The sequence below is a fragment of the Phyllostomus hastatus genome, unplaced genomic scaffold (assembly GCF_019186645.2).
Source record: "Phyllostomus hastatus isolate PE091 unplaced genomic scaffold, TTU_PhHast_1.1 phas_scaffold_385, whole genome shotgun sequence".
Lineage (NCBI taxonomy): Eukaryota > Metazoa > Chordata > Mammalia > Chiroptera > Phyllostomidae > Phyllostomus > Phyllostomus hastatus.
Genome location: NW_025334026.1, coordinates 12660258 through 12729429, shown reverse-complemented (window position 1 = coordinate 12729429; position 69172 = coordinate 12660258). Strand labels below are relative to the sequence as shown.

The 69172-nt window shown below is 55.7% G+C and overlaps 1 protein-coding gene and 1 long non-coding RNA gene across 6 annotated transcripts; one reads left to right on the top strand and one right to left on the bottom strand.

Annotated features, from left to right (window-relative positions):
• Positions 1-23469: 23469 nt before the first annotated feature.
• Positions 23470-31557, bottom strand: LOC123806503. Its single transcript, XR_006783496.1, has 2 exons — positions 31409-31557; positions 23470-23722 (listed from the first exon to the last, which is right to left on the bottom strand). It is a non-coding gene; the product is annotated as an uncharacterized LOC123806503 (long non-coding RNA).
• Positions 31558-36112: 4555 nt separating this feature from the next.
• ELN (elastin) lies at positions 36113-67552 on the top strand. Of its 5 annotated transcripts, XM_045819590.1 has the most exons (34): positions 36114-36289; positions 42200-42379; positions 43889-43921; positions 47429-47464; positions 47963-48058; positions 48302-48364; positions 48447-48506; positions 49196-49243; positions 50200-50271; positions 50600-50629; positions 51112-51183; positions 51767-51808; positions 52223-52282; positions 52564-52614; positions 53935-54009; positions 54098-54145; positions 54643-54825; positions 55822-55875; positions 56491-56694; positions 56926-56958; positions 57380-57466; positions 58421-58477; positions 59534-59578; positions 59615-59629; positions 59714-59773; positions 60333-60485; positions 61178-61216; positions 62661-62768; positions 62854-62913; positions 63188-63295; positions 63973-64011; positions 64226-64279; positions 64620-64658; positions 66297-67552. In XM_045819590.1, exons 1-34 carry the CDS (start codon positions 36208-36210, stop codon positions 66338-66340), a joined length of 2430 nt encoding a protein of 809 aa, XP_045675546.1. In that variant the 5' UTR covers positions 36114-36207; the 3' UTR covers positions 66341-67552. The 5 variants fall into 5 exon arrangements, with proteins under 5 accessions (XP_045675548.1, XP_045675546.1, XP_045675545.1 ...); XM_045819592.1 differs by having other exon boundaries at positions 36113-36289; positions 54643-54690; positions 59534-59629; XM_045819589.1 differs by having other exon boundaries at positions 53938-54009; positions 59534-59629.
• Positions 67553-69172: the final 1620 nt, after the last annotated feature.

Here is a 69172-nt window from a genome sequence, read left to right as displayed (position 1 = left end):
CTTAAAATATAAATCAGATCCCACCCTTCTCCTGCTTAAACAGCCCCTTCCCCCACTGGTTTCCTATTGCATTTGGAGCAAAACTGGCACCCTCATTGGCGATGAGGTCCCTTGTGACCTGAGGCTACCTCACCTGCTTCTGCTCGCCCAGCACTATCTTCTCTTTGCATCATTACATTAGCACATGCTGTTCCCCTCTGCCTGGAAGCTCTTCCCCGCAGTTCTTTACCCAGCTGGTCCGTTCCTGTCCTTCAGGGCTTGGTCTCCTGTTTGTCTCCTTACAGGAATTTACCTTAATTTATAATTATGTGTTTCTCCTCATCTCTGCAACCAAAACTGTACCATCCACAAGGGCAGGGCTACGTCTACCTTGCTCACCACTGTGCTCCCGGTTGGCGCGCAGATCTCCGTTGCAGGAAACAACAGCAGCAGCTAGTATATATCGAGCATTTCCAACGCTCTTCTCTCATTTTGAATATAATCGTCTCAACTACCCAATGATGTAGGTAATATCAGTGTGTTCCATTTTTCAGACTTGGAACCCAAGGCTCAGAAGCTACAGTTAGTTACCTAGTATCGCACAGCCTGCCATACTGGGTAGCTAAGTGTTGCTCAGAACCCGGGTCAGTCCGATCCCAGGCCTGCCCTTACCGCCACTACGAGGTCTCAGGGGCACACTGAGTGCGATCAACGCCGTCACTGTATTCCACCAAGCCTTAGAGGCCAGAGAATGAAAAATGCACCGTTGTTCATGACATTTTAAGGACAGTCAAAAACCATGACAATTAAACTACGACATGTCATTCCAGTTTCAAAGATGTGAAAACAGTGCTTTGAGAGAATTAATAAAATATGGTATTTTTATTATGGTAATAAAATATGGAACAAAATCTACTCAATCCCTAAGACCCAAGGGCAAAGTAATAGATGGATTTCTCAGAAGTGTTGGGATTGTTCCATAGCCACCCATGGGCAACGAGAAGCCCTGCCCTTGGCCCTGGAGAGTTCAAGGCTGAGCAAGGTCAATCCAATGTAATACGTGTGCTGGATGCTGCAATGAGAGTACTCAGGACCTGCCAGGTATTCAAAAGAGACCCCAGACCTGCTGGGAAGGCGGTGAGGAGGAGGAGCACAGACTGGCTTCATGGAGGAGGGGGCATCCACAGCAGATTCCAGAGTGGGAGCAGAGGGGAAGCAGGCGGGTGGGGGTGGGAGTGTGCCAGGCAGGAGAAGAGCCCACACAAAGGCCTGGGCACATCTTCCCTGTGGGAAATGGCATGTCGCTAGCTCAGTGTGGCTGAAACAGAGAAAGGGAGAGCAGGCCAGAGGTGTCATGGGGTGGATGGTGATGATCTTTGCGGGGCTGATGAAGGAGTTGAGGCTTCATCTGGCAAGGGAGTGAACCCATGAAGCCATTAAGCAGTGGAGTGACAAGGCCACCTTTGTTAGGGTGGAGTGAGGGATGACAGGAAGCTTGCAGGCAGCGTGGAGGCCTGGGGACATTTGGGGAGATGTCGGGGATCCCCAGTCCCCCTGGGCTGGGCAGTACAGTGAGGGGCACCGGACAGAGGCTGGGCAGGGGGCATCCTCCCCCCAGGCCTGGGAATGTCCGGGTCGGCTGAGAGCCTGCTGGAGGCTGGTGAAAGGCCCACTTACCGTGACGGATGGGGGCCCCGTCAGGCTGCGCCAATTAGGCAAGATGGAGTGCCAGTGCAGTGCTATAAATATCTTGGCTGCTGACCGGCCCAGGAATGTAAATGGTGGTGTTGAACAAGCAGGAGAAAATGTTCAGTTCAGACAGGATGGTTTTTTTCGTGTTTTAAAAACATGTTCTTCCCGCCACAAAGACTTCAAATTGAGCAACAAGGGGACAAGGGGACTGACTACTTGTTCAGCCCAGGGTAAGAACAAAGGCTCATGAAATTGAAGTTTTAGGGCAAATCTCTGGAAAAGGGAGTGCATTGGATGCCCAGAAAAAGTCTGAACCTCACTTGTAACTTTGTCCCTGGTCAGAGGGGCACCTGGGTGAGGGTGTGCACTAACCATCCAGTTTGGGGACACACAGACTAGCCAGGCATCGGGTTTGCCACTGGCAAGTACAGGTGCCTTCCTGACACTGGGCTGCCTCCCAGAGCTCCCTGTCCTGTTGTGGGTGCAGTCCAGCAGGGTGTCACGTGCGGGGATGGAGGGCTCAGCTGCTCTCAAAGGCCAGAGTCAGGAAGGCCTGGCTTTTTGGGGGGTCATCAAATGGTAAAGCTGGAAGGCCCTCAGAAGTACATTTGGAGACGTGGGTCCTGTTTTCCTTAACATCCTTTGTAAATTTCTGAGCAACACTAACCCCACAAAATTAATCCTCCACGTCAGCACCACATTTATTTGGAACCTCTAGGTTGCAGGATGACAGGCAGAGAAGGTGAGCGGGTGGGGTGCCTTCGGCGTGCCCTGCAGTGTCAGTACACCTCTGCCTGCTCGGAGGGGCACCCGTGCAGGGCACTTGGGGCAGCCCAGCAGCCCTCAGTCAAGCTCTGAGAGGGAAATACACACACTCAGAGGGGACACAAGGATGCCTGACTCGGAAGGGACCAGGTGGGAAGTTCCAGGCCGGTGAATGAAATGAAGTGGCTACAACCCAGGATGAGCCAGGTCCGCAGAAAACCTCAAGACAACAGAAAAGGTGCCATCCAAGTGTCTTGTGGTGTTAGGACCCTGCTCGGTGTGTCCAGGAGGAGGCACTCCGAATTGGAAAGGACACACGCCCCCGGGGAAGGGAGAGGCACGTGGGGAGCACGAGCAACTGAGGGATGGGAGGCAGGATCAGAGTTGCATCAGGCAGGTTCTCATCTCCTGGCCTAAAGCAGCCCACTCCAGGAGCAAGGCAAAGGGGGTGAGTCCAGGAGCTTACTGCACTATTTGAGGAGACAGCAGAGGAAGTGACCCATTTGGCAAATATTGATTGCCAGCCTGCTCTGTTCCAGGGGCTATGCTCAGCTCTGGCTGAAATCCCTGGATGTGGAGAAGGGGGTCTGGCCTATAGATGGGGTGAGGGCTCAGTCAAGCTCCAGATGAAGCTTGGGACAGAACTCGAGTTTTAGGGGGAAGCTCTGAGTCTGGGAGTGGGGGATAAACTCAGGCAGATGCTGGGGGTGGTGGGGCTGGACCAAGTGCAAGGCGGTAAAGGGCACTGAGGGGCTTGGTGGGCAACAGCAGACCCAGGGAGCAGAGGTGGAGGTCAGCGCTGCTCCCTGGAGACTCCTGAGAAGGTGGCAGAGTCTCCTCCCAGCCTGCACTGGTGGGCTTGGGGAGCTCAGCTGAACACGCAGGTGAAGTGGTGACAAGCAAGACCTGTGTCCTTGCCTGGAACACATCTTTCGAGCCTCCAGACAGGGCTCAGAGCTGGTGCAGATGTGCAGTGTGACTTGGTCTGGAGAGGGGTCCCAGGTGGGGCTCTGGGTGGCAGCAGGAGCTAGAACAGATCAGCAGGTAAGCTGGGCCCTGGGCTCCTCCCGGGCCAGTCTGGGTCGGCCTCAGGACCCTCAGCTGCCACACTCTGGAGTGAGTTGGCCACCCAAAGAGGCCAGGCTGTATAGGCAGATGGTACCCTGGCCGGTGCCCAGCCAGTGGCTGCATCTTCCCAGCAAGTTGGCACGCCCACATATATGCAGACGTCTCAGCAACCCCCAAGGGAGCACTTTTTAGGGAGAACAATGGGGTGTGTAAAGCCAAGAGAAGATGTGCCTGAAAATGCAAGAGTGTGTGAGTGCAAACCAGGGATCTAGTGCACAATTAAGGATGTAAGCGTGCCTTGGGGGTGTGGCCTGTGTGAGCATCCAAGGACTGCCAGCGGATTCCAGGCACCAGCAACGTGGCAGCAGCGTGTTGCTGTCTGTTTCCCAGTCTTCAAAGATCACTTCCACAGCCGATCACTGCGGCTTCATCCCCACGGTCACTGCTGGGGTCCTGCCCCTTCCCCTACATTCCCACCTTAAAGCCGAGACCATTCATCTCTTCCATGTGATTTCTTCTATTATTTGGAAACTTATAAACCCCTCAGGAAGTTTAAGAAACGTTAAGGAAAACTTATAAATGCTTTTCCAGAGGGCAAAAAAGACTCACTATTTCCTACTGGCTACTGTAGAATTTTATTACTTATTTGTATAAGTTTTAACTCTTTTATCTGCCTGGAGATCATTTTAGTGTTAAATATAGCATTAGCTCATTTTCTCCCATTCTGAATCACTGACTTTTCAATTCATTTTATAAGACTTGTTGTACCATGCATTGCATTTTTATATATAATGGCTCCTTGTATCTATTCCAATGGTTTGTATTTCTGACCTTACTCTAGTACCACACTGTTAAATTATTGTTCTTTTAGAACATGTTTTATTGAAGGCTTTATAGTATAGTAGTTAATATTATGACCTTTGAGGTCAAGCTGAATGGGATTTATATGGGAACTTTGCCATTTAATAAATATAAGACCTTGGACAAATTACCTCACAGTTTCTCATCTGTAAAATAGAGTATTAGGGAGCCTATAAAACACATTTTCCTCACAATTTCAGAATAAACTGAGAGAGACTAGGAATCAGTGAGAGATAAATAGCCTTACTACAGTGCATTTCTGTCTACTGCCTCCACTAGTATTCAACATTGTACTGGAGGACCTAGCCATTGCACTAAGGCAAGAAAAAGAAATAAAAGGTATGATGATTGGCCCAGACAATCAAGAAACAAAGCCTCATTGGGCATCTGGCCCTTCATCCTTGACTTGGATACACTTGGACCCAGTCATAGGAAGTGCCAGACACCCCAGGTCTTCCTTCCACCCTTGCCAAGCAGAGCCTTCCCACAGAATTACTATAGACCGCAACATAAAATATAGGTGTCCTGGGGGTGGGGAGAAACAAGAGTGAAGAGGGGACAAGAATGTCCTCTCACTGAAGTCCCTTCACATAGAAATATGAGGTGGAGGTGGTGGTGGAGACTTCCCCAGAAGCAACCTCACACAGGGCCATAGGGAGCGTGCAGTGAGCTAGTGCCCGTGAGGCCCTCAGTGCAGGCCTGGGGCACAGTGGGTGCATAGTCAGTGCTGTTCCTATTCCCAATACGTGAAGGGTCTTGTTCGTTTCATTTCCCCTCTTGTCCTGAATTTCTAAACAATAAAAAAAAATCATCACATGTATTGGTCCAGAAGAAATATAGGATTATTTGGTGGTGTTCTAAGAAAGAAGTCCTAAAACTCCTACCCTCCCTGCTCACATTTCTTTTTTTTTAAGATTTTATTTATTTATTTTTTAGAGAGGGAAGGGAGGGATAAAGAGAAAGAAAGAGAAACATCAAAGTGCAGTTACTGGGGGTCATGGCCTGCAACCCAGGCATGTGCCCTGACTGGGAATTGAACCTGCGACACTTTGGTTCGCAGCCCACACTCAATCCACTGAGCTACACCAGCCAGGGCCCCTGCTCACATTTCAATAGGCGCTACCTCAGCTTATAAATGATGGGTGGGGGGGGTTGGTAGTTAATCCTGGTACAGGACATGGGTGATGGTAGGGACAGAAAGGAGGGCCCAAAAACCCAGAGACATGGAAGCAAATGCTACAGAGGGGTCAAGAGCAGGGTCTGGCTGGGGTGGGTGGAATGGTTATCAGGTTTAGGAGAGTGTGAGACCAAGGTAGAGCCAGCAATGAAGGGCCGAGGGGGTTGGGGAGATGGTGAGCAGGTTGTGGAGGAGAAAAGAGGTTCTAAGAGAGCCAGATGGGCTTCCAGAGGTGATGTTATGAGCACAGAGGATGAAGGCCAAAGCCAGGGAGGTGTGACCTTCTGGGGGCTGAGCCTATGACTACCAGTCAGGGCCCTCCCTTCCAGAGTTTTAGCTCTGCGACCTGCTGTTGTATGGCCCTGGCAAAGCTGCCAACCTTCTCTGGACTCAGGACCCCTTTGTCAAATGAGGGCCCTTTCCATGATGTGGTGCTGGGAGTCTCTTCCCCAACCAGAGTGTTCCCAGCCACCCCAGCCCACTCTACCTCTCCTCGGACAGCCCCAGGCCTGCTTCTGTTTCCCATTTCAACTGCTGGTCTCTGCAAAAGAGAAATACTCAGGTATCTGGACTCCCTCTCTTCCTGCCCACCACTCCCTGTCCACCAGACCCCTCTTCCGGGAGAGCCTCTCCTCCTCTTCTTTGGCCCCACTGCCACCTCTGCTGCTCTTTAGTACATTAGGTCAGCCTGCTCTCACATCCCCTGCTCTGTACCTGGTCCTCTCCTGGTCCCCAGGAACACAAAAAGAAATAAGCCAGGGACCCACCCACCTGGAGCTCACAATCTGGCAGGGACCTGTGCACAGTCTGCTGAGGGACCTGTGCACAGTCTGTCACTCTCTTTATGCTCATTCATTCTCAAAATGGTTTTAAGTGACTGCCATGTGCTTGGAACAGGAAAAACAGTGGTGGGCTCCCAGTCTCTGCTCTTGGGGCTTCCAACCTTGAGATCAGAGAGCCAAGAAATCATGACTCATGTGATTTGTGCTACCCTGGTCCCATGGCAGCCGGTAGGGAACCTCAGACCAGCCCTGGGAATGAGGGAAGGCTTCTCGGAGGAGGTGATGTCTGTGCTAAGTGGGTGGATGAACAGACCATATGGCTGGGAGGAGAGAGGTAGAGAGGGCCCTGGGAGAGGGTCATCTAATTGCTGCTGAGAGGGGAACACAGTACAGGCTGCCTGGGCAGAGTGGGAATGAGAGACCACCACACAATCAGTGCTGGGGGCTGGGAAACAGGGCTCGGTGGGCATGGAAAGGATTGCGTATGTTCTCCTACAGGTAGTGGGCAGTTATTGCAGGTTTTAGGCAAGTGGCATGATAAGATGGGCATTTTTTAAAGATCAAGCTGGAAGAAGGGGGTGCGCGGATGGTTGAGGGTAGATGAATTGGAAAGCTAGCCCAGGGAATCGGGTGAAAACCGATGGCAGCTTGGACTGCAGTGGGAGGCCTCGGGGAGTCGCAGGAAGGAGGGTGGCAGTGATGGGTGGGGTAGGTTATGGCCAGGGTGAGGGGGAGATGGTGGTTTGGGGAGCGATGAGACATGGTGAGGTGGCAAGGGGCTATAGATGAGGCTGGGTGGGGGTAACAAGACAGTGCTGGGTGGTGATGGGGTGGCAACGAGGTAGAATTAGAGAAGTGGGCAAAGATGAGAGATGCTCATCACCAGGTAAATTTCCAGGGCGTGGTGATGGGTGGGGCCTGGGGCGGGGAGGAAGAGGGAAGTGTGGAGAATGACCCGGCTTTGGTTTGAGCAGCAGGGACGGTGCGATCTGCTGGGCTGTGAGCACTGCAGGGCGAGCAGTTTGAGGGAGGAGGAGGAGCCTGGGTTTGAACTGCTGAGATGCAGGTGCCCGAGGGCCAGCCAGGCAGAGATGGCACTGCCAGTCTGGGCTGAGGAGGACAGAATGTGGTCCTAGGACCCAGGATAGAGCGGGTTTTGGGGAGTGGGGCATGCAGCGTTGAAGGCCGCTGAGATGGCAGTAAGTTAAAGATCGCAGCAGCGCCCCGTGGGCTGGGCGCCGTGGGGTCACCGCTGACCTCGGGGAGGGCCATCTGGGCAGCATGGGGGGGGGCGCTGACAGGACTGGGCAGCAGAGTGAGAAGGAGGTGGGGGGTGGAAACAGCTGTGCAGACAGCTTTTTGGACAGTTTGACTGTGACAGGGAGGTGAGAGCTAGGGGCCAGCCAGAGGTGGAAGCGAGTTTCAAGGAGGGTTCTCTTTTTCTTTTGTCAATGGAATGTTTAAATACCAATGAGAAGGAGCCAAAAAATTCGAAGTGCTGGAAATAAAGGTGGTGGATGGGCTGAGGGGTCAAGCAGGTGGAGGGGCGGGAGACCAGGTGCAGGTCAAAGCCGCCTCTCTTTCATCTGAACGGGGAGGAGGAGAGCAGGCGGACGGCCGCAGGCTCGCAACGTGAAGCGGAGGACACTCCCACAGAGCCAGCCTCAGGCTGGGGATGGAGGCTCAGAGCTTGGGGACAGTGAAGGAGGTACGAGGGATTTCTGCGCGAGAGCTCAGTGACGGAGAAAGCCCTGCCTGGGGCTGCGGTCAGAGGTCATTGCAGACCTCGGGTCAGGGCTGAGTCTGGAGTTCGGGTCCACATTGAATCTGGGGTCAGAGAGGGCTCTGTCCAGAGTGGGAAGCAGATGGTGAAAACAGGCCAGACACCCCCGGGGTCCACCCTGAGCTCAGGGTACAGTCCCTGTAGCCACTGAGGTCAAGGGTGAGCTCGGCAAGGCACTCCAGCTCCAGGTATTTGAACTGGCCCGGCTCCCATTCAAGAACCCTCCACCCTGAGGGGCAATGCGGGTCCAGACCCCACTCTGCCTTCAGGCCAGAAGGGCCCCAGCCCAGCCAACCCTCCCCATGGCTGGGCACGAGCCGGAGTCCTGCCCCGCCCAGTCCAGGGTGAGAATTCCGGCCACACGTCTCTGTGATGTGGTCACGTTGGAAAAATGTTAATCAAATATTCTCCTCCGTGTTTCCTTTCTTTCCCAGGCTGGATTCCTAGAAGACAGGAATTTATGGTGTGAGAGCTCCAGCCCCCGCAAACCCACAGCCAAGGTCAACAGCATAAGGCGGGCAGCGCTGCCAAGCCAGGAGGGGAGCGGTGACTTTGGGAGCTGATATCACAGAAAATCAAAGTACACGCATTAAAAAAATCCTTTCTCTCCCTCGCATTCCCCAACTGGGGGCTCAAACATGTCCCCCAGACTGACCCAGACGGGCCCCTTGTCTGGGAAGAATGCCCCACTCAGAGACAGGGTCTGTGAAGCTGCCAGGAGAGTCCCTGGGCCCTGTGGAAGGTCAGAAAGTGGCCCCATCACCGAGACTCAAGTGTAGCAGCCCCTATCTGGCCTCGGGGGCTGCAGGCAGGCTGCCCATGGTGCCCTCATGCTTTGGGCCAGCCAAGAGCAGCTGCGATGGCAGGAGGCACCCTGGGCCCCGTCACAAAGCCCCATGAGGTGGCAGCCTGATTTGCCCCAGTCTCCCCTCTGCCTTCTGGGGTCTGGGGTCTTGGCTGCCCACGCACAGTGAACATCCAGTGCCCAGGGCCAGGGCTCCCTGTCTCACGCCCAGGCCCCTGGGTCTCTGGCAACAGAGAATAGCTTATTCCAGCCTCCTGGCTTAGCTGAGGAGAGGTGAGGAGGGGCCTGGAGACCACCTCGATTCAAACCCCAATGGTTCGGTGCTGGGAAGACACCCCTGCCCTGACCTGAGGCCCCACAGGTGTGACCCAACACCCATGAGTCATCTGTGCGCCTGATATTTGCTGAGCCCCGTGGGGGACAGGCCACCTGGGAGGGAAGAATGACGCACAGTCGTGCCCTGGAGAAACCCCTCCAAGTCCAGTGGGGGGAAGACCGACGTGGAGAGTGATCTTCAAGTGAGGGGCTGCCCCTGGGTGGGGGCACAGGTATTGGTCAGGGAAAGCTTCCTGGAAGAGAGGCCTGGAAGAATGGCTGGAGGTCAGCAGGCGGACACGGAGCGGCGGGGGGGGGGGGCTGGAAGGGAACATTCCAGCTAAGCCTGCCGCATGTGCAAAGGCCCAGAATGTTTATACCTTGGTAAGACTTTTCATATAAATAAATGCTCAAATAAAAAAAAAAAAAGTCCTCTGGCAAACCCCATGTCTGGGTTTCTTGTTCAGAAAACGAGGCCCTGCCCTGCCCTGCCCAGGGGCCGGGGGCCAGCCAAGAGTGTGACCCGACACAGCCCCCAGGCTCCCGCTCTTCCCTCCAGCCCCTCAACAGTGGTGTCCCACTGCATGTCCCCCCAAGGGGCCCACCTCCGCTGTCGTCCAGGCCCTCAGCTCCCACCTCACAGTGCCGGCTTCCTGCCCACCAGGTTCCTCCCAGTTCCAGTTTCCACCTTCAGCTTGTGCTCCTTTCCAGTGCCAGGGCAGGAGGGGACGGCAGGAGGAAGACCCCCCCCCCCGCAGGTCTTTCTCTTCCAGGGTCTCTGCTCCCGGGGTGCCTGGAGTAGAGGGAATCCAAGCCTCCAGTTTATATTTCACTTGTGAACCCCTTTTTGTTTCTTACGTGGTCTGAGTTAGTCCCCATGCCTCCCCACCCCCCGCCCCCCGCACAACAGGCATGTTTCAGCGCGTGTCCTTTCCTGTGTGTGTGTTCCTGTACAGCATGGGTGATGGACGACCACTTAATGGGCCTGGGTGTCCTTTCGGAGGGAGACGAGGCTCGGAACTGGATGGAGGGAGGCTGCACCACAGGGTGAATGTGCTAAATGCGGCCGGGTTGTGCACTTTAAAATGGTTAATGGTTAATACCGTGTGAATGTTACCTCAAATTTTTAAAATGTGTATCGCTGTTTTGGGGGGATTTTAATTTTTTAAGGATTATTTATTTATTTATTTTTAGAGAGAGGGGAAGGGAGGGAGAAAGAGAGGGAGAGAAAAACATCAATGTATGGTTGCCTCTTGTGCCCCCCCTACTGGGGACCTAGCCCGAAACCCAGGCATGCGCCCTGACTGGGAATCGAACTGGCAAACTTTTGGTTCCCAGGCCGGTACTCAGTTCAGTGAGCCACACCAGCCAGGGCTGGGGGATTTTTATTCATACGAGTGGAAGTGCACCATGGTCCATATTTCTTTTTTATGTTTTCTGCTCAGTGCTCTGTTTTTAAGATCTATCCACACAGTCTCACCTCTACCAGACGTGTTGCTTTGACCTGCAGCATGGAGGTCCCCGCGTGGGCATGGCCACGTTCTGCACCCCACACCCCAGTGCTGGCCACGGAGGGGGAGCCTCTCCCTGCCACCACAAATGGTGCTGCCATGGAGGCCCCCGGGTGGGCCTAGGTGGGAGAACCTTGAGGAGAAAGCCAGGTAAGCGGGGTTTTAGGGTCACAAAGCACTTCGAGGTGGGACTCCGCGGGGCTGCTCCCGCCCACGTGCCGGCCAGCATTTGGCATTGCCCAGCTCTCTAATGCCCAGAAATCTGATGTGTGTTCGCCAATATCTCATTATGGTTTTAATTTGCACTCCTCCAATTATAAGTGAGTTTGGGTCTCTCTTTCTATGCTGTCTAATTGTTTAATTTTTTCCTCTGCAAACTGCCAATTCATACTCTTAGCCCATTTTTCTGCTGATTTTGCGGTCTTTTTCTCCTTGCTCTGCAGGCATTCCCAGGATACTCCAGATCTCAGTTCCTCATTGCTTTAAAATCACAAAATAGCATCATCCTCCCATCTGTGACTTTGTCCATGGCCCTTCGTTGAACCGAAATCCCTAATGTTAACCAGTTCCTTTGGAGGAACTTGATAAACTTCCTCTACAACATATAGAAGAACACACATTTGTGAATGTCTGGTGAATGTGAAAAAAGCATCAAGAGGGAGAGCTTTGCCGTGCCTGATGTTAGCACATGCCACAAGGCCTCTGGAAGGGAAAAATGTGGGCAAAAACAGACCAACGAGCAACGGGGCAGAGGACCAAGCACAAAGACAGAGCTTCACACACCGCGGGTCCGCTATTAGTAGAGTTGCGGAAGTGGGCTTACTTTGTGGAGAAAAACTGCAACTGGATCCTACCTAATATCTCTTAAAAAGGTGACTCAAATGGATTAAATTGAGACCCTAAACATGAAAAAAAAACTGAATTTGCTTGAATAAACTATTGGAGAATATCTTTGTAACATAGGATCAGGGAATGACTTCTTAAAACAAAACCCAAAATGCATAAACCATAATGCAAAAACTGTGGGCCTCTGGCCTTATCCACAGGAAGTGGCTTTTCCTCCCGGACACCAGCCTGGGCCCTGCCCACCTGGTGAGTCATGGGTGCTCTCTTGAGCCTGTCGGCCTGGCCCGCCCTTCCCGTCGGTACCCAAGAGGGAGCCGAGTGCAATGCCCGCCTTATCTCGCCCTCGCCCAGGCCCTGCAGACATGAGGTCAGGACTGGGGATGTGATGAGGGTGGGAGGTAGGAGGGAGACAGTGGAGGGGTCAGGGAGAGGTCAAGGGTCCCTGGCAAAGTTGCAGCTGCCCTTTCGAGGCAGGGGTGGAAGGCAAATCGGGCCGTTGAGGGACCCCAGCCAACCTCCAGGGCTGGGGGTGGTGAAAGGTTCATGTCATCAGGGGGTGTCTGGGGTCAGGGGAACAGGGACTTATGAGGCAGCCTAGTGGAGCGGAGGGCTCTAGATTAAGATCTCATGTCTGGGACTCTATCCACATACCCTACCCCTCCCAGAATCCTCTCTGGTTTCTCTAACAGCTCTTTGGAGCCAGCCCCTTCCAGCCAAGACACACCAGACTCAGACGCTGTTGAGAGAACAATCGAGGGTGTGTCTGCCTCTCCCAGCGTGTGTCTGCGCTCCACCTGGACGTCTTCCTAGAGAACTTCGGGCATCTGTGTCTCCTCCCTTGGGTCATCTGATGAAGGGTCACCCAGCCGCAGCACAGCCCTGCTCCCGAGGCTCTTTGAGTCCAGGGTGGAATGAGTCTCTCTCAACAGCAGGATAAGTGGTGTCTTTTTTCTGGGGTCCCGTGGCTTGGCCGTTCCTCTGGTTGCCTGACCCTCGGATCCAAGCCCGGTTCCAGAGGGTTCACATGTGTTTGTGACCATGTATGTGCAAATGTCCAACCGTCTGTCCCTCTTGCTTTGTCCCCGAATCAACACTGGCTATGCCAACTGCTCTTTTTCCAGAAGGTCCCCAGAGACGGTGTGTTCTCCAGCCTGTCCCTGGGCATGTCCCTGACCAATGGGGGACAATGGTCTGTGAGTTGTGTAGGCAGTCAGTCAACAAATAGTTCTTTAGGGGGATGTAGGTTGGCCCTGGGGACTTACAGGCTGGTCTGCCTCCGTGTGCCAGCTCATAGGGACTGAGAAGGGGATGTGGTTGTCCCCTCTGACAAGTGCTACTGTTCGTCTCTGCAGCTGGAGGGGCCCCAGAGCCCGTCCCCTTCCCCAGGGTGCCCGACGGTGGGTGGGAGACCTACTCCGTAGTCCATACCTCCCACTACCCTTCCCCCAGCAGAGAACCCGTATTTCAAGAAAAAGCATTAGCCGAGTTCTCCCAAATATACAGACATACAGAGATAAATGGTAAATAGATAAGTAGACAGACAGACAGACAGATGATAGATAGATAGAGACAGGCAGAGGTTTGTATACACACACATACATGTATTAAAATACTGCCCTAAATTTTGAACTTTTTAATTGTAATATTACATTATTTATATAAAGAAGTGCACAGATCATATGTAAACATTCATCAGACCAAATGTGAATTCTCACAAACCAAACATTTGTCCTGACAGCACCCAGACCAACATGTAGAACTCCACCAGGTCCCCGAAAGCCCCTTTGCACCCCCATCACTGCGTTCCACTCAGTAACCACCTTTCTGACTTCCTCACCAGGGACGGGCTTTGCCTGTTTCTGAGTTTGCTGTACGTGGAATCCCAGAGAATGCCTGTCCTTTCTGTCTGAGATTCTTCAAAGCTGCCGCCTGCCGCGGACAATGTGTGTGTGTGTGTGTGTGTGTGTGTGTGCGCGCGCGCGCATGCAGACGACACCCGCGCCTCCTCCATTCCTCCCCACCCTCACCGGAGTTCTCAGGAGCACACCTTGGGAAGATTCTAGAGGCAGCCTTTTTGAGAGAACAAACACCTTGGGCCCGCTGCCCTCCCAGAGAAGAGGGTCACCTCAGTGGCTTCTTTTTTTTTTATCCTCACCAAAGGATATTTTTTAGAGAGAGGAAGGGGAGGGGAGAAACATCAATGGGAAACAGAAGCATCGATCAGTTGACTCCCATATGTGCCCGGGACAGAGGTCGAACGTGCCCACACCCAGACCGGGGAGAGAACCCACAAACAAGGTATGTCCCCTGACCAGGAATTGGACCAGCTACCCTTCAACAACACACCAACCAGCTGAGCCGTGTTGGCCAGGGCCAACAGTGGCTTCTGTTGAGCTTCCAGACCGACGCCCCTGGCGCTGGGCAGCAGGGAACGAGAGACCAGAGGGTTGGCCCCCAGGCCTTCCCAGGGCCTTTCCAGAAACATGCAGAGGGAAAGCAAGCCTGGTGCAGGTGCTGGAGGCAAACAGCCACCTTCTGGGTGGGAGGGGGACCCTCCTCAGGTCGGGCCCTGTTGGGGGTGGCTCTGAGGCCTTGGGCAAGGGGAGCTGGGCAGGTGTGGATGGAGCACCTCCTAGGCACAGTGGGGGACTCAAACATTCCACTGCCTGTCTCCAAGAGAGAATGCCTTTGTGGCCACTCAACCAACACGGGCCCCTGCCCAAGCCCTGTGTCTGTGCCAGGGGCGGGGACAAATGGGGGCCAGACACCACTGTCTAGACATCCTCTCTCTCCTCTTTTGAGGCCCAGACTGAGCACTACCTCCTCTGTGAAGCTACCTTGACCCTCTGCCTGGATCTCTCCTGGATCCCACGGCCCCTTCCTCAATACCCCTAGGGTATGCTCTGCCCATAGGAGGCAATGCCTCAAGGGTCATTCTAGGATGCAAGCCTGGTCCTGTAGCCTCTGTGTTGAACCTCTCACGGCTCCCATTTCCCTCCATTGACTTGTTCAACTCTTCCGTCTGGCATTTCACGCCTGGCAGGACCTGGCCCCACTGGCCTCCTCACCTCGTTTCTCTCCACTATCCTCTCTCAGGCACTCCACCCAAGGTCTAGCCTGCTGTGTCTTGCTTTGTGCTTTCTGAGTTGTGATTACCCCAATGGCAATGCCCACTGTGTCTCTTTCAACTAGCAAGCTTCTCCTTGTCCTCTAAGACTCTGCTGGAAAGTCCCTCCCCCCATCTACCCAAGAAGACTTCTCTGACTGCTAAGGCAGGGTCAGTACCTCCTCTGGGCTCCTACAGCCTTATGCTCCCCTCGGGGTACCCCATTCCTCCATTGTAATAGCTTCCTCAATGGACTTTGGGCCTTGGGGGGAAAAGGCTGGCACTGAGGAGGGGCACAGGGTGGACCTGTGGCAGGCGGCTGCCTGAGGGCATCCGGGTGGAGGCATCCAGCAGGTAGCTGGCCATGTGGGTCTGGGTCTTGCAAAAGACATCCTCTGCTCTGTGGGAAGGCCAGTGGGATCAGGACTGCAGCCTGGCGAATGTGCCACAACAGATTTGGGACTGTTACTAGCATCGGTCCCCACAGCCTGGGCTGGCACAGGGCCCTGGAAGGGGGCAGTGTGGGAGGATGGTAGGGCTCTAGCGAGGACATCTTCCCAGGGAGGAGCCAGCCTCCCCTACAAGCCAGCCAGGCAGCCATGAAAGCAGTGTGATCCTTTGGATCAGAAGCCAGTCTTGAACAGCGCCTCTGCTTTGAACCTCCTCTGACTCCTCCTGCTGCCCCTCGAGATTCCACAGCCCCCTACCAGGGCTCTCCACCTCCCCTGGCCCATTCTCCACATGGCAGTCAGAGGGTTCTTGTTCACATGCAGATCTGACTGTGATGCTCCCTGCCTTAAACACGCCATGGCTCCTCAGTGCCTCACGGCAGTCTTTTGGCTCAATTCCCATGGCCTGCTAACCTCTCTGGCTTCATACCTCAGCACCCACACCTCATCCCCAGTACTTTACTGCCTCAGAGTATACCATGGGCGGGTCCTCAGACAGTTCCCCCAAGCCTTCGCCTCTGTCTGGAGCACTCCCTCCAAGTGCTCACCCCGCCCCAGGCACTTCTCTCAACAGTCCTGTTTGCCCAAGAGAGGACTGACTGTTTATCTGAGTCCCCCTGCTGCACCCGTCGCCATCTGTCCTGGACCAGGAGACATGGGGGCCACTCCTCTGTCCTTGTCTATCGTCCCCACTAGGCTGTGCACGCAGCCAAGGCTCTGCCTGATGCGTCTCCATGCCTGGGGCTCTGCACACAGTGGAGTTGTCCCCCCTTATCCACAGGGACACAGTCCAAGACCCCCAGTGGACGCCTGAAACCACAAATAGTACCAAACAACATACACAATGTTTTTCCTATGATAAAATTTAATTTATAAATTAGGCACAGTAAGAGATTGATAAGAATAACTAATAATAAGATAGAACAATTATAACAATATGCTGTAATAGAAGTTATGTGAATGGGGTCTCTCTCTCTCTCTGGTAACCAGTCGGATAAATGAGACAGCTGCTAAGTGACCAATGAATGGGGAGCACATTACTGTGGAGACACTAAACAAAAAGGTGGCTCGTGTCCTGGGAGGGATGGCGAACGACAGTGCGAGATTCCAGCACACGCTCAGAACTCTGCTCAGTTTAACATTCATGAATTATTATTCTGGAATTTTCCATTTAACATTTTCAGACCACGACTGACTGTAGGTAACTGAACTACAGAAAGCAAAAGCAAGACAAAGGAGGGACTACTGCAAATGTTGGTTGAGTGAATGAGTGAATGCACCCATTTTATAGACAAGGGATGTGAGGCTCAGAAGAGCAGTGATGAAGGCCTTGACCCACTGTGGAAGGCAGACACAGCCCTTTGACTTTCTAAAAGGGTGTAGGCGAGCCCCGACCAGTGTGGTTCAGTTGCTTGGACGTCGTCCCGCACACTGAAGGGTCGCCAGTTCAATTCCCAGTAAGGACATGTGCCTGGGTTGCAGGCCAGTCCCCAGTCAGGGCGCATGTGAGAGGCAACTGACCAATGTTGCTCTCATTCTTTGTCTTCTTCCCTTCTCCTCTCTGTAAGACTAAATAAATAAAATCTAAAAATTAAAAATAAAAATAAAGGGTGTAGCCTGCCTCTGGGATCTGACCCTACCCTGAGCTGGTCCCCTAAAGGGAACAACAGGCTCGACCACTGCCCCCTCAGGAGCCAGGAAGCTGGGTGGCCACTGGAGAAGTCTTTGGAGACCTTTGGAGATGCTTCCTGAGGACCAGGTCACTCAGGACAGCTGCTCTGCAGGACCTAGAGGTCCTGGACAGGGCCTAGGCTTGCCTCTGCACCTGTCTCTGCCTCCCCAGCAGGGTGGGACTTGGTGGGGCGGGCAGCTGCGAGAGGGTGTGGCAGGAGCAGGGAGGCGAGGGGAGAGGCAGGCCTGATTTATGAGGCAAGCAATGATGGGACCACTTGGCAAGGTGGGCATGCACGACAGACCCTTGCAGATAAGAGTCCAGAAGTATGTGAGCAATGTAAACAGTGGGGGTGGGGGGAGTTGTGGGGCGGCAGACAGCCTAGCTCCCCAGTACCAGCCAGAGACATCGAGACCAGGGCAGACATCTTGGACAGAAGGAAGCATCAGGACCTTACCTGGCTGGTCTTAGCTCTGCCCTCCAGCAGACCTGGACCCCTTTTTCTTCCCCGAATTGCCACCTCCTCACCACTGCTCACACTGTCCCTTCCATGGAGATCCTACTTTGTCACTGAACCCTGCCCAAATTGGCATTCTCTTTGAAGGTAAACCTGCTCCAGGATTTTCCCAGACCTCCCCAGTCTCCCCTTCCTCAGGCTCTCCTCCTTCGTGGCTCCTCACGGCCGTCCTCAAGCTCAGCCTTCCAGACCTCCTGCACTTCCCTGAGTGTATACCACACTTTCTACCACCTTGGGGCTTCTGTTAAAGCACGTGGTGCTTTAACTCTGAAATCCTTCTCCACTCTGATCTACTCACAAACTCCTACTCAGCCTTCAAAACCCATCTCATGGGTCCCTTCCTCCAGAGTCATTCCTGCCTCTCTGATGGATGTCCTCAGCTCCCACGACCCCCACCCACCCCAGCCCTCTCAGTCATAGCACTCAGCACTCTTGCTGGATTTCGATGGGGGCAGAGGCCTCACAGTGCCCTCTCCGGACCCCTGACTTCCACCTGGGACTCTTGAGGACTCAGAATCTTCCAGGTCAAGACTAGAGGCTTCCTTCTTTGGTGAAGATGCCAAAAGATCAGGCCTTCAGCATAATTCCCACCAAACTCAGTCCTGGGCCCAGGGACAAAAAAATGTTCTGGCCATTGCCCTTTATCACGATCACAGTGGTCACGTGATGGGTGCGACTAGGCCCACTTAAAGAGGGGAAAGCTGAGGCTAGGGGCCTGGGAGGACATATCTATCCGCATCATACTCAAGCTGATTGACTTAAAAGACCCTATGCCTAAAGTAGGTTGAAGACATGCCCACAGTAAGTGCAGTGCAGGGCACATATAAGCTGCTATCTGCTCAGGACACAGGGACAGGGGAAACGTTGGTGTGTGCAGGGGCAGGTGCTTCCCTGGGCTGCCAGCTCAGGGCTAAGGACATGCCACTCGTCCACGGGGAACAGGGATAGGTACCAGCTGAGTTCCCAGGGCAGGAAACAGAAGAACCAGGGCATTGGCCATATGCGTGAGGCCGGTTTCACTGACTGCCTGCAGAGGCAGGGACACAGCTGTGTGCCCGTGGCACAGCCACCCAGGGGTGCATCCAGCATGGACCCCCCCGGGCTGTGGGCACAGCCTGGGGACCCACATCTGCAGACAGGACTGTGCGTGCCACAGCAGAGCCCCCGCCGCTGCAGACAGCCTCGACCCCTCCTCACTGCCCTCCCACAGGAATGCATGACTTGGGATGGAGAATGTGTCATCCAAGAAACATTCCATGTTTTCCTTGGTGCATGCTCTGGGAACGTGGCGAGAACGGCTGTCCACACTGCCGTCCACATACTTGGGCAGCTGCCGGAGGGCTGGGCTGCCCAGGCCAGCTATGTCCTTAGTCTAGAGGAGCCTGGCCCCTGGGAAGCCACCACCTACTGCCACTACCTGGCTGGGAAATCAGGTGGGAATATTCTAGGGCTGGGATCTTGGGGGCTGGTGGCAGGGCTATTAGCTTTCAGAGAACAGAGCTCAATTGCCCCCCATCCAGACCCAGGCCCTGCAGGTCAAACACTCTCTTTGAGTCTGGGAGACAGAGACATGGATGCCAGCTACCACACAGGCCACACTCGTGAGACATGGGGCAGGCCACACCTCTCCCTGAGCCTCTGTCTTACACTCTGTACAATGGGCTACCCCAAGGCCTTCTCAACTCTGAGGGACCTGCAATTAGAAACCTTGTGTCTTGACCTGGGCAGCTCACACCAACAGGATAGAAGCAGGCTCACTAGAACCCCCACCCCATACCCCACAATGGCAGGGACCCATCAGCCTTGGTTCCTGCTGATGCTTTGTCACCCAAAGAGTCTCTCCTTCCACTGCTTCGAACACAGGAGCCAGCCACAGGGCCCTTCCTAGAAAGCTCCCCCTGATCACTCACCCAGCTTCTCCTTCCTCTAGGGTCCTCTGGTCTCCCCTGTCCCTACCCTTGTGCCACGGGTGACCAAGCAAGGTTGGGGGCAGTGGGGGCTGTGTCTGTATTCCTCCCTCTCCAGTGGGGAACCCCCCAGCACTCAGGTAGCTCTGAAATGTTGCTGGGATAGGCGCACTTCCCTGGGGCCCCGGTGGGAGGGGGGGCAGGAGAGAGAGTGTCGTGGCCCCACAGTGACACAGTGCCGCAGCGGCCAGCCTTCCCTCCCGTGCCCCCGCCTCCCTTCAGAAAGGCCTCACACGGAGACAGCAGGTCTGGGTGTCGCTGGGCCCAGGCAGGAGGTTGGCTGACACCAAGCACCCGCGTGCCAGCCAGTCCTGAACATGCCGGAGATGGAGCCCGCTGAGGGGCTGTATCTGGACCCTCGCCCCCGGCCCTAGGCCTGCTGCTTGCCCTGCAGGAGTGTATAGCAGCACTTTAGCGCCTTGTTTTTGATTTGGACTTGGTGGACAGAGCTTACGGATTTACGTGTTTCCTTAAATATTTCTGGGCTGGAGCCTGGGGCAGGAGCTTCAGGGTAAGGAGTCAGGCACCACTTGCCCCCTGTCTGCAGGCCAAACTTGCACCCTGGAAGAGCTGGGGGTGTCCTCACAGGCTCACGGGGCACCCAGGCTCAAAGGGTGGCAGAGCCCAAGTAGCTTCTTTCACAGACAAGGAAACTGAGGTCCACGGAGGAGAGGAGCTTTCCCAGGACTGCATGGCACAGGGCACAGAGCCCAGATGGGACCCCATGGTGCCTACCCAGGGCCTTTGACTGAGCGGCTTCTGAGGTGGCAGCTCCAAGGTGGCCTGTCTCCTGGGGGTCAGAGACCCTAGTTGAAATGGGCCTCTCCATGTAAACTGGGCCTGCCCCTCCCTCTGGGCCACAGGCCCCTGCCGTGGGGACACAGGTGGGTGTCTCCGTGAGGCACGTTGAGGCTACACCCTCTGACTGATATTCTAATTTGGGAGACTCTGGGACTGCAAAGCTACCAGAGAGTGACCTTGCAGGGCCTAGCGTGCCAGCTCCCAGGCTCAGGGTCTCAGCTGGGACCCCGGAGCTAAGAACTGGGCCAAACTGGGCACGGCCTCAGCCAGTCCTCAAGTCCCTTGGCCTTCCAGGCCCATCCTCTGCCCGCCCCTGCCCAGTCAGCGTTTGCCTTGGCCTGACTCTCGCCCAGCCCTGTGGAGACCCAAGCTCCTGGATTTGGTCACATCCGGCCCAGCCGTCTGAACAGGCCTTAGGCCCTAAAGCTTTCTGGGCCCAAGGGGAGCCCAAAATAACATCTGAGTCAGCATCCCTACAGACACCCCCACCCGCCCGGGCCCACAGGGAGAGGCCTAGAGGCAGCCCAGACAGGGGACGGGGCCAGGTCAGACAGCCACCTGCTCCAGCAAGGCCCCGCCGGCGATGGGCCCAGCCCAGCGGGCAGCAAGACTAGTAGGGTTCAAGATCGGGAGGCTGGGGCAGTGGGAAATGGGGGCCCTGCCCCAGGGGGTTCTGAGGGAGATAGGTGTCTGCGGATGCTGGCGGTGCCATGTGGTCAGTGTCATAGCAGAGAGGGCAGCGGGGGGGGGGGGGGGGGCTAGGGGAGCGGGAGGAAACCAGAATTCTAGCCCGGGATCAGAGAACACCCTGGAAGCAAGGAAGTCTGGAATGACGTGTTGGAACTGGACAGGACAGCGACAGAGGAGACACACTCCAGACGACGGGGAGGAAAATGAGCAGGGCCCAGGGTGCTGGGCCTCAGGACAAGCTGGGTGCCTCCACCTCTCTGCGGACAGGGACAGACACAGAGGGCGAGAACAGCTCCCACTCCAGCCCCTGACGGCCATCTGCCCCTCACACCGTACTCGGGGCTCAGCCTAGGAACAGGGGCCAGAGCTAGGCCAACGTCACCCCGAGGTTCAGTCTGGGGAGGGGTCAGAGCTGGGCCTATGCTGGGGGGAGCCGGTGCTCCAGGCTGTGAGACCTAGGCCTATCTGGAGGAGGGGGCAGAAGCATCTGGCCTCAAACCCTCCCTAAAGGTGGTCCCCTAATCCACCTGGCCCCTGCGGTGCTGTGTTCCCACACCCCTGGGTGGGATGCTATGTCAGTCCCTTTGTTTCACAGCCCTGGGCTGCTGTGAGGTCATCCTGTCCCTCATCTCCAGTCAGGGACAGGAGGCAGATACCTGAGTACCCTCAGGCCTGAGGCTAAATCCCCCGGCTTTCCTGAGAACGGCTCTGCTGTTCTTGGCCAACAGCCTCCACTGAGCCTGGCACGCCCCGGCTTGGCCCTCACCAGCGAAGTGAGGACTTGGCGGGGGCCCAGCCAGGGCGGTGGACACAGTGAAAGCACAGAGCATGGGGCCCAAGCGGGCAGCAGGGCCCCAGCACGGCTCAGGTCAGTGGCTCAGCAGAAGGGTTGGGGCTCACCTACTGGGTTCCTCTAGTCCAGAGGAGACTCAGCAGCCTACTCCCAGCTGGCCTGGTCCAGAAAACACTCAGACCCTGCTCCTGCACGCCCCTGAAACAAATCAGGGCTTTCCCAGAGGAGAAAAACCAGGAGATTAAGAGCAAAACCCTGGTCCTCCCTCCCCCGCTCCCCCCAGAGTGGGCTCTGATTGTGTCTTTACCGTGTCCCCAGCTCAGTGCCAAGCTCTGGGTAGGGCCGCAGACGTAAGTTTTCTAAGGAGCCCTGAGCTCAGGCTGCACACCTCCTCCCCTCCCCAGTTTCTTGGTATAGCCCCGAGCCAGTGCCCTTAGTGGGGCGACAGGGAGGGCTGGAGCTGACATTTGCCCAGCAGCTCCCCAATGCCTGACATGTGCAGTGTGCTCGGCCCCTCCCCACACCCCTCTCTCATAAAGGGGAAGCTGAGGCTCAGGGAGGGTAGCTTGCCCAAGGTCAAATAGCTCAAAATAGAACAGGAGGAACTCAAACCTGAGTTATGTGAGCCCAGAACCTTGGCTTTTATTCAATACTGTGCTGGTGGCAGGTGGGAGAAAAAGAGATTCTACACGTGCTTGTATCTGCGTGTATTGCCCATGTCTGCATTTGCATGTGTCTGTGCATGTGTCCTTATGTGAGCGTATGTCTGTGTGTCCATGTACATGCCTCTGTGTGTGTGCACGCCTGGGAGGGGCAGAGAGCCCCAAGGCCAGCTCAGAGGGAAGAAGGCCGGACGGTGCCCAGGCAGCCCCTGAGCAGGCCCGTTTGAGAAGTCTCAGAGCCCCTGGTCCACGGGGTCTTCTTTGCAGGCCTCATTTGTAACCTCCTTTCCGAAAAGTTATTTGGAGAGAAGCATTTCAACGATGGAACCCCAGTGACCCACCAATTTCCAGTTTTTTAAAAAATTGTATAATAATCTCACCCCAGGGACTGGGGGGTGGAGGTGGAGGAGTGAGCAATAGCCAGCTCAGCAGATGGCAAATGACCACGACAAGAGACCCATGGTTCATTCATTGTTCAATATGCATTGAGTACTGGCACGAAGGAAGCCATGCAGACCTAGGCATGGACCGGACTAGGTCCCATTCACCACCGCGCCTCTGTGCCCAGCACTGAAATATGCTATGACTGAAACTAATGGGTGCTCAGTCAACGCTTGTTGAATAAACGAATAAGTGTCTCTGCTGAATAGATAATGCTGAGCCTCTAAGCCAGCTCAATTAATAGCTGAGTGAGCCCTTGAATGAGTCCTTTAAAATCACCAATTCAAAGGAATAAATGCACCCCTATGTTCATAGCAGTGCTATTTACAATAGCCAAGATTTGGAAACAGTCTAAGTGCCCATCAGTAGATGAGTGGATCGAAAAACTGTGGTACATCTACACAATGGAATGCTACACAGCAGTAAAAGGGAAGGAATGCTTGCCTTTCGTGGCAGCATGGATGGAACTGGAGAGCATTATACTCAGTGAAATAAGCCAGGCAGTGACAGACAAATACCATATGATCTCACTGATGCCTGGAAACTAAGGAACAAAATAAACTAATGAGCAAAATAGAATCAGAGGCATGGAATCCCAGAACAGACTGACAGCAGTAAAGGGGGAGGAAAGGGCGGGACTGGCTGAAAGAAGGCGGAGGGACTAGTGGAAGGACAGGCATACGTGCGTGACCGTGGACATGGACAATGGTGCGGGAACTGACTGTGGGGAGGGCGGTGGTGGGACGGTATCAGAGGGGGAAAATTAGAACAACTGTAACAGCATAAACAATTTTTAAAAATCTACTTTGGATTAATTTTAATGAGGGGCTTAGACTAGATCAGAGGCATTAAGGGCACAACATGCAGGGCAGCTACGCCAGCTCTTGCTCCCAGGCCAGCATCACCAAGCACCTGCCGTGCCTGGATATCCTCAGAGCCCTTTCTGACGCCCCTTCAGGCAGCCGTTGCTGGTCAGACGTGGTTGGTGACGGAACCTGTCTTCTATCCTGGGAAGGGGCGAGATCCTCCAGTCCGTAAATCTATGAACAAGGGGAGAGAAGCGAGGGGTGGGGAAGGATCAGGTGAGGTTCCTTGGAGGTTTCTTGTCCCAGTCTTAGGACCCTCTGAGTTGTGCGAGTGGGTGAGAAGGTCCGGCGGAAGTGGGCAAGAAGTGTAGGTGTGGAGGGGCTGGGTGGGTGGGCTGAGGCCTGGCTCTGCTGAGATTTAAAATGCTCCTGTGTCAAAGTAGGTCAGGAACTTAAACGTGAAAGGGAAGCTTTCTACAGAGCTTCTAGAAGCACGTCTGTATGGCCAGTTAGAGGTGAAGGTGTCTTCAACAGCACAGAAGAGACACTACCCAGAGAAAAGATGGATAAGTTTGACTTTATTAAAATCAAGGACTTCCATTCACCAAAAGATAACACTTTTTAAAAAGGCAAAGCATGGAGCAAGAGGTCTTTCTAACACATTAACCAACCACAGCATTGTGTCAGCACATATAAAGGACTACTACAAAACAACAGGAAAGTGCCAAACAACCAAATTTTCAACAATGGACATCAGGCTTGAATAGACACTCCACGGAGATGTCCAAATGCCCAGGAGGCATGGGAGAACATGCTCACCATCACTAGCCATCGGGGAAATGAAAGTCAAAACAAAACGATAAACCTCTAGATGCCCACCAGAATGGCTAAACGTTAAAGACTGACTATTCTGTCAACAGGACTCGGAGCAACTGGAACTCTCCCCCGCTGCCGGCAGGAACGTAAGACGGTGCAACCACTTAGAAAGTGGCCTGAAAGTTCCTCAAGAGGCTAAACACACACTTAACATAAAACCCAGCAGTTCCACTTCTGCCTCTATACCCATGAGAAATGAGAACATGTGTCCATAAAAAGAAGGAAGTATTCCTGGCAGCATTATTCACAATAACAAAAAAAAGGAAACAACTTAAATGTACATTAACACTAGAAAGGGTAAATAACATGTGGTATATTTCTAAGATGGAATATTACACAGCAATGAAAAAGAATGGCCTACTACCTGAATAAATTTCTTAGGCACAATATGAGCAAAAGAAACCAGACACAGAAGAGTACATACACTGGGATTCCATTTATACGGAGTTTGTATTAGTTTCCTGGTGCTGTCATAACAAATTATCACAAACAAAAGAACTTTATTCTCTCATAGTTCTTGAAGCCAGAGTCCAAAACCAAGGCGTTGGAAAGGCTATGCTCCTTCTGAAGGCTCTGCAGAAGAACCCTTCCCTGCTTCTGTCTAGCTTTTGGTGGCTAATGGCCATTGCTGGTCTCCCTTGGCTTATAGGTGATTCACTCCAATCTCTGCCTTGATCTTCACATGGCCACCTTCTCCCTGTGTGTCTCTGTGTCCCGGTTCTTCACATGGTCTCCTTATGGTGCGTCACATAGGATTTAGGACCCAGTGTAATCCAATATGACCTCATCTTAATTGGATTGTATCTTCAAAGACCCTATTTCCAAATAAGGCCACATTCATAGGTACTAGGGGTTAGGACCTGAACATATATTTTAGAAGACACAATTTGACCCGTGACAGAGTTGAAGAACAAGTAAAACTAATCTGCGGTGAGAAACGGCAGGTGAGCGATGTGCTCTCTCGGGTACTGACTGGGAAGGGGCACAGAGGGGCCTGCCAGGCTGGGGACGTCCTGTGTTGCTGTGAGTATGGCGATACAGGTACACAGACCTGTGAAAGTGCACGTCTAAGCTTTGTGCACTTTACTCCGTGTGTGTTATTCTTACTTTAAAACACTCTTGTGGAGTTGAGTTAGGTGTTGGGTAAGCAGGCATCGTTGTGCAAGTCGATATGACAGCACACACACAGCACACACCCACAGACAGACCGACACATACGCAGACCCACCTGCCCTCCCTGACGCCCCCCATGCAGGCCTCGGTCCCTCCTCTGCGGTCAGCAGAGGATCCAGGCTGCCCTGGTGATTTCGAGCATGGAGCATGAGGCAGAGGAAGGATGAGCCTCAGCTGGAGCTGAAAGCCATGCCTGGAAACACGGAGACCACCCCACTGATCGCACTTCCTCCTCTGGGTCCTGGAATGAGAGAGTTCAGGCAGCTGGGTCTGCTTAGGATAAACAACTTCAGGCAAACCCGGGGGCTGGAGAGTCTCAGGCCCTGCAGGATCAGACCTCCGAGAGACAGAGAAAGATGCCAGCAGGAGCACAGAGAGACTGCTTGCAGAAAAAGCTTCACACACAGAGACAGAGACACACAGAGAGACAGAGAGACAGAGACAGAGACAGAGACAGAGACAGAGACTCAGAGCAAGAGAGGTGGAGAGAAGGGGACAGAGTAGGGGACATTCATCCATTCACCTTTTTCCTACCGCCCAGGTGTGTGTTCTGGGCCAGACCATGGGGGTGCTGGGGACACAGAGGGCCTGAAACACAGCACCAGCCCCCAAGGAGCGCCTGAAATTGGAAGCAGACAGTCCAGCTATCCAGAGGGAGGGGGCCGGGCATAGGGCAGATCTGCCTCCTCTTTCAAAGGAGTTTGTGTCTCATTCGCCTCCCTCCAAGCACCCTCGAGAATCTGGAGATTGGACAGAGCCCAGAGAGCAGAAGTGATGGGCCATCCCACGGTGTCCGGACCACAGACTCAGCAGGAGGGGGAAACGTGGGCAAGAGTCTTTATTGTTGCTTCTGTGGCAAGGAACCGGCAAGGCAGGGTAAGCAGATTTGGGATTGGCTAGTTTGAATAACTTCAAACCCAGCATGATCTTAGGCATAGGGGCTGTCCCTGGCTGCCTGATACCTGGCCGTGGGGTGAGTAGTGCAAGTGGTGGTGGCGGGGGAGGGCCCGAGTGTGAAAGCCATCAGGGAGGTGGCTTGGGTGTGGACCCTGGCATGCTCCGGGCAGGCTGTTTGCTTTCTCTAGGAGTTTGTTAGCCCCGGGAGGGGCTGTCCCTCCAGAGTCAGCAAGGCTCCAAGATGTCAAGTCATCAAAAATACAGAATAAAAGGATATGATTAATACAGGGGAATGAGAGCACCTCCGCATTTGTTTGGGAACTAAACCAGCTATTTTCATGGAAGCCCCCAACATGGTGAGTGGGTGGCAGGAGCACCACACAGACTGGAGTCCGAAGCCCCATCTCACCGCCTCTGAGCAGCCTTCCCAGACTGGCCCTGCCTGGTGTCTCCGCTGCAGGCCACCCCTGGTGAGCACTGTCAGGGTTTTTCTCCTGCGCCAGTGAACTCCCACACACACATTGCTGGGGAACACCAGGGATCTCACCAGTTTGGGCTGATGGGGAAAGAGTGGGCAGCTCAGTGCGAACCAAAGAATATTCTGAAGGAAATAGATGAGAACAGCCATACACCTGCTTAGATACTCAGACCACCTGGGAACACAATGTGGCCAGAAAAGACCCCCTCAGAGAAGTCAGCACAGGGGCGGGTCTTCTTTGCATCTTGTTTCAGGAAGCGCACACACCTCCCCACATGCGCCCCTCAAGAACCAGAACTAGAGGGTCTGCTCTCAGGAGGAGGGCAGTGACATGCTGACGGTCAGGAAAGGAGCCACAGAATCTGGAGGGCTTGGTTCCAGAATGCCCCCTCTCTCAGGACCCCACAGGCCCCTGTAACGGGCTGGTTTGTGTCCCCCCGCAAATTCATATGACGAGGCTCTAAGCCCCCGTACCTCAGAATGTGGCTATATTTGGAAATAGGGTCTTTAAAGAGGTGTTTGAGTTACAGTAAGGTTCTTAAGTGGGCCCTAAACCAGTATGACTAGTGTCCTAATAAGAAGAGATTAGGACAGTGACACATAGAAGAGAGACCATGTGAGGACACAGGGAGAAGGGGCCATCGGCCAGCCAAGGCGAGAGGCCTCAGGAGAAACCAACCCTGCCGAAGACTTGATCTCAGACTTCCAGCCTCCAGAACCGTGAGACAGTCAGTTCCTGCTAATGGTGGCACCCCAACTGTGGAACTTCGTCATGGCAGCCTGAGAAAAGTGGCGTACTCACCAGAAACCACTGGTGGCTCCGTCTTTTCTCCAAAATCAGAAGCACTGTTTGCCAGGCACAGGTGACCTTCATGCACAGCAGCCTGATGGCCAAGGTTAGGTCAGTGTTCTCATGCTCCAGTGTGCATCAGCATCACCTGGTGGGCTTCTCAGAGCACAGGTCAGTGGTCCCACCCCAGAGTTTCTGAGCCAAAAGATCTGGGGTGGGCCTGAGAATGTGCATTTGTAACATTGATTAGGATGCTCATTAAACTTTGAGAACAGCCTGAGCCCCCTGTGGGATGGTCCCTCGTAGAGAAGGGCCACCTAGCCCAGTGGTTTTCAAACTCTGCTGTGCACAGGGAGCTGCACAAATGCTAACACCAGGGCCCTACCCCAGAGGTTTAGTCTGGGCCACGGCCCGGGCAGTGGAACTGATGCAGCGGAGCCCCAGGGGTTCTGATGCGTGGCCAGGGGCCAGACCCACGGCTCCAGTCTGCAACCCCTGTTCGGAGGCAGCTCCAGGCCCAGAGGATGGGAGAAGCTACCCAGCGTCACGCAGCGGCTGGGGCAGGTCAGGGAGTGGGACCGTAGTCTCCTGAGGACCCCCAGCAGAGCGGTGGTTTTGTGATTTTTTTCAAGCCCCAGAAGCCTGTCTTCAAATGAAATGTCACTCAGAGCCCTAGTATCTCGTATAAACCACACAAAAACCGGGAGCCCTGCCCACCCAGCAGCCCCACCTCTGTCCTGAGGAACATGCCCTGAAACCCCTGATCTCTCCCAGGATGTCCTTTCAGGGGGCTCCGGAGAGTCCGAAGCACTTTGGGGTTAGGAGCAGGCATACCCGCCCCCCAGAACAGCGATGACCAGAACTTGGGTGCCAGCACCCAGCTCTTATCCGCTTGGCAGGAGTACGACCTGCGGCCAACCCAAGACAGGGGTCAGGGGGTTCGTAGCACGTAGCAAAGGAGTCTCCCTCCCCCTAATTCATTTGTTCGCCTGTACACTGACCCGGCCACCCTGTGGTGCTCACTGTTGAGCGGCCTCCTTTCCACGAGCAGGGCAGCAGCCTGATGGAAAAGGCAAAAACAACCTGGAAACAGTCACCGCAACAGTGTCTCTCAGACTTTCTGGCCATGCCATGCAGAAAAAAAGATTCATCACAATCCAGTGCTCATATGCAAATACATGTAACTCAGACAAAAGGTTCAAGATACAGGCTGATTTGGTCACCTGTATTACATGTGCATTTATTTTATTCTATTCCCGCATTTTTAAATGCTGTTCTTTACCCACTAAATCAATGGCACACCCCACCAATAGGTCACATCCTGTAATTTGAAAACTACTGGAGGCATGGGAAAGGCTGAGCAGGAAAGGCCAACATCTTCCCCGAGTCAGTGACTGGCGGGCTCAGAGCCGGTGGGGACAGCTGGGATCTGTGCTTTTGGGAGCTTGGAGAGGAGCAGGCAGCCTGTGGGTGGTCTGATGGGCAAGGCCAGCCTCAGTCAGAGCTGCCCTCAGCTTTCCTCCTCCTGCCAACACCACCCATCACATCTTCCTTTGAGAGAAGGGAACAGGATTCAACTCTGGCATCATCTCCTCCAGGAAGTCTTCCTGATTGCCCCCCCTTTCCCAGGACTGCAGGTGCTGATGTCCTGTCTGTACCCCCTTCTAAAGCCTGGAGCTTAGCCAGACCAAGCAGCTCAGAAATGTGGAGAGCAGAATAAATGAGGGAATAGATAACCCAGGCCCAGTGGGAGCCCCTGGCCCAGCCTTGCCTGCCTCCCACCCTGTATCCTGGCAGCTGCCCTGCCCGCCCTGTGGGACCCGCCCGGCGCCACAGGAATCAGGCCAGCTGAGGGTTCCGGGCATGGGTGGAGGGGTCTCTCCAGGGCAGGGAGTGACCAAACGTGGTGTAGGGATGAAGACTGGCAGAATACTGGAGGAAGAGAGCTCCCTGCCCAGCAGTGTTCCCAGTTCAGGCTCTTGGAAGGGCTCCTGGGCACGGCGGGCTGGGGGAAGGGAGGTGATAACGGAGAGCAGGAGGGAGCATTGCTGAGAGCAGGGCAGAGAGAGCGTGGGTCAGGGCGGGGCGGGGGTGGGGGTTGGGGGAGCCTGGAGGGCTCTGCCCATCAGGCCCCTGAGCCAGCACAGAAACCCCTGGGACACCCAGCACTGAAGAAAAGGCCCCGCTCCCCAGGCGCTGAGTGTGCCCAAAGCTGGGGCTGCTGCCCCATGGAAGAGCAGTGTGGTCAGCAGGGTGAAACACCCCAGAAGCCCCAGCTCCAGACCACGGTGCCTTGGGGTGACCCCGGGCCAGTTGTGTGTTTTCACAAGACTCTGTTTCCTCACCTGGGGAGCAGGGCGGTTTATGAAGTCATGAGCCCCTGTGTGTGTCCATCCTGCATCCTGCCCCTCCCACAGCACACCAGGCTGCAAGCCAAAGCAGTCTGAAGCCTTTTTTAATTTGAGAAACTATCCTAAAGGGGCAGAAGACTCAGGGGAAAGATGTGGCACCCGGCGGAGTGGGTCCCATGAGCGGGTCACTCCTTGCAAGCATCCCCAGGGCCAGCCCAGGGCTGGGCTCCCTGGCCTCTGCACATTCTCAGGGTGCACGAAGGCACAGAGGCTCCAATAAGGGGATCATCAAAGCGGGGGCCCCCGCCTCCAGGCCCCATGCTCTTGACGCCTGGATTTCGGTCAGGGGTGGCGACAGAGACCCAGTAACTGGGGTGGGATTTACTGCTGTCCATGTGACGGGGGCTCTGAGTGAAGATTAAATAGATCTAAAGGAGATACCAAGAGTGCTCTTTCTGGCGGCCAGAGTTTGTAGACAGGGCTCCCAACCCTGTGTTTATAAACTGGGATAATAATATCTGTGATCGCAAAGAGCGATGTGCTTTGTAAACTGTCAAGTGTCAAAGTAGAGGCGTGTTCTGGACTCCTCATCCCAAGTGCCCTGGGGAGGGGCGCTCAAGCACCCGGCTCACAATGTTCCCCCCAGACCGCAGCAGACGGGCGATGTGGGAACAGCACGGGGCAGAACGACCGGTCCAGGACACCCACCCCCCACCCGGGCCTGCACCCGCCAAGGACCCAGACTGACAAATGACTCAGACATGCAAACACCCGGCCTGAGCAGAGGCCGCATTGGAGATGCCGCTCAGGAGCTGGGGTGCCCGGTGGGGCGGGCGGGCGGTAGTGGGGCTGGTGCTTGTGGGAGGGGCTTCCTCCCCCTCTGCCTGCCCCCAGCCTCAATTGTTTGCTCCAGTTGCCTGTGATGATGTCATGGACCTCATCCCACGTTTGAGCACTTGCTGTGTACCAGGCTTATTAAGACATGAGCCTTGGATCTTGAAGGCCTGTGAAAACCCCCGTCTCCATAGGAGGAAACAGGGGCTTCCCTGCATTCATTACTGTTTATACCACCATTGTCAGGTATGCCTAAGTGATCTGCTAATTATGCTAATCGTTAATCCCCATCGTCACCACTGGCCCCCTCTGCATCCCCCCCGCCCCCCCCACCCCTCCTCTGCTCCCGCACCCCGGGCCTGGGGCTTGCAGAAGCAACCTGTACTGGAAGCCCAGCCCCCCCACCCCAACTTCTAAACCCCTCTCCGAGCACAGCCTCTTCTTCCCTCAGGCCACTCCTGCATGATGAAGTGAGACCCAACGAGGGGCCCAGACCGGCAGCGTCCCTGCAGACCCTTTACCTCCAGTGAAGCCTGCCACCTGTCCTGTAGCAGGTCCCTTCCTTCCCCGGCTTCTTGCTCTCAGAGGGGTCCCTGGCCATGTCTGGGACGAGATGAGCTGCAGAGGGCCTTTCCGTGTCCTCGCCGAAGTGCTGGCCCTGGGCCGTGGCTGCCTGGTGCCCTTCAGGAAGCAGCGCCCTCTCTGGCTCTGTCACCAGCTTGAGGGCAGGGCCTCTCCCCGGGGCTGCGTGTCGTGGCTGCGCCCAGGCCGCTCCCTGCCAGCCCTGCAGGATGCCCCTCCTTCCCCGGTCCTCTCCCTCACCCTCGTGGGCCACTTACCTGCAAACTTTGAGCAGCAGGAGCCACCGTCTGGTGTCCCCTCCTCGCCTGTCCTAAGTCAGATTCGTCCTCCCTCATCGGTCCCCCTCCTGGTCTCAACCTGTGCTGTCCCCTCTGGTGGCCCCTGGCCACACATAACTTCTGAGCACTTGAAATACGACTAGTCCAAATTGAGATGTGTTCTAAGTATAACTTACATACCAGTTTTAAGACTTAGTACAAAAAAATGCAAAATATCTCATTAATAATTTTTAAGTATTTTTATTGATTATACTGTTACAATTTTCCCAGTTTTTCCCCTTTTCTCCCCCCTCCGCCCTAACCCCCCAAACCTTCCAGCATTCTCCCCCTCCTCAGTTCATGTCCATGGGCTGTACATAAAAGTTCTTTGAATTCTCTGTTCCCTATACCGTTCTTAACCTCTCCCCGTCTATTTTATGCCTACCAATTACACTTCTTATTCCCTGTACATTTCCCCCCATTCCTCCCTACCCCCTCCCCACTGAAAACCCTCCATGTGATTCTCTTCCTGTTCTCTTCCTGTTCTGGTTGTTTGCTTAGTTTTCGCCCCCTACAACTGAACAGGTGGCCCAAGACAAAGAAATAGGCCCAAATGAAAGAACACAGCAAAACTTCGGAAAGAGAGCTAAGCGACAAGGAGACAGCCATCCTATCTGATGGAGAATTTAAAGCCCTGGTCATCAAAATGCTCAGAGAACTGATTGAGCTTGGTCATTAATAATTTTAACTTTAATTATAGGTTCAAGTGATAATACTTTAGATGTATTGGGTTAAATAAAGCATATTACTAAAATTAATTTTACTTACTCTTTCTTTTATGTTATATGGCTACAAGGAAACTTTCAATCAGAGGAGGAGGAGGTTCTGGCCCCTCCCTAACGCCTGCAGCTGGGTCTAAGGGATGAGGGCGGTGGGCTGGGGGGAGGTGTGAAGGGATCCTTTACCTTTCTGCTGCTTCTCTCCTGGAATATCTGCACTTGAACCCAACTAGCATGCATTTCAGTCCCAAACCTCACCTGGGTCCATATGAGAAAGTCATGTTCCTCCCTCGCTCACACACAGGCATCCATGACTGACGGCAGAGACTTCTGCACTTGGAGTGGGGACAGCAGGGCCCTGGGTCCGGCTGACACTGAGCTCTTCCCAGGCAGCGCGTGCTGGTCTCTCGCTGGTCCAAGGTGCCATGCAGACAGGGCATCCTGCACTCAGTAGGTGAGAGGACCATGTGCAGACAAGGGAGAAAACAAAATTTGCGCCCCCAGGGTCCTGGAGGCCTGTCCCCATCTTCTGGAGAGCACACATTTGCTTATTACCTGACACTTTCAGACAATGGAGGAAACAGAAATGGTCCATCCTTCAGCTGGCTTCACTGATGGCCAGGCCAGTAGGGGATAAGATAATGCCACAAGCTCCACCTATGGGGGCCGGCACTGAGGATCCTCAGGGAAATCCTGGGGGCAAGGATGCCGAGAGCACAGATCTGCAGGGAGGGAGTTTCTGAGCAAAGCAATGACATGTTCAGAGTTGAGTGGAGGCTGGAGGCTTTGTTCTCCCCAGACGGGTGCACCTGGAGGGGCTGAGGACAGAGATGGCCTGTCAGGGACTCACCGGGATGCCCAGCAGGTGAGGCTTGTCAATGATAACGGTGAAGCCAGGCTCACGCAGCATTCGATGAGCCCTCTGTGGAAAGTTCTACATTGATACCTTGTGTACAGCTATGCAGGGAGGTGGCACAGAAGAGCTGAGGACTGTTGGATTTCCTAAATGTATGAGTGAGTGAACAAATGAAAGTTGGTTGACAACTCTAACCCCCAGTCCTTACATTATGTATTGAATGCATTGGACTAAATTGCCCTGGATAATCAGTTCACTGGGCTGGAGGCTGAACTGAGGCCCCCTTTGGAGGGGCACAGAGCCTTGTTGGATGCGAGTTAATGAAGCTCCTGTGATGAGCACGGAATGCTAAGAAGAGGGAGGGACACAGGTGAGGGGCAAGATGCAGGGCCCTGGTTTTGCAGAAGGAGGTCTAGCCTGTCAGCCTCAAGTTTATCCCTGCAAGCGCCCCTCCACACCTCTCCCGAATCCCCCCACAGCAAGCCCTCTCCAGCTGGCTACAGCCTCTCTCCCGGTCCTGGAATTAATAAAGACTGAGCAGACTGCGGTTTGCAAGTCTGAAAGCCGGTTCCTGCCCACGTCATTACCCTGAGACGAGTGGGGCCCAGCTCCTCCCCGGCACCCCATCCTCCCCCCTTCCTGAGAGGAGGCAGGCATACAGATGTGCCCCCGGGTCTCCTGTCCCCACCAGCAGGCACATCCAGGCACTGAGCCTCAGACCCTGACCCGGAGCAGCCTCTACCTCCCCAACAAGGGCTAGCTTGGGCTCTCGATCTCCATCAGCTACCCCCCAAACACCCCGGATGTAAGGGCCTCACACTTTCTGTGCAAACAGCTGTAAGGCAATTCCTCTGGCATGCCCACCCCTTCCAGACCCCTGGAGTGCCCACCACCTGAGAGCAGGAAGAGGAAGGGGTGGCCCAGGGTGCCAAGGTGGCCTGGGAGGGAGCCTGGCCCCAAAGCTACTGTACAAACAGGAGTGGTGCTTGCAGAGCTCGTGGTAGTGACGGCGGCATCACAGCCCATACCAGCACCCAGTGAGTACAGAGCATTTTGGATCGAGCAGGTGCAGTACAGAAACGTACGATCACGTGTTATTTATGTTCACAATAACCCTCCAAGGGAGGGATAGTAATCACCATTTGACAGATGAGGAAACCGAAGCTCTACGAAGAGGTGACCCGACTAGAAAGTGCTAGAGCTAGAACCGAGGCCTAGTCCCGGGTCCCCGAGCCCATTGGCATCTCCACTCTTGGCTGCCCTTGGTGGCCCTCCAGATGGCCACGATGCTCCTGGCCAGAGGAGAGGGTCATTTAATTCCTTCCCTTGATGCCGTGGCTGTGTCCTCCCCTCATTCTCCTCCTGGGTGAGGAAGGAGGGGAGAAGCTCTCAGATCTTGTGGCCTCAACTTTCCCCCTCCCAGGCTGTGATAAGGGCAAGTACCACTCTCCCCCTCCTACCCTGTGGCCCCCAAATTGCTTCCCTCTCCCCAACCCCCAAATGCCCAGGGTCCTCGTCCTGCCTGGTTAGGCGAGTATAACCCCGGGCCTTCTGGAAATGCTGGTCCCAGCTGTTTCAGCACAGGGCCGCCCCCTTCTGGCCACCCGAGGAATGTCAGCCCTGAGCAGTCAGGGGCTGGGAAAGAACCAGCAGTCTAGGAGTTCCCATGTCGGTCTGGGTGCTAGCAGTGCTCAGTGTTGGGACAGATGGGGGCCGAGTGGTAAAGGGAGACCGGGTCACCTAGCAGTCTTGGTGGGCTTCCCAAGCCCCTGTTCTCCCATGGGCACCTTGGGGGTTCAGCCTGATCTTTGCCAGACACTGTGGCCTGCACAGACCAGCATGTGGAACTGTGACTTTGATCCATGTAAGGGGAACCCTGTGGTGTGTCAGGGTCTCCCACATGTCCCCCAGATGCCCCAGGAAACAACACCAACATGGTCTCAACTCCCAGGCCATTCCCCTGTGCAGCCCCTCACCCTCTGCAGCCAGGGACCACAGACCTGACAGAAGCCCCCACCCACCCAGACTTCAGGGGACAGGCTGTGACCTTAACTCCTGCAGAATGGGACAAGGTATTGTGTCAGGGTCCCCCTTCCAGCTCCCAGATGCCTCAGAGGATAACAGCAATGTGATTTTACCTTCCAGGCCATTCTGCCTGTAGCAACCTCAACCTCCGTAGGCACTGGCCCTGGGCCGGAGCCCCAAGACCTGCCCAACACCCCACTCCCCTAGCTTTGAGCAGGGCCTGTCTCGGGCCAGGCCTGGGGGTGTTGGGGAAGTCTGGAGGGCCAGGGTGGGGGCAGAGGCGCGGGACAGCTGGCCTGTGTCCCCACACTGGGCCCGGGGCCCAGCCGGAGGGGCGGGGGCCTGGCCACTTGGGCCTTGGCTGGGGCTGGATTTTTGGCCGGGCTGCAGGGCCCTCCCTCCTGCTTCCTCTCCCGAGGGCTGTCCTGGCAGAGGCCCCCCTCACACTTTCTGGCGGGAACAGGGCCAGCAGTGAGAGAACAGCCACAGAGGGAAAGCGAGAGAGAGAGAGATGAGGGGAAACTGTGTGTGTGTGTGTGTGTGTGTGTGTGTGTGTGTGTGGACGCGCACGCGTGAGCGAGTGTGTGTTTTAAGGAAAAGAGCCCACAGTCCAGTCCACTCAGACCCAGCCTAGGAGGCTTGTGAGCCGGCCTTTCGTAATTGCCCCCCTCCCCACAGCCCCCTCCCCCCAGCCTCCCCCTTCTCAGGCCCTCCTGCCCGCCCTCTCTCCCTCCCTTCTTCCCTCGCAGCCGAGGAGGCAGCAATTACGCTTTGGGGATAAAACGAGGCGCGGAGAGCAGGCTGGGGCATTTCTCCCTGAGATGGCGGGTCCGACAGCTGCAGCCCTGCGGCCCGGAGTCCTCCTGCTCCTGCTGTCCATCATCCACCCCTCGCAGCCTGGAGGTAGGCCTCACCCTGTTCCCGGAGCTTCCCGCAGATCCTCCATCCTCCTGGCCAGGTGTCTGGGCTAATGGATGAGAGGGTGCCCTTCGCCCCCGGCATCCTCCAGGGGTTCCCAGGCAGGAGCCTGGCAGTCACTAGATCCTTATAACCTCCCCTCCCCAGACCTAGCCCATTCTGAGGTGGAACCTGTCACATAGATACCCCACGATGTGGGATGGTCCCAACAGGGACCGGGTTCTGCTGCTCTGAGGGGACTGAGGGGCTCCTGCTCTGTCTCTGCGCTGTCGGGGCACTCTCCTGGCGGGGGTGTTGGGAGCATGCTGAGGATGGACAAGGCGCCGGCAGTTTGAGTACCTGTGGACCCAACCCAGTGAGCACGTGTGCTCTGCAGGCAGGGGACGTGAGCTAGCGGCCAGCCAAAGTGAGCTCTGTGACTTCAGCAGGTTCCTTGTCCCCTGGGAAGTCAGGAACCCCTCTGAGGAAGGTCAGAGTTAGTTGATTATGGGTTTGCCGGTTGGAAAGCTGCTTCTGTGGTCTGTCCCTGGAGAAAAGGGCTGGGACTTCTGAGTGTGTGAAGTGTGTGCACACATGCATACACACGCAAACAGAAATGAGTGTGTTGCATGCTATTGCACAGGTGTGCATGGCTGTATATGCCCAAAGACATCACCAAATAGTGGAGGAGGTTTCTGGGATAAATAGTGGAGGAGGTTTCTGGGATAAGGCTCATCCCTGGACAGGTATGTGTATATGTGTGTACACGTGTGTGTACTGGTGTGTTTGGGGGAGGAGGTTGTAGGGTATGTGAAAGTGCCTGTTGACATTCACAAAAGTCTGCCACCTGACAGACATGTACACAGGGGAGATCTCGTGTCCAGGTGTGTCCTTAGGTGTGGGTTGTCTCTGTGCACATGATGGTGCACATGCAAGTGCGTGTGTGGCAGTCGTTGTGTGGAATAAAAGTGAGGACGGGGAAGCTGGGTAAAGTGTCTACCTCCTGGAAGAGGCAGTGTGGCTGATGGTAGAGGCTGGAGTGGACCTTGGGGCAGTCCTGGACCATCTAGAGTGTGTCCTGCCCCAGGTCCCAAGGGTCTCCCCATGGGGAGGTTACACACTTTGGGGACCCCTGGGAGGGCCACACCAGGGACCCCTCTAGGTGCTTCTGGCCATGGGCAGATGGGGGTGAAGGCCCAGGAGCCGTGTGCGGGGGTCCCGAGGTGGGGTCTGGTCCCTGTGAGAGTCCTCCTTACCATGAGAATGCAACCTCCGTGGGGACCACTGCAGGGGGCACATGGGGCAGGGGAGCAGGGCCGGGCAGGAGGGCAGCAGCGGGGGGCCAGGCAGGAGCAACAGCTGTTTCCGTGAGATTGCCTGTCTGGACCGGGCTGCTGGGAATAGGGGCTTCCTGCACAGAGGTCATCAGCTCCCGGCCTGACCGGCACTACGGGGTATATGCGCCATCAGATGGGGCCCGGGGGTGGGGAGCGAGACAGCCCAGAGGACCAGCACCCCACTGTCTGAGCGCAGCAGCTCTGGACCTGCCTGAACCTCCCCCTCCAAGGCGTGGCCCTGAACACCTGCCTGCCTGCTCAGAGCCCCCACCTGGAGCATGGCAATTAAGCCCCACAAGAGCCCTGACAGTGAAGAATTACCAGCTTCGCGTCACAATGGGGAAACTGAGGCACAGACTGGCTACAGCAGCCCCCGGAGCTTCAGTACCAGCCAGCTCTCTGCCCTGGGCCAGAGGATGAGGGGGTGGCAGCCAGGTGCTGGGCAACATCAGGGGAGGTTCAGACCCAGGGCTGAGTCTTCTGGGACGGGCAAGCCCTAGGGCAGAAGGCACCCTCTCCTTGTCCCCTCAGTGACACTGGGAAATGCTCCGCTGGCCTTCGTCTTCCCTTGCAAACGTAAATCACAGCTCTGTCGCAGGTGGCAGAATGAATCCTGGGTCTAAATAAGAGGTACATGACTGATGAGGTCCTTAGGGATTTGTGCCCAGAGCCTACCAAAGTCTAGAGAGGTCAAGGAGTGGGCGGGGCTGAAGCACACATGCACACACAGAGCTACATGACTGGCTGTCCTTGGGGAGCCCAGCGGCCCCCTACCCCAAGAGAGTGTCACCCTCATAGGTTCCCCAGCTCCAAAGAGCCACATTACCAGTGGAGGCAAGAAAGGGGCTCCCCGGGATGACTGTGTAATGGAAAAGGTTGTCTAGACCCAGTTCGAATGAGTCAAAAGTAGCTTTGAGGACCGGGTGTCCCAGACTCCCATACCATTGAGGGAGGGAGGGAAGGAGAGAGGAAGAGAGACAGAGAGAGAGAGAAACTAAATTAGGCATCTCCCGTCCCCCAGAAATATTATCAGGGGTTTTTAAATGTATTCTTGAACTGAGGATGATTTGGAAGATGAGGTAGGACCCTGACAAAGCTGCCCAAGGGACACCAATGACCAATGAGACTTCAGGGCTGAGGACCTCTGGCTTAGGGGTTGATCTGCTCTCTGCGTCCATGAGGCCGACACAGGAGGGCAGACGTGCCTTGCGGGCAACAGGGACTAGAGTCCGTCACTGGGAGGACAGATTGTTTTTGAAAAGCCCTTGGCAGCCTTTCTCCAAACAAGCAGCAAACAGCTTCGTGTGGTCTTATCTGCTCCCCAGGCGGGCCCTTTGGACTCGGGCTTGGCAAAAACCCCTACCAAAGGACCGCTTGCCCACTGCTTGCTCCCAAACAGCCTTCTCCCAGATCTTTGAACTTGGAGCCCAGGCCCCAGGCAGAAGGCCCTGCGTGTGACTGGGTTCAGCTATGAATCCCAGGCCAGGCACTTAATTTCACTGGCTCGTGGTATCCCTGGCTGGAAAATGGGGAGAAACCTCCCTTCCCTACTATCTCCTAGGGCTGGTGGGAGGCTCCAGCGATGCAACATCTGTCAAAACTGTATCAAATAAGAGAACTGTGGGAATGTAGATTCTTAAAATGATGTGTCTTCTTATTTAGCATTTGTTAACTTGAACTGATCGACCTTTGTAATTAGTGCACATTTATAAGCTTTCATTTCCCTTTTGCCATGTTGCATCTAGTGGGGAACAGAGTGCAGAGATGGAGGAAACAGACAGGACTAGGGCAGGGGTGCCCGGAGGGGTGCCTTCCAGAAACCCCAGGAAGGCTTCACAAGGAAGCAGAAGTGACGTCTGAGTTAGACCTTTAAAGAAAGGTCAATGTTTGAAGGGCTCTTATTGAATGACAGGTGAGACTCAGTGTATAGGCTCCGGGAGGCAGAACTAGAAAGACAGAGGGACAGAGTCTCTCCTGACAGGAGGAAGGCCTCTCTGCAAGTAGAGCAGACAGCATCAGGAAGTGGTGATTTTCCCATCACTGGAGGCGTGCAAGCAGGAACACCAGGGGATGTTTGCAGAAAGAGGTTTCAGCCCAGGCCAGAAGACTGTTATGATCTCTGAGAGTCTAGGATCATGATTCCAAGATGCAAGAGACAAGTTCACCCTGGACTAGCCGGTGAAATAAGCCAAACCCACATAAAACAAGACAAGCGTGCAGCAGGCCAACCATTCCGGGCCAGCTAAACAGTGAGAATCACAGGCTCGGAAAAGGCAGGAGGGAGAATCTGAGCTCAGTCCTGATGGAAGGGTAGGACTTGGAGGGAGGAGAAGGCATTCCTGGCAGGAGGACCTGCTCAGGCCAAGGAGTGAAGACAAACTGCTGCAGTGTGAGAAGTGACCGCTGCCTTTTCGTAGGCCCTCGACTGGCCACTGTCTCATCATCTCCTCGCCTCCCCTGCTCCTGAAGAGAGGAGGCCGGGCAGGGACCCTTCACACCCACTAAGTCTTCTCTACTTCCTCAGTGCCAGATGGGGATCAAAACCCGTGGTTCCTTAGGCTGTCATGGTTCAGGCACGGGGTTTGGCACATGCCACTGGGATTTGAATTGTGGGGGTGGGGAGGGGGGAGAGGAGATGGGTAGGCGCTGGGGGAAAAGGAAGCAGAGGAGGAACTGGCAGGCCTGGGAGGGGCTGGGTCATAAGCAGGTGTGGGACAGTAGAATCCCAAGAGAGGAAGTGGGGGTTCGGCCAGGTCCGAGTGCTAGACCAGGCCAAGCAGGGAGACCCCTAGGCTGCTTGGGGATAGAACAGGTCGGCCCCAGACCCGCAGGCAGTGTCTTTGCTTCCCCTCCACCTGGTGTGCCCATTGTCTATTGAGCACCCACTGGACACCCTGCCCCAGGCCGTGTGCTGTGCTGGGACATGGATACAAAGACATCTTTGGATAAAAGGACATTTTTTTTGAGAAATTAACTGTCTGCCAGGTCCAGGGCAGGACAGGTCTCCCTTAACTGGACCATTTGACAACTCACAGCAACTTTGCACGACAGTGGCTATCGGCCCCACATTGCTGAAAAGGAAACTGAGGCTCAAAGGGGTTAAGTGACTGGCCCAAGGTCACACTGACGGTAGGAAGTGGCCCAGCCAGGAGTAGAGGCAGATGGGTCTGTCCCGAGCCTCTTGCTCCCTCCACCCCCCCAACACTGTTCCCGCAATTGGCGCTGGACCTGGAGAGGAGGGAACGAGGCCGAGGCAGAGAAAGGCCCAGAGCGCACCCGGGAAAGGACAGAAGAGACAGTGCTGGGAGCTGGAGGCCAGAGCCAGGGAAGGCGAAGGCATCAAAGGCTCGATGCGGGCCATGTGTGTGCTTGGCAGCGGATGACAGGGCTGCAGCCCTCACTCCCAGTGGGCCCGCCCTCCTGGGGCCACCACGTCGAGCCCCGAGGCTTTGACCAGATTTCTTGCACACTCGGGGCCTGGAGTGCAGTTCCTGGGGGACCGCAGGCCCTGGGGGTGGGTGGTGGCGCCAGGACATTGGCACGGGGTGGCTGTGACAGCTTGGCATCCCCTGTTCTGCTGGCCTGTGTCTGGGGCTGACAGGGCCCTGGGGCCAACAGACCAGCTGTGTAGCATCGCCAGGGCACAGAGGCCAGATGTCTGTCCCTGAGGCCTCTGGATACACCACAGAGCTGACCTACACTGTCCCCCAGCCTGGCCTGTGCCCTTTTCAGCAGGGTGGTGCTGGGGCTTGGGCTGGGGCATCGGCAAGGTGGCTTGTCAAGGTCGGGGCCATTCTGAGGCGGTGGAGTTAGGGCCTCATCTGCAGCAGGATCATTTGTTGCCACGACCAGGCCAGGGGCTGGGGCCCAGCCTCACAGCATTCCCCAGCGAGAGCTTCACTGCTCTGTGGGGACTGAACTCGTGATCTTGGCTGCGCAGGCAGTCCCTGGCCTGGCCAGTGAATTAGCTTTTCCTTAGGAAACTATTCACTTTGCTCATTCATGGTGTCCCCCTCTGGGGCCCGGCGCCTCCTAAGACAGCCCTATGTCAGGCAGCCAGAACCCCACCCATCCACTGTTGCCCAGTGGCTGAGGACGCTGACCTCACGCCGTCCTATCAGTGTGGGAATGGCTGCATTTTTACTGGCAGCGGCCGCATTTCCTTACCGCTCACTTACAGCCCAGCCTGCTCTCCCACAGCCCTGGCCCCTGCCTATGCTACTCAGGGCTGGAGAGAGTTGGCTGCCCAGTGAAAGGAGCTCAAACCCAGCCTCACGCCAGGGCTTCTCCAGGGAGAGAATTGTCTGGGTTTGAATCTAGGCTCTATCTCTTCCCAGCTGTGTGGCCCCACGCATGTCCCTTAACTTCTCTGAGCCTGATTTCACATCTGTTGAGATGAAGATAGTAATCCCAGCTCTTCTCACCTCACAGGGTCACTTTACAGAGCACGAATAAAAAATGCTTTGAAAACAAAATTTGCTTTGTGGACGTGCAATATTATTATCATAATCGTCGTCATTATTGTTACCATGTTTTTACTAGTTCTGGCTAACACGGAACTCTACCTACTTCCTTTCAGGGGTCCCGGGGGCTGTCCCTGGAGCCATCCCTGGAGCCATCCCTGGAGTCATCCCTGGAGTAGTTCCTGGAGGCATTCCTGGAGTTCCTGGAGCCATTCCCGGAGTAGTTCCTGGAGGCCTTCCCGGAGGAGTTCCTGGAGCCATTCCTGGAGCAGTTCCTGGAGGAGCCTATTACCCAGGTAATGTACAAAAAACTTCCACATACCCCGGTGAGGCAGACTGCGAGTCCCTTCCTGAGAGGTGCACGTTTTGACACTACTGAAGGGGAGAACATTGTCATGCCTACCACAGAGGACACACAGGTCACTCCTACTTAGAAAGTAGGCAGTTTACATGGCACTGTGTCACACCTGTTAAGAGCATAAATCTTCTGAAAGATGAAACAGTGCTTTTGAGGCTACAGGAAAGTGGGTGTCTTCACACATTCCTGGCATTCACGGTCCTCAAACCATTGACCTCACTTTTGGAAATCCATTGAAAGGGAATCATTGACAAGGCGAGAAAAGGAAGGACCTGCAGCAAGGTTCACAGGAGTGGCGTTTGTGAAACATGAAACGAGGACCCACCTGACTAGAGGACGTGATGCAGAAAAACTCTGAAACATTACCCCGTTACTAAGAAGTACGAGTAGGTTATCTGTTGTGCAATGTGATGACGTGCTTTCCAAGTAAACACAATATAAAAGCAACAGCCATGTGCAGATGGAGACTGGGAACCCCCACCCTCCCCAGAAGAAAATGGGCAGAATGTTGGAGCAGCGCCATCAGAAGGCCATATTTTCCTTGAATTCAGGGGGATGAAGCATAAGGCTTTATTTAATACAGATTGAAAAGTCAAGGTAATATTTTCAATCCAGAGCTGACATGGAAGGGAGGGCAGCTCCCAGCACACTCTCAGGCACACACACTGGCACCGGACGATTGGCCCAATGAGACAGATGAGGAAACGGAGGCTCGCAAACTCCAGGCTTGCCTGAGGTCGTGCAGCTAGGCAGCGATGGATCTGACCGTGGGTTGATGGGTGGCTTTCTGGCAGGGGCACTGTTGAGAGTGCAGGGGCACTCTCTCTCTCTGTATATATACTGTGTGTGTGTGTGTGTGTGTGTGTGTGTGTGTGTGTGTCCCACAGGGACTGGCCTCAGAGGCCTGGGAGGAGGAGGTGAGCTCAGAAGCCAGATGTGGCTCCACACTGAGGGGCATTTAGTGTCACCCTGACTCACACAGGTCCTCGAAACCCAGAACCCCAGAACCCCAGAAGGCCCCGGCATCAAGGGCCCCCTTGTTTCATCGGCTGAGTGTCTGATGGAGAGAGACTTGTCTGAGCACTGGAACCCACCGGCCTTTTGAGCATCCCCCCAGGCTTCTTCCCTAGTGGCCCCTGCCTTTTTTCACATTTCCTTCGATCCTGCACAACATTCCTGAAACGCTGGCTGAGCGGGTATTATTGTCCCCTTCAGAGGCTGAGAAACTGAGTCTGAGAGAGTAAAAACCACAGATCAGGACTGCAGCTGGGCTTCCCACCAGGCGTCTAGACACTGGGCTCCCAGCAGCTCCCTGTGCAAAGGGAGGGCTGTCCCTGAGGGCCCTTTTAGGACTTGGAGAGTAAGAGCCCACAATGCCCTTGCTTTGCCCTGGGGGGATACATTGTGAGACAGGTGGGCCATTCACTACCATCTCTTTCCTCTGCAGCTCTGGGGCCTGGAGGCAAACCACCCAAGCCAGGTAAGACTGGAGGTCTTTGGGCACTGAAAGCAGGCCAAGGGCCAGGGGAGGGGAGGGGAGGGGAGGGGAGGGGAGGGGAGGACACAAGGAGCTGTTGACCTATCAGTGGAGCCTCCAGGCAAAAGGCAGGAGGGAAGTGGTGGGCAGTTCCAGTCCCCCAGGTATGAGCAGTCTCAGGCTGGGCTGAAGGGCTCTGGGGACAGGAAGCTGGCGGCAGCTTGTGTGAGGAGTGTCCAGCATTTATTCTATAAGCGCGGATGTGCCGAGCCGCCCTGTCCCTTCCGCACAGGGTTTCAGAAACAGCCTAGTGATCAGGACAAAGGTAAGGGTTGAGGTTCCAGTGGCCCCAAGCCTATGCATGTCACTCTGAGGCTCGGACACAGATGGTAGGCTCCAGACTCCACCTGGATGGTCCCCTGACTCCAGACCGAGCCCTCTCTAACCCCGTGCCAAGATCCTCAATATCCCTGGCCTTGCTGACAATGTGAGCCCTTATCCTGATCCCTCGCTGAACCCTGACTCCAGACCAAGCCCTAAACTTAACCCAGGTTGGACCCAGGCCCTGGCCCCACACAAGCATCCCTCTTGATCCCGGGCCCTTTCTGGCTGTGTCTAGACCATGGAGTTTCCGGGCAGGAGATGTGACTGGATTGTCCTGGCCTTGCCGAATAGGCCACCAGGGTCCACCACCAGTTCGAAAGAACACCCCCAGGAAAGACAGGGTGTGTCCCTCCCGGGAAGCACTGGCAGATAAAGAGCAGGTGGAGGAAACGGTGTCTCTGTCCAGACCGATGACCCCATTGGTGTGAGATGCTCCGCGTGTGGCCTTGGCACTCCCCACCGTGCTCTGTGTCTCCCGGCTCTGAAGCCCTGAAGCCCGAGGCTCTAGGACAATTTGCAAGTCCAACAGCTCTTACGAAATCCCGCTGTGCGATGATCCAATTGCAGATGAATCTGCAAGACCCAGATTCCCCTTCCCTGCAAGCCCATCTGGGTTTTGAAATGCCAGGGCTAGGGCCAGGCTAGAGAGAGGCCGAAGGGCAGGAAGCTAGGGCTTGGGGCTTCCTGGGGTCTGGGGTTCTGCAAGGCCAGAGCCCTAGGATTCACTGCCGTTCCTGCCAGAACCTGTATTCCGCCTCTTTGGAGGGACCTTCCCAGGGTCTTTGATGGTAGAAAGAATGGAGGGAAGGACTAGGTAAGCCGAGGTGTAGAAGTCGGTCTGTGCTTAGTCAAGAAGACCCAAAATGTGGAGGCTGTGACTGCAAAGCTAGAGGGGAGATTGGCTGGTCCCATTGGCAGCAGGTGACACATGTCACGCTGTGATTAAACACACGAGGGAGAACTGCAAGAACTGCACAGAGTCCCATGATAGCTGGTTGCTAAAGTGAAGCTTTTAGTAACGATTTAGTTTAGACTTCCAAAAGAATTTTCAGTTCAGGGTGAAGAAGGAGACCAAAATAAATAAATACATACATAAATACATAAATAACAGTCAGGGCATCTCCTTCTGATGAGAGGGCTGGATCTCACAGACTCTCTGTGGTCATCTTTTAGCCTCAGGGCTCTGGACTACAAAGGCCTGGACAAAGCCACAGTCCCCCTCCCTCCCCCAGGCAGCTCCCCGCATCCGGGCCACGGGGATGTCCGGGCCTGCCCAGGCAAGACGGAACGGGGCATAGGCCGTGTGTGTCGTGCTTTGGAACAATTAATCCCTTGGCGAGCAGTGGGTGGGTGGCCTGGCAGCTGCTCCCCCTGGGCCTCGGCGGCTGGCCGGCCTGGGCTCTCTGCGGGGGACCAGGCAGCTGGGAGCCAGCAACACCCACACCCTCAGCACTAGCTGGAGGCCAGCCACCCATGTGAGAGGACCGGAAGGAGCAGGGCACACCTACTGGGCACCCTGGCGTATTCCCCACACTAGGTGCTTTCTGCTCATGATCTCACGGGTCCCAGGAAGGTCAGGGACACAAGGGCCATCTCCTAGGCAGGGAAACAGCCTCAGAAAGGTGAAGTGATTTGCTCCTGCATGCCACTGAGTCAGTAGCAGCAGCAGGATTTGAATCCAGAGCTCTCTGATTCCAGAGAGAGAGAGAGAGAGGGTTGGGCTGGCCAGGCCCCTCAGCTCCCAGATGTAGTCAGCATCTCACCCCTCCTCCCCTCATTTCCAGGGGCCAGACTCCTTGGGCCATTTGGGCCAGGTAAGTCCAAAGGAAGGAGGGCAAACAGCAGTGGAGCAGGTCATGCTGGAGGGCAGTGTCGGGACCAGACTGCTAGAGGGAGTGTGGGAAAAGGACAGGCAGCTGCAGAGAGGTTGCCTGTTCCCAACCCCGCTACCCCAGCCTTTCTCACTTCTAGTTCAGTTCCCATCTTCCCTTCCCAGCCCCAATGTGGTCAGGAAGGCCCGAACACGCAGGTCCCCTGCCCTGTTGGAGCTCAGGAAACAGGCCTGGCTGGAAGGAAGCCCCTGAGAGAGCTGGGGAGGGGCAGGGCCTATAGTTCTGGGAAGTGAACTCCACCAGCCCCGGGCCGGGCCTGCCTCACACCCTGCACGCCTGGAAGGCAGACTAGGCAGAGTTAGAGACCCATCTTTCAGAGGGGCTGGCTGAGTTTCAGATGGGGCCAACTCAAACAAGTAGGAAATGAGTAGGGGGAAGGGAGACCACACCCAGCGAAAGTCAGGTAGACCCTCCGGGCTTGGCAATTGGTTTCCAGCGAGGGCTTCCCTGGGCTCAGCACCCTGGCAGCCAGGACTGGTGCTTGCAGGAGAGATCCTCACATAATTGGAAACAACCCCGGCTCGCTTGTGAACTCCAACCTGATTGCCCATCAGTCCTGGCCAAAGTCATGGAATGTGTCCTGGAGGGGGAAAGGGAGCGATTGGGCCCAGATGTGGGAAGAGAGAGCCAGAGGGACCCGTTTGACTTTTTATAAACATTTCAGCATCTGTATGAAATAGAGGAGGCTCCTAGACTGCAGGCATGCTGGACAAACAGATAGACAGATGGTGAAGGACAGAAGGGTCTCCAGATGAATGGAGGAGGAGTGGGCTGAGCCAGGTGACTCCTGACAGGAAGTAAAAGAGAGGTCTGGGGAAGGGGCTGGTGTGGGAGCAGGACAGGCCCGGCCTCAGGGAGGGCGTGCCGGCAGACTCGACTCAGCTTCTGCCCTCGCAGAAAGCCCTGCTGAGTCCCCCATTAGCTGGCAGTCCTTGTAGGAGAAGCAAGGCCTGGCCTGGGTACATTATGGGGCATGTGGGGTGGGAAGTCAGTGCAATTGCATCTACATAGCACATAGCAGCTAGTTGCTAAATGGCAGCTGCTGTTTTATCAGGATCAGCCTCTGAGAACCAAAAGCTCCAGTCCGGCTTAGGGTTATGAGTGGCTGCACACTGACCAGAGTGCTGCTTGGTTCCTGCCTGCCCTCCACAAGACCCTTCCTACCCAGGATCCAGGAATGATGCCCACCCACCAGTCTCTCTTCTCACCTGGCTCTGTCTCCTTCTCCCTACAGGTGTTGGAGGACTTGCAGGAGGTATCCCTGGAGCAGGTTAGTGTTGACACCCAAATAAGATGCCCATCTAGGGGCCAGAGACAAGCCCAGGGCACCTGCTTACTATGTGGGCCAGGCCGGTCCTGGGCATGCACATGGGGATGATGCTGGGACCACTTGCCCAGAGTAGCTGCCCAAACACAATGAAGTCACTTCTGCTGCATCCTGAGTGCTATTATAATGCAGTGCTAAGAACTGAATGGAAGCGGCTGCAGAGGTCAAGGGAGCCCAGAGGAGTGGCTCTACTCAGCAGGGCTTCAGGAAGGCTTCTTGGAGGAGGGCCTGTGGAAGTTTGACTCCAAAAGATCCCTGCAATTTTGTCAGGCTGAGCACAGCCATCTGGCGCACACTGCTCTCTGACACCAAACCCAGTCCTGAGAGCAAAGGCTGCTGCTTGGCATGGAAGTCCTGCAGAGAGCAGAAGATCCACCTCAAATGTGCTTCCTGGGCAGAGCTGGGTGGGCTCAGGAGCTCACCCCATCCTCCCCTCCACAGGGCTTGGGACCTTTCCCGCAGGCACCTTCCCGGGGGGTCTAGTGCCTGGCGGAGCGGCTGGCGCTGCTGCGGCCTATAAAGCTGCTGCCAAGGCTGGTGAGTGTGACTCTTTGGGACATGCTATAAGACCCTGTCATCTCTGTGGGCTCTGCACTTTGCAAAAAAATATTTCCTGGGGAGCAGGCAGGTGGGATCCTCATCTCCAATCCTCTGGGGCTCGGGGAAGCAGCCAGTCTGCAAGTAAGGTGGTAGCAAGCTCAGATATCAACACTGGGCTCTCTGTGGGCACTCACGTCCCTCCTGCATGACTCCTCACCTCTCCCACCCCTGGCTCTGTAGGTGCTGGGCTTGGTGGTGTTGGCGGCGTTGGAGGTTTCTTAAATGGCTTAGGAGTGTCTACAGGTATGGTGGCTAGCCCTAGGTTGCCCAGGTGAAGGCTGAAGACCTGGTGACACCCACTCTGATGCGGTCCCTTCCATGCCAGGTGGAGTGGTGGCTCCTGGAGCAGGAGTCGGAGCTGGAGTAAAGCCTGGGAAAGTGCCGGGTCAGTGTGGAGTCCCTGGGGCTGGACACAGGGCCAGGGAGGCATCGAGGCTCCTATTCTTTCCTGGGTGGGAAAGGCGGGGCCTGGCTGCAGCAGGGCAGGGAAGACAGCCAGGCCCGAAGTGTGGAGCCTTGTTCAGAATCAGGGAGATGGACCCCAGCCTACACTCTGGGCCCTTCTGCCAGGCTCTTGGAATAGAAAGAGACCTCAGAGACAGGCTCTGTGGACAACATTCAGGCGGCAGATGGGGACACAGGCTCGGAATGGAGAGTCAGTGCAGAGGGCCCTTGGTGGTCACAGGAAAGCCGGGGTGGCCTGAGGTGCCTTGACTCCCCATCTGGTGCTCATTCCTCTGTACCAAGCCCTTGACAAAGTGACTTCAGGTTAAACAAAAGCTTGCCTGAGTCCACACAGCAGGAGGGAACATCTGGAAGCTGTTAGCCCAGAGGTGGGCTGGGCTGGCCATGGTAAACATGCTCCAGGAGACAAGATAAATGAATGCACAGAAGGGTCAGCAGATGACTTTTGAAACTCCCGCGATGAAGGCCACCACACGTGTTCCTGGCTGCCCCTGCCGGAACTGGGGCGGCTGGTTCGTGAGCCCTGGAGCCACCAAAGGAAGGGCCAGGGAAGAGGGGGTTCCTGGAGGCTGGGTTCCTGCTCATGGCTCCTCCCTCTTTTGGCCACAGGTGTGGGACTACCAGGTGTATTCCCAGGTGGAGTGCTCCCAGGCGCAGGTAAAGTTGAAGAGGAGAAAGGTACCCTATTGCAAGGAGACCATCTTCTGGTAGCCTCCTGGGGGCCGCTCACCCCGCTGCAAGCCCAGGCCACCAGAAGCCTTGGGTTCCTAAACATCAAAGTTCAGGCTTAGATGACACAGGGCCCCTGTCATCTTTCCCCAGGAAAGCCAGTCAGCTTCCCCTTGTCCCACCCAAGCCCTGACCCCAGGCCCAGACCCAGATCATCAATGCAGCCTGAGGTGGGCCCCCGAGGACACAGCAAGTACCCGGTGTAGCCAGCTAATTCCCAAAAGCCATGAGTCACCAGGGAGCCCGCCCAGAGCATCTGCCCTGCAGGAGACCCTCGGAGTTGCCCTCTCGCCCTTCTCTCCCTGCCAGGGTCTGGCCACCCCACCCAACATGTGACCTCCTGAATTCCCCCAAAAGCCCAGACTTAGGCTGTTCTGCAAGATTTGTTGACAATGTCTCTCCCTCTGTCCCTCTGGCTGAGGTGGCCCAGTCCCAAGGGAGACAGGAGAGGTGGGAGCGCCAGACACTGGCAAATGCAGAGTTTCCGGTCACGGCAAATGGCTGTGTGTGTTCGGTTGTGACTGTAGGCCAAGCAAGGGCCGTGAAAGGGCGCAGGCTCCCACCTCGAGCCAGCTTTCACTGTCTGTCCTCTCTGGTAAGGGTGGACGGGGGGCTGGAAATTCATTCCAGCTTAGAGACAAGGCCAACTGAGGAACAAGATCACATAGCTAGGAAATGGGATTAAAATTCAGTTCTTCTGTCAGACAAGGAAGAAAAGTCACCACTAAACAGCCCCCGCCCCACATGAGCTGTGTCTGTCAATGACAGTCATTGCAGAAGGAGGTCAACTGTGTGACCCAAGGAGTGGTGAGGGTGCCAGGCTAGTGGGCCTTTGAGGCCTGCCTTCCCACCCTCACTGCCAGACACTCCCTTTCCCCCCTCAGGAGGTCGGTTCCCAGGTGTGGGGGTGCTCCCTGGGGTTCCCACTGGAGCAGGAGTCAAGCCCAAGGCCCCAGGTATGTGAACAGTGGGCTGGGGACCCGGGGTGGAAATCTGCACCCACTCGCAGGACCCTACATGAGGCAGTGGGGCTGGGCCCTGGGCTCAGTGCCCCGTGGGTGGGAGCCCCCTGTGCTCCAGCCCTGGTGCATCTGACAGAGGTGGACAGAACACCTCTCAGAAACCCCAAGTGGACGTGAGGGCAGCATAAGCCAGGAGATCTGGGCAGAACTGACCACTACTTGGGCCAGCCCACCTCTCTGTGCTGCCTGGCGCCAGCCATTTGGTGCCTCTACCCTGAGCCCCTGGTGGAAGGGCTACAGTGACGTCTCCTCGTCATTGCAGGTGGAGCCGGAGCTTTTGCTGGAATCCCAGGTGAGGCAAGGCAAGAATCCCCAATGAGTGGGCAGGCCAGCAGGGTGGCCAGCCAGGCACGGGCTCTTGCTTTGGGAGGGGCTGAGCATTCAGAATCCCATCAGGCCTGTCCAGTTTCCCTCATGCCTACTGCTCCAGGCCTTGGATTGGCTGCAGCACAAAGTGGCACCCATCACAGGTCTGCTTCCGCAGTCCCAGCTCCTCACGAGTAGCAGCCCACACAAGCCCAGAAAACCTGCCGGTGTGTGCCAAATGCTGTGGAGGGGAGCGGATTCTGCAGCTTTCTGTAGGAAATGGCCTCACACTGGCAGGGCTCAGCTGACGGGTGACAGGAAGGCAGGAACACCCTCTGGCAGGATGGTTTCTGGATGCAGTGGGAGCTCATGCTGTCTGAGCGGAAAGCAGAGAGTGAGGCTGGGGGCTCAGCAGAAGCTGCTGGCCCAAGTTGCTAGGACCTGATTTTGCTCCTCTTGTTCCCACAGGAGTTGGACCGTTTGGGGGCCAGCAGCCTGGTGTCCCACTGGGATACCCCATCAAGGCACCCAAGCTGCCAGGTAAGTCAGAAGGAGGATTCAAGGGGCACTACTCACCGGGTCTCACTGCTGAGAGAGCAGCTTGTGGGGGACACTGTTTGGGCTACCAGTGTCTCTTGCAGGGGGCATCAGGAAATCTGGGTACTGAACCTCACTTTTGATCATCAGCAGAGGAAAACCTGGGGCAGCCATCCTGCAGGGGCTGGTCTCACTCACGTGCACACCTGCACACATGCATGCACAAGCACAAAGACCCACAGCCTTGACAGGAAACCACTTGTGTTGATGGGAAGAAACACTGTTCACTGGAAAGATGCCTCTGACATCCACACCCCTCCATCAGCTCACATGATGGGATGTTTCTTGTTGGGGAGGGGAGTAAGGAAGCTACTCAGACGCTAGGGGCCTGGCAGGGTGCCCCATCTCCCTCTCCCACCCAGGGCCTCTGCTCTTTCGAGAGTCTCTGTGAGTTGCTCATGACCCTCGGGAGGGTCTTAGGCCTCTGCAACTGTGGGACTAGATCTGTCCACCAAGGCAGTGGGAGCCCAGCAAGGCACGGGGCTGCTGTGTGGCAGAGCCTGAGCCCACCCTACTCTCTCCTCAGGTGGCTACGGACTACCCTACAGCACTGGGAAACTGCCCTATGGTGAGTACGGCCCTGCTAGACCAGCTCTTTCCAGATGCAGGGTCCTGGCAAGGAAGCTGCAGCCCCAGCCCTGAGCTAGGAGAGCACCAGCTGGGGCCGGGGGGGGGGGGGGCGGGGGGGTGGGAAGGGAATTCCCTAAGGAAGGAATGTGGAACTTGGACTCAGACAGCTTGGTTCTCAGTCCTGGCCCTCACACTTATCACCAGGCCTTGGGAGAACCAGCTTCCTCTATGAGCCTCGGTGTCCTAGTCTGTACCATGGGAGTAGCCATCCCTCACACACATTTGAATTTGTCTTAACCCTGACTGGGGGGGACAGGGTAGAGACTCTGGCAGCCCAGCCCTGCAGGGCATGGCAGGGGGGCAGCTGCGGTGAGATCTGCATGGATGCCCAGCGAGCCTCTCTGTTTTACAGGCTATGGGCCGGGAGGAGCTGCTGGTGCAGCGGCCAAGGCCGGGTACCCAACGGGGACAGGTAAGGAAAGCCTCACCCCACTGCCAGCTTCAAAGGGGCCATGATCACCCAGGCTCCAGAGCTCCAGAGCGGGCCAGGGTCTCTCCAGAAATCAGGCCAGCTCACCCTGCATTCAGACCCCAGTCTTCCTGGGGAAAGATCCTGGGTGGGGCAGCTCTCTCAGTCTCTGATGCCTACAAAGCCCCCCCCACCTACACCCACTGGTTCTCTCAGGGCTGGAACAGGAGGCCTGTGGAGATTCAGGGGCACAGTTTTCAGTCTCTGTCTTTCTCCTCCCCCAGGGGTTGGCCCCCAGGCTGCAGCAGCAGCAGCAGCTAAAGCAGCAAAGTTTGGTGAGTACTTCTGGAGTCCCTCACCGCTAGCCCCTAGCCCCCCAGCCTCTCTGTCCCTGTCACCACTGAGAGCCTGCCTCACAGCAAATGAAACAAGGCAGCTCCTCCCCAGCCTACCCCATTCCCCCAGCTTTTCCAACAGCACCCATTCCTCCCTCCTTCCCTCCACCCTTTCATTTACTCTTCCCCATCCCTCTCTCCATCATCCACCCATCCATCCATCCATCCCTCTCTCCATCCCTTTATTCACCCTCCATCTCTCCATCCTTTCATCCCTTCCTTCCTCCCTCCCTCCATTTTACAGACCAGGGACAGGTGAGAGCTTTGCTGGAGACAGGAGGCACTGGTGTGGGAGTCAAGGAGAGGGGATATTGTTTCTACCGGGGAAAGGAAACCAGGAAGGCTTCTCAGAGAAAATGATACTGACTGACTGAGGCCTTAAGATATAGGTGGAGTTTGTCACATGGTTAAAACAGGAAGAAGAAGCCCTTGCAGAGGGAATGGGTACTACGGTGGTTAGAGAGATTATTTTAAGTGGGACCTATATGAGTATTTTAAAAATTTAATAGTTTAGTACCAATTTAGTGTGTACTATAAAATGTTTAACTAGCTCCTCAGGCTCATGATGGCTTGGCTGGCAGACATGGCATGGCCTTCCCCGTACCCATGAGGTGAGCAGAGTGGGCATCTGTCCCCCTGCCCCCGGTAGTCCCAGTTCTGAGTCAGATCACCGGGGCTAATGTCCTCGCCTTCACCCCCAGGGCCAGGGGAGCCCTTCCGTAGCTGTGGTGGGACAGAAAACATCTGCCCACCGGCCGAGGGGATGAGAATGTGGGGGGAAGGACGAGGCTGGAGGCCTGCCCCAGGGAGGCCCCACAGACCCTCCCTCCAGGCCCCTAAGGGTGGAATGTGGGAGCAGAAGAGCAGGGCGGCAAGGGGCTGCCAGACCCAGGCGGCCAGGCACTTGGATTACAACTTGGCCGAGTCTTCGGAACACAGGGAGAGGAAGCCTTGAACATTCCTACAGGGGCCCCTCTGGCCTGGGGAGCGGCCGCTTGTGGTTTCTCAGTATGTGGCAGTGATTAGAATGGGATTTGTCTGAAAACATACAAGTCCCTTAATGAGCGTGTTGAAACGGACACTTTGGGGGTGAGTCAATGAACAGTGGGGTGGGGGCCTTCTCAAGCAGGCTCAGCCAGAGATTCCTGGGCCTCATTCCCAGAGGAGATCATGCTAGTTTAAATGTCAGCATCTGAGTGGCCTTTCTTCCTGGCCTCAGGAGGGGCCCTAAGAGCTATATCTGCTCTGTCCCCATTCCAGCAGGTGCTGGAGGAGCCGGAGTTCTCCCTGGTATTGGAGGGGCCGGCGCGATTCCTGGGATTGGAGGCATTGCAGGTAGTGTCTGTTCCAGCAGGGGTGGGGTGTCCTTGAGATGGCCCCCTGGGGAAAGACTTCACCCTCTGTGGCTGTCTTGTCTCTCCAGGGGCTGGGATCCCAGCTGCTGCTGCAGCTGCTAAGGCAGCTAAATATGGTGAGTGCTCCCAGGGGAGGCAAGCCTGGGCTCCAGCCTGCCCTTAGACCCTTGGGGCCTGTTCAGTCCTCTAAGGCTGTATGGACTTTGCTTTCATCCATCTGTGAAAACTTCACTTCCACCTCCCCAAACATGGCCGTACCCATTCTAGCCATTCTGCCAGGCCCTCTCTGTTGTTCTCCACTGACTGGCCCAGCAGGGGGGTGGGGGGGAGCCACTGTGGAGCACCTGGCTCCTTCCACCCTACTCCCAAGGCCAACCCATAAGTCCTGCTCCAACTGCCTGTGTTCTAGTGGTATGCTCTGAACTTGTTTTAGACATACACCATGTTCTTCCCATCCACAGACCCAAACCTGTAGAGCTCTGTAAGCAATGCCAGCCCGCCTGGGATTCCATACTCAGGACTTGCCACTCCCACAGCTCTCCCGAGCCATGCCCTTGGAGGTCCTCTGAGGGTCCCATGGGGTCCAGGCCAGAACAATCCTTTCCTTCCACAGGAGCTGCTGGAGGCTTGGTACCTGGTGTCCCGGGAGTTGGAGTCCCAGGTGTTGGAGTTCCTGGCGTTGGAGTTCCTGGTGTTGGGGTCCCAGGTGTTGGAGTCCCTGGTGTTGGAGTCCCTGGTGTTGGAGTCCCTGGTGTTGGGGTCCCAGGTGTTGGGGTCCCAGGTGTTGGAGTCCCAGGTATTGTGGGTAGGCCAGATGAGCTGGGCTGTGTGTGTGTGTGTGTGTGTGTGTGTGTAAGAGAAATATTAAACCTATTGCCAAGACTTTTAGATTCTCCCTAATGCTTCACTCATCTATCTTCTTCTCCCATACCCTTAGCCGTAACTCATCTTCTCTCCCTTGGGTTATAACAAGATCCTAACTAGTTGCTGCCAGCATTATCTTCTCCAACTCACCTCTGGCTGTCAGTGTGATCCTGGGGGGAGGAAGCATGTCTCTGTCATCTCTATGTTCTCAGCCCTTAGCTAAATAGTTGCTCAGTAACTGGTGGGTAAATGGGTGGGTAGGTGGATGGATGGATAGATGGGCAGCTGGGCAGCTGGGTATGTGGGTGAATGCCCATGTGGATGAGTAGAGAAGTTGATTGATAAGAGAATGAATGGGCAGATACAAGGATGGATGAATACATGAATGAATACATACATGGGTAAAATGGTAGATGGGGAGATGAATGGGTAGATGGAAAGACAGGTGGAAAAGCAAGTGAGGGACTAGATAAGTGATTAGAATGATGGGTGGGTGCATGGATGGATGGATGAACAGACTGATGGATGGTGGATGGATGGATGAGTAGCACATGATTGGAGGAGGAGGTGGGTAGGGGACAAGTGCAAAATGGATGGCTAGATGGATAGTTTGATGAATGGGCAGATGAATGAATAAATGGTTGGAGAGATGGGTGCATGAATGGACAGAAAGATATGTGGCTGAGTGGTTAAAGTCTAAGGATAGACAAAAAAATGGAGAGACGTAGCAGGTAGGTAAGTGGGTGGATGAATAGGTGGCTAAGTACACAGATGAATAGATGGAGATGTGAGTGGGTGGATAGATAAATAGACATCCTTGGATTGGCTTGATAGAGTTAGACTGGACAGATGAGTGAAAAGTGAACACATATTGAGCATTTATCATCCATGCTCTCCTAATCACTTGGGTCTGCTTGGGTCTCTCCAGGGGCTGTGTCACCAGCTGCAGCTGCTAAAGCAGCCTCCAAAGCAGCAAAATATGGTGAGTGTGCTGATAGCTGTGCTTCATCCTACCCTGTTCCGGCCAGAGAAAGGGCATAGCTTGGCCAGGGTTACCTAGCAAGTCACTGGCAGAGCTGGGAAGTTGGACCTGTTGGGCCCAAGGATGATGTCTTCCCAGTGGACTCCCACCATGAGGCCATGGAGCTGAGTGATGGGAGAGTCCTCTATGGCATTCCCAGTGGGAACCGTGTCTCTGACCTTCCCTGCCCCAGCCAGGGCCCCTCTCCATGAAGCCTGAGCCTGGCTGGGGAAATGGGACCTGCCCACATCCTCCCCATAGTCACCAAAGGGGTCCTATCCCAATCAGAGCAGGGTTGGGGAAATGCTGGGGCTGGGGTCGGGGAGCTGGTTATCAATAAAGGCTCCTAGAAAATGCTGGTAGGGGCCCAGGTGTTCTATGGTTTACTGTCCTTCAAGGACCAGATTTGGGTGAGGCTTGCACCCACTTCCCCAGCCCACCAGCATCCCCCAGCACCCTCCCAGTCTCTCTCACTGAGCTCCTCTTCTATCCAATTCTCCTCCCTCCAAAGGGGCGGAACCAGAGTGGGAGTTGGAGGCATTCCCACTCACAGGGTTGGTGCTGGGGGCTTTCCAGGTCTTGGAGCCATCCCTGGAGCTGTCCCTGGAGCCATCCCTGGAGCCGTCCCTGGAGTTGTCCCTGGAGCCATCCCTGGAGTTGTTCCTGGAGCCATTCCTGGAGCTGTCCCTGGAGTTGTCCCTGGAGTCCCTGGAGCTGTCCCTGGAGCCATCCCTGGAGCCATCCCTGGAGCCATTCCTGGAGCTGTCCCTGGCATTTCCCGTGAGCCCTAGCTCTATCTGGGGAAACGGGGAGAAGGCATGGGGGCTTCTCTTCTGTAGGGCTCTAGGGGGAGTGGGAGAGTGTTGACTGGGCTTCAGTGTGCTCAGGGGGAAGTTGGGGAGAGCACAGGGAGGGCCTGAAGTGCCTCTCTGGACAGGAGAGCAATCAGCACAGCCCCACTGGGGTCCAACGAAGTTTCTAAGAATCTCTTTCATTTTCTTGTATCTGCAGCTGGGGCAGCAGCCGCTAAGGCAGCCAAGTTTGGTACGTGTCCCCACCCTGCATGCCCCCATGCCCAGGGCAGCATTCTTCTCTCCTGGGGAGCACCCTCTCCTCCTCTCCACCCCAGCCCTGCCCTGCTCTGGGGCTCAGGCTCTGAGCTCGGAGCAATTCCCCAGCATGAGGACAGAGCAAGCTCACACTCAGGCCTCCAGGTCAGAAATGGCTTGCGCTAAGATTGGAAGCCCCTGATCCCATCTTCCAAAGCTGCACTGAACTTTTCTGCCCTTTTCAACTCCCCATCATTTGGATTATTGGTGCCCCGCTTATCACCCCACCGCAAACCAGTGAGTTGAAGGTGCTCATTGCAGCCATTCTGGTCCCCTCCCCACCCCTACCCCTCTGCTCCCTCAAGGAAGGGGAGCTTCAAGGGGCACAGCTAGACGTTCGTCCTTTACTCCTCTAGGTGCTGGAGGAGCAGGAGCCCTGGGAGGGCTGGTGCCAGGCGTTGGAGGTTTAGTACCAGGTGTGCCAGGCGCTGGAGGGGTGCCAGGTGAGCTGTGTCCCCAACCCAGAGTCAGGCTTGGTTTGTCTCATGGAAGGGGCCCTGGAGTTGACCCAGGTCAAGTGCACCATTTTAAAGATGGCAAGACTGAGCCCAGAGATGGGGAGGAGGGAAAGCAATGTCCCCTACTTTGGAGGGAAGACTACTTATGGGATTCCAGTCTGCCGAACAAACCTGGCAAGTCACTCCCTCAGGGATGCTCAGGACATCCGGTTGCCAACCAGCTGAGCAGCAGAGCTCTGCTCTGTCAGAGTGGGGTGGCCTCATTTACCTTAGGGTCCTTTCTGTTGCTGACCATCTGGAAGGGCGTGTGTCACCCTTTGGTTCCCCTGCATTATCTTCCACCAGTTGCAGGCCAAAGGAAAGAAATTAGGAGATACACTGAGATGAAGTTACAACCTTCCTTGGTTGTTTTTTCCTACCAGAAGATTTCTCTTCTAGATTCCTTCTTCTTTCTGGGACAAAATTCCCCTTTTGAGTTTCCCTCCAAAATGAGATATTTCCTCTAATAGTTTTAGATACAGGCACAATGAAGATTTTTTAAAATTAACATCATCTTTAGCAGAATGCGTCACAGATATCTGAAGCAAAGGCTTGGAAAGGACCTAGGCCTCTGCCAGTCACAGCTTTGGGCTGCCACCACCATAGTCCAAGCTAGACTGTTGCAGTCCGTGGGCTGCTTTCAAGGAAGGAGTGTGCCCGGGGCAGCTAGTGGGCCACCCTCAGAGTGGGCCTGGAGCCCAGGCGGCCCAACTCAGCCTGGGCTCTGCATACTTCTCTCTCTGTGTCCAGCGTGAAGAGGCAGCCCCAGAGAGGGTCTGCTGGGAGAGGGGATAGTTCCCCCGAGGGGGACTCTGGGAGGTCTTTCCAAAATGGGGGTGGGGGAGAATGAGGAGGGGTATAGAAGACCCCCTCCCCAACCCCCTCTCTTCACCCTTCCAGGTGCCGGGACCCCAGCAGCTGCAGCAGCTGCAGCAGCCGCTAAAGCTGCGCAATTTGGTAAGTGTCCTACCCCAGTTCTGCTCCCGGTGCTCATCCTATAGCACTGCTCTCTCATGGCCCCTGTTCTGGGGTCTGGGAGCCCCCTCAAGCTGTCACATTCTCACTGTGGGCCTTTTGATGCATCTGTCCACTTTTAGGGAGTGGGTAAAGTCTCTGATCAGGAAAGCAAAGTGAGAACAGGCCCTGAGGAGGCCCCCCAGGACCAATCTCCCCACCCTTCCCAAAGCCCCTGCTGCCCCCAAGTCTAGCTGGGGCCCGCCCCACTTCCGGACCTCAAGTTGGGCTCCTCTGGTTCCCACTCTCTTGGTAGCAAGATTTCTTGTTCCCTGACAAGGTTCTCCAACTCTCAATGCATCTGAGGGCCCCCCGGGCAGCCTCAGCTGCCTCCACCTTCCTGAACATAGTGAATGGCAGTAGCCCTGACGCAGAGCCCAGCTGTCGGCCAGGCCTGGGCCAGGGCACCTGCACACCTTGGCTTTAGGGACCTGTGGGCAGCAAGATTCAGATCAGAAGATGTAGGGCTGTCTAGGCCACAGAAATCTTAATTTCGGGTCCACTGACCCCTAAACTCACGTATGAAAAATGACCCCTTTTTTTGTAAAGCTGCCATTTGCTGAGGCGATCTTTACAGCAAGTTTACAAAGTTGGAACCATTATCTCCATTTTGCAGATGTGGCAACTGAGGTTCTGAGAGCTTAAATAACTTGCCCATTGTCACACAGCTAAATGGTGGTTGAGCTGAGCTTTGAACCCATGTCTGTCTTGCAGAACACCCTTTACTACATAACTCTGCCTCCATTACCCTCAGAAGTCTCAAACAGGTCCTTGTGCCTCCAGAGGTTAAGAACTCCTGATCCTACACGTGTCTCACATTAGGGGTGAGGACACTGAGACGCATCAAGGGAAAATAATCTTTCCAAGATCACACAGCCGTTCTGTGCCCCGCGTGGGATGGAAACCCAAGGCTCCTGATTCCCAGCTCGCTGCTCTTCCCATTAGCTTCTGTCCATCTTGGTTGGGATCGGGTTAAGGATCTGTTCTTCTCACTTGTAGGGTTAGGCCCTGGCGCTGGCGTGGTTCCTGGCGTTGGCATTGGCGCCGGTGCTGGTGTAGTTCCCGGCGTTGGCATTGGCCCCGGCGGTGTTGCAGGTGAGCTGTGTGAGAAAGTGGGCCTGAGGAGCCTCTGAATCCTCTATGGGTGACATCCCTGATGCCCCTCCCCTCTCTTTCCAGGAGCAGGGGTGCCAGGAGCAGCCAAATCTGCTGCTAAGTTGGCCGCCAAAGCCCAGCTCCGTGAGTGCCCTGCCTGGCTTTCCCTCCTCCCCCGACCAAGCCCAGGTTGGCCCGGCACAACCCAAGCAGGAACTGCGCCCCACAATATGCAGCTTCTCAGGCCTACTATACAGACTGGGGGATCCCCAAGGGAGTAGGCGGAGGGTTTGGGAAAGAGGATTTAGTGTAAGGGAGCCTGGGTTAGAATCCTAGGCCTCATACTAACTGAGTGCCTGGCCTCTGAGTTTCCTGTCCTCGTGCACAAGTGAGCGCTAATGACATCCACTGCAGAAGGCTGTTGAGAGCATCAGATGAGCTCATCCAAGGGGTAAGAGTGGGAGGTTAGGGTGGAAAAGAAGGTGGTGTAGTGAGCGTGCAGCCCTGAATACCGGCTGGAGAAGGGGCTGGACTTGGCGTTCAGTGGGAGTCTCAGGAAGGCCATTCTAGTGGCAGCGAAGAGGGTGGGTTAAGGGGGCCTGGTCCCCTTCCCTTGGGGCCTGACTCAGCTCCCTGGGCAGGACACCCCCTCGGGGGCATGCTCCGTGCCTGCTGTGACCACCCTACTGCTGATCTTTCCCAGGGGCTGCAGCTGGCCTTCCTGCTGGCGTTCCTGGGTTTGGACCTGGTGCTGGCATTCCTGGATTTGTACCTGGTGCTGGAGTTCCCGGATTTGGGCCTGGTGTTGGAGTTCCTGGATTTGGGCCTGGCGCTGGTGTTCCTGGCTTTGGGGCAGGTGAGGGCCCTTCGAGGCTGAGCAGAAATGACCCCTGAGCTCAGAGGAGTGAGACCTCTCCCCTTCCAGCACAACCCCCAGCACCTAGTAAATTCCCTGGGCTCATAGTAAGTTCCCCACTAGGTTCTCCTGAGCAGGCAGAGATGCCTGGAGTAACTGATGTGGGACAGGCCAGGCAAGGATGTCCTGGGCTGACAGATGTCACAGTTGCTACCTCACCAGGGAAGGGGTTACCGGCCTCCAAACCAGAAAGGGGCCCATCACCCAAGGGAGGAAGCTGGAGGTCCCTGGGCTCCGTGTCTATGGGTGGGCCAGCCTGGCTCCCCTTCAGCAGTGCACTACGGCAGGGGCCACTGGGAGCTTTCAGTTCTTCGCCTGGTGGTTACTGACCCTGCTCTGCATCCATCCTCAGGCAGACCACACCGGACCTGAAGGGGATGGGAGGGGCAGATGGGAGGGGGAGGCACAGCTCAGCCCTCAAGCACCCCCAGAGCAGACTGGCAGAGGCATGGTTAGACACTGGAGGTCTACCTGGCAGGGTGAGCTCCTGGCTGGGAAGCCACAGCTTCAGGGTTTTGAGAGAAGCAAAGAAGGCCAGGGAAGGCAAGGAGGGCTTTCAGGGGGAAGCAGAACCCTTAAGCACAGAGCTTAGCTACTGACCACCCCACGTTTCCCTCTCCCTTTCTCTATAGTACCTGGATCTCTGGCTGCCGCTAAAGCAGCCAAATACGGTGAGTACTCCCCACACTGGCCACCATGGTTGGTTCCACTGCCCCCCCATCATCCCTGGCAGCACCTGGTCACCCATCTCCCCTCCCACCGGCCCAGGGCCCCATGTCTGGAGCCTGCAGCACAGGGCTGGGATGGTCAGGATGGAAAAAGGCAGTTTCTAGGACACATCCAGGACAGCTTAGCAGACCTGGCTCCTGCCTCCCAAATGCCTATTGAGCCTCCAGCCCTGGGACAACCAAACACGCCCCTCACATTTTCAACCTTCCTGGAGGCAGTTCTACCTTGGAGAAGACCGTGGTCCCTAAGGCACCTCTGGTCATCACAGTTTCACGGGCCTCAGGGCCACAGAGGGGCCAGGGCTGCTGCCAGCTAGCGGCTTCTGCCTCCTAGCCAGCAAAGGCCCCGGTCCCCCACCCACCTCCCTGTCAGCATGACTGCGCCTGCCACGAGCCACGAGGACGTGGCAGACATGCCTGCCCCTCCACTTGGCGCGCAGCAGCCCTGGCTGGCCAGACCTACACTGTCTGTGGCCCCTGAATTCCTGGCCTCCTGGGAGCCAGGCCAGGGCCTCTGCTAGGGAAACACCAACCAGCCCCCGGCCAGTCCACTTGGGGCCAGTTTCCACCTCGGAAAATCCCGGCTTCCTCAGCCCCCACCCCTGGCAGGCCTGGTGACCCACAGGCCCTTCTCCTGTTCCTTGCTGGCTGCTCTGTCAGCCTGAGTCTAGCAGACATTGCCAGGGAAACAAAGCAGTTAAGGGCACAGGCTCCAGAGCCATTTCCTGCCTGTGGGACCTTGAGCATATTGCTTAACCTCTGCTGTGCTTCAGTTTTCTCACCTGCAAAATGGGGATGACATTAGTACCCACCTTTCCTGTTGCAATGAATAATAAGCATGCTAACTGTGAGAAGCATTGAGAACTGTGGAATTCCTATTGCTGCTATTCCCAGCAACTCTGCTCGGGACAGTGCTTCAAAACTCAGAGTATGTTTACAGATGTCGCCCTCTTTTCCTCTCCAAACACCTGCAGGGTGAGTGGGCTAAGGATCCTCACCTGCTCTAGGGAGGCGCAGCTCTGGAGCCTAGAGAGGTGATAGCTCTAATGAGTAGAAAAGTCAGGATTTGAACTCAGGGCTGTCAGAGCCTGAGACTAGTCTTCTTCCCTCGGCAGGCTGCGTGTGGCTATCACTTGTGACCACCTGCGGCTCTAGTGCTAGCCCAGGGGGGTGGAGAAAACAATGGGTGGGCTGAGGCTCCAGGGAGCCTCTTGCCTGATTGGTCACAGACACGGGCCCAGGTGTCTGGGAATGGCCTTCTGTCCAGTGCTCCTTCCACTGGTCACATGACCTCAACCACTTGTCTGCTTGACTGCTAATGTCCCTGGGTCAGGAAGACTCTGTCCTTCAGAAATGAGGGGATTGACCCTCTACCTCCTCTCCTCAGGAGCAGGAGTACCTGGGGCGCTGGGAGTGCCTGGAGGCCTTGGAGTGCCTGGAGGCCTTGGAGTGCCTGGGGCGCTCGGTGGAGTAGGGGTCCCAGGTGGTGTGCCGGGTGAGTCGAAACCCCAGGGCGCGCTGGGCAGGGAGGGAGACTGATCCATGGAGCATGGCTTTCTGAGCTCCCTCTGTGTCCCCAGGAGCTGGACCTGCTGCCGTGGCTGCTGCCACCAAGGCTGCTGCCAAAGCTGCCCAATTTGGTGAGCACTGTGTGGAGGTGGGCGCTGCCACCAGGTCCCAGGGTTTGGGGAGCCTCAGACTGACCGTGCACCGTGCAGCACTATTCCCTGACCTGCCCCTAAAGCCCTCAGGGGCATCGTCTCCCTAAGGCCCAGCCCACCTCCTGGCCCCCTGGTGCCCACAAAGGCCCTGGAAGCTCAGGCTCCACCTGGGTCCCGGGATGAAAAGTCCAGCTCTCCACAGATGATCAGCAGGGGCCCACTGGGCGGGTTTAACACACAGCTCTCTCCACAGGCCTCGCAGGAGCTGGTGGGCTCGGACCTGGTGGGCTTGGAGCCGGAGGACTGGGACTTGGAGGGCTTGGGCCTGGTGGAGTTGTCCCAGGGGTTGGGGGCCTTGGAGGTAAGGGGCTGTTCAGAAATCAGTGAGTTTATGCTGTGTGCGTGTGTGTGTGTGTGTGTGTGTGTGAGAGAGAGAGAGAGACAGACAGACAGACAGAGAGACTTTCCTTCCCACCTTGCCACACTTTGCTCCAGTTGTCTCCTCTGCCCCCGCCCCATCCCCACTTCACCCACCACTCAAGCGTGTGGTGGGCCGGCCCCATTCCTGGGCTCCCACAGCACTCAGAGGGGTCCTTGAGCAAGCAGAGGCCAGGCAGCTTCTTGCAGCTGGGATCCCACCTTCTCCCTCTCCTCTTTCCTTCAACTCGCATGACTGCTTCCAGTGGGAGTTCATTAGGATAATGGTGGCCTTGCCTATTTGCTAGAGAAGAAAACCAGAGCGTGGAGGGAGTCACTTGTCCAAAGCCTCCGCTGTCCTGGCGGGCCTTGTGCTGACATTTCACTCTTCCTTGGGGCATCATTGCATCTCCCTACACAAACCCGCCTGAAGTCTCTTCCTGTGTGCACCATGAGACTGGACACACAGGAGGGACTTAATAAAGACTTTCGGAAAGATGGATGAAGGAGGGGTGGAAGGACAAGTCTGTGGGCTGAGGGTAAAATGGGGACAGAACAGAAGAGGGACAGGACTGGGAGGGAAGGCGTATTCCTGAGCCCTCATGTGCCCCATCTCCCCAGGTGTGTCCCCAGCTGCAGCTGCTAAAGCAGCCAAATATGGTGAGTCGCCCCCTGCTGCCCTCCTCCTGCCCAGGCCTGAAGGCCACTAATACTCCCCATCCTGACCACCCCATCTCACCAACCTCAGGCCTCCATCCTGCTTGAAGCCCCCATGACAGCCTGTCCAGGATTCTCTTGACCCCAGAACCCGAAGAGGGTGCTCAGGGCCCCTTAGACTGTGCCTTGTCCCAAACCCCCTCTGCCCTCTTCTCAGGTGCTGCTGGCCTTGGAGGAGTCCTAGGAGCTGCCAGGCCATTCCCAGGTGCAGGTAGGGACCATCTCTGCTGTGAAATCATCAGCTCTGCCCGGGTCCAGAGAAGGCCTGTTGCACCGGCAGGGGAAATCCTAGAGCTGCAGCTAGCAAAAGGACATGAGCAAGAGGGTAGAGGGGGCAGTCACAGAGTGGAAACATCCCAGGGAAAGCAGTCAGGGCTGCCCCATGGGCCTCGGGCAGGGCCCCAAACCAGGGTGCCAGGCAGGGACAAGGTTTGTGGAGAAAGCCACTCTGGCTATGGAGGATGGGGAGGAGGTGGTGCTGGGCAGAGAGGAAGACAGGACAAGGCCAGAGCTGGGGCCTGCCCCATGCTAACCACAAGTTCCTCCTGCAGGAGCAAGACCTGGCTTCGGAGTATCCCCTATTTTCCCAGGTATGCCCTCGCTTCCTGCCCCGGGCCCTGTGCTACAGCTCTGGCTCCATCCTTCTCCTCCCCTGCTTCATCTCTTGCTCAGGAGGCCTGAGCTAAGCCCCAGGACAAACCCCATAACCTCAGTTACTCCGGGCTAGTCTCCCCCTGACTCTTTCCTTCCTCCCTTGCAAGGCCAGGGAGCATCAGCTTTTCTAGAACACCATGTTCCAAATGGGCTAAACTGAGGTCCATAGAGCACCAGGGACTCGCCTGAGGTCACGCAGTGACTGAGACAGAGCCAGGGCTCTGAGCACCTAAGCCCAGAGTGTGGCCCCCTCAGGCAAGGCCCATGCTGCCAGGAGGGCTCACAGGCTAGGCCTGGCAGGGAGCGGGGAGATTGGAGGAGCTGGACACCTCACCCATTCCTTCTTCTGCCTCCGACACAGATGATCAGATCTGGGAGTAGGCCCAGGGCCCTTCATGCTCACCCGGGCTGGGCCAGGCCTAGCATTCCCCAGCTCCCTGCTGCCACACACGCCCTGCAGAAAGGAGCCAAGGGAAAGAGAAGGGAGGAGGAGGAGGGAAGAGCTCAAAGGAGCAGAGACAGAGAAAGAATGGATGAGACAAGGGGAGCCCTAGATTAGGGGATCTGAAGGGTGGTAGGGGGACCCAGGCTGCCCAGGCTGGCAGAGGAGGCAGAGGCCACTACCTGGCACTGAGCCACACCTTTGCTCAAAAATGCACATGTGCCTCTGGAAGTGTGTGGCTGGGTCCTGATCACCACCTCCCTCCCGAGTTCCAGGAACACCTGAAGGAGACCCAAAAAAGCCCCAGCTCCACCCCTTGCGGTAGCGCCGACTATGGATTCCCTTCCACCCCCACCTGCTTCCTGCTACACAGATGAGGCAGCCGAGGCAAGGCCAGGGCTGGGAGAGCAGAGGCAAGAGCAGCCTGACCCTTCCCGGGTGCCCAGTGATGCCTGTGGCCCTACCCCACTGCTTTTCCAAACAGCCGGGTTGAGCCTCACAGAGATGCCCGTGCCTGCCCCACTTGGCTCCTCACTGCCACCAGGTGGCGGTAACAAGCCATGCCTATCTCCCAAAGGGATAGGAACTACTCAGGAGCCCTACTACCAGACAGTGTTGCCTTGATTAGAAACAAGGTTTACCAATCAGACCCTCCCAAGGAGAGGGCTGGAGTTCTGGGTTCCCATCCCAGGTCAGCCACTGACTGTGGATGAGTAAGACTCTCTCCCTCTCTTGCAAGGGCCTCTGTTCACTTGTCTGAGGCACCCGCACGTTTCTCTACCACACCGTTTCCCTTGAGGGGGGCTGCCCTGAGTCACTCGCTAAAGGCTTCCCAGATGCGTTGAACTCATGAGTATGGGGAGCTTGTCCAGGCCCATTCCTTCCGGGACCTGGCCCCTGGCCCCCTGGCCTTTTCCCTTCTCTGCGCCTTGGTTTCATCAACCACATCTTGAGCCCTGGTCCCGCCCACCTGTCTGGTGGGAGTTTGTACAATGAGTGTGGTGCAGTCCAGGCTTCTGGTGGCTTCTTGGAGCCCCTGTTCCCCGCTGCGATGATGTTGGTCAGCGGGCAGTGGCTTGAGCAGCAAGGAGGAGGGGCTGGACTAAGTGTCGCGTATGCCTCCCCCACCCAGGTGGGGCCTGCCTGGGGAAATCCTGTGGCCGGAAGAGAAAGTGAGCTTCCCAGGACCCCTGACTCACGACCTCATCAACGTTGGTGCTACTGCTTGGTGGAGAATGTAAACCCTTGTGACCCACCCCCCCACGCCCCCTCCTAAGTCCCCACCTCTGGAGGGGACAGGGCTGGCCGGGCGGACTTGGAAATCCACAGGACAAGGAAACAAGAGAACAGTGGCCAAGTGGGCCCCGGGAAGCCCCCTACTTCAGAGGCAAAGAGTGGGTGGGCTTGGCCCCCTGCCCCCACCCCCTTCCCACCAAGGTGCTCCCTCCATACACTCTGCACCTCCAGGGGAACTTGGTGCTAAGTGCTGGTGCTTCATCTTCCTGGGGGAGGGAGGAGGGAAGGGCAGCCCCCCGGGGAAGCCTCCTCCCTAGGGCTCCCCTGAAAATGGTGCAGACACTCTGTGGGCAGTCCTACCTCCCCCTGCCCACCAGGACCCACCCCTGGCTGCGGTCCAGTTGGTACCCAATCATCGAAAAACCTCAGGATGCATTCGGTCACACCATCTCTTGGCCCCTTTAATGCCCCTTCCCCCCACCAGTCGCTATTCCCCATGCCCCAGGCACCTTCAGATCAGAAGAACCCCGAAACAAATAGCCCTCTTTCTCTTGTGGAATTCATCCGCCCATCTGTCCATCCATCCATCCATCCATCCATCCTTGTCCCCATTTAACTGCCTGGCACCACAAGCTGGCCGGGCACCCCACCATCTACCCGGTTAACCTGTCATGGCAGCCTGTGCCCTGCCTTCGCCCCACTCCACACACCCCTACGAAGGGGCCCGGGGTGTGGGGGCTGTGCCAGCTGGGGCGCAGGAACCCCCTCGCAAACCTGGGTTTCCCCCACGCAGTACTGTATCCCCCGTCCCTCCCTCGAGCCACTGTACTTCACAGCACTTCCCGCCCCGCCCCGCCCCGCCCATCTCTTTGTGTCTGGCTGTGATAGATCAATAAATATTTTATTTTTTGTCCTGGATATTTGGGGATTATTTTTGATTGTTGATGTTTTCTCTTGGTTTTACTTTTGTGGTTAATTGAAAAAATATATATATATATTTTTTTTTTCTGATCTGGGGAGCTATAACCCCAGAAGAAAATTCATTTTAATCACTTTGGTATAACTCTGGATGAAACACACATTTTTTTTAAATAAGAAAAGAGAATTAACTGCTTCAAAAAAGACTAATAAATGAAAACATTTTAAAGGAAACTGCGTCTTGGCCTCCTTTGTAAGTAAGCCCTCGTCTGCTGGCAGCTCCTGCCCCAGGCAAGGAAACAGGGCTTGCTTGGCCTTGGGGAACCTCCACTGTTCAAGGTGTATTTGGAGGGCTGCTTACCAGAGTCCCCTGCCATTGGCTTCTGGTGCATGGTCCTTCTCCAAGTTCAGGCTGTCCTTTAACAATTAAGCCTAAGCCTCTCTGTAGGGGAAGCTAGGCCAGCCAGCCCCACACACACCTGCCCACAGCGGGTGTCCTCCGGAGGGGGACTCACCTGCCCAGCCACACCTTTCCCAGCCCTTGCCCCACAAGACTGAAATGAACACAGGGCCTGGTGGGGGGCTACCGAGCACTAAGGGTGTGGCTGGAGGGGTGGAGTGAACAAAAGGGACCCTTCTATCCAGACCAGACCCTTGGCCTTGGTGAACAGCGACACGGAGAGGAGAAGATGGTCCTGCCTAAGAAAACTAGAAGGCATGTTTTCCTCTGAAGCATCCACTCTCAAGCACAGCCATGCAGGGAACCACTGCACTGCTTTATAAAACAGAACAAATGTCATCCTGTAGGCTGCACTGGGAGACCCAGTGCCACTCTTGGGTGTACCCATCCCCAGGGACATCCCCCTCCCTTTGGGGCCAGAAATCCATGGGGCCTGAGGACATGCCTGCAACTCTCTCCTAGACTATTCTGGACACCAGATTCTGGAATTCCTTCCCCAAACCACCAAATTCACTTCCAGGAACCACATGGTCTCATGCCACCTGTGGCCTCCTGAGGGCGGACCCCGTGTCCAGTGACACACTCCTCAGCCGGAAGGGTGGCACAGGACCTGTTTGTCGGCAGTGTGGGTGGAGTCGGCAGACTGAACTATCTTGTATTTGTTCACAGGGCCCACCGGAGTGCCAGAGGGAGTTGGGTTGAGAAGAGAAAAGGGATGGGATGATGCTCAGAGGTAGCTTCCTAGAGAGTAATAGAGCACAAAGAGCAATTTGTCACACAAAGAATAAAGCAGGAGGAGGGTCGTGCCTTTGGGGCAGGGAGAGCAGCCTGTGTGAAGGCCTAGAGGGCAGGACAGTAAGAATGCCCCAGTGGCATCAGAAAGATGGAGGAAGGATCCGAAGTTGGTAGGGGGTGGGTTCATAAAGACCCATGAGGGGCTGCTGTGATAATCCGTGAGAAGGGACAACTTGATTGAATAGTAGCAAAGGAGATCCATTCAATCATTTATTCATTTGTTTACTTCTTCAACAAAAATATCCCTTTCTGATCCCTCTTAAGTTCTCTGGCCTCCAAAATTTGGCCAACCCCAGGTGGGGGCATCCCTGCTTTGGTTTCTTATGATTCATGGCTTTAAATACTATCTATGAACTGGCGACTCCCAAACTGACACCTCAAGGCATAGACCTCTACCCTGAGCTGCACACTTCTTAACATTTCTTAACATCTCTACGTGGAAGTCTCATCCCTGCATAGCACGGTCCCCATGCCCACCCCCAGCCCCAGCCTTCCTCAGCTCAGTAAATGAGCAGCCGGATCAGGCTGGCAGCTTGGAGCCATCGAGTCCTCTCGTCCCACTCCCCATAGCAGACTGACCAGCTAATCCTGTGGTGAAT

Bases quoted from the DNA above. Each gene is read 5' to 3' on its own strand.
- ELN (XM_045819588.1), top strand. From the start codon at position 36,208: ATGGCGGGTCCGACAGCTGCAGCCCTGCGGCCCGGAGTCCTCCTGCTC. The intron at 55,876-56,490 runs GTGAGTGTGCTG...GGGGCTTTCCAG, and splicing joins CTCCAAAGCAGCAAAATATG to GTCTTGGAGCCATCCCTGGA. The intron at 57,467-58,420 runs GTGAGCTGTGTC...TCACCCTTCCAG, and splicing joins AGGCGCTGGAGGGGTGCCAG to GTGCCGGGACCCCAGCAGCT.